Below are 63,228 nucleotides of genomic sequence, written 5' to 3'. Positions count from 1 at the left end.
GATCAAACTCTATTAAATAATAGGTTTGATTGGATCAAGCCCTATTATCAAATAGCTTCCCTATATCCATCAAGAATCAATCCCTGGATCAATGAGATTTTAATCTAACTAATTATAAATTAAATTGAAGCCTAATAATTAGGCTAGAACTCAATTAATTAGTTTGTTATAATTAATTCTAAGTTAGTTAGGATTGGATCCAAGAATTAGTTAAAATTTGATCAAGATCTTGAATTCTATTTAAAATAGGACTTAACCAACTTGACAACCCATGTGATATAAAATCCTCCACGCCTCTACACCTCTCTTCACATGAAAATTCCCTATGCCCCATATGAGCCGCACCCCCTTTCTTTCTTCCGTGAAAAAATAGGCGTCCCCTTCCTTTTTTGTTGTCGCCAAAAACAAGAAGGGGCATCCTGGAGTTGGACCCCCAATTCTACATGATGCCATCCCTCTTTTCTCCTCCCTTCTTGAAGGATTTTGGAAGACTTCTTTACTGATTTTTGGGGTATCAAAGAGAGGCTTCTCTACTGGTTTTACAGTAGAAAATTGAAGAAAAAAATTCTTCCCAACGAGAGAAAGAGAAGAAAGAAAAAAGGTCTTCTTTTTGTGCGCAGCCTTGAAGAAGAAGTTCTTCTTTCAAATTTTTTTTTATTTTTTTTCAAGATAAAAATCAAATTAGATTGATTTTTAATATAAAAATTTGGAGTTCTAGATCAAGGAAGAAGATGGATCTTCTTTCTTGCGCGCAGTCTTGAAGAAGAAGGAGTTCTTCTTTTAGATTTTTTTTTAATTTTTTTTAAGATGAAAATCAGATTAGATATGATTTTTTATATGAAAATTTAAAGAAAAATATCAAAAAAAATTGATTGGGTGTTTGGAGTTTCCTAGAGTTCTAGATCAAGAAGAAAAAGGAAGAAGAAGAGAGAAGAACGGTTCTTCTCTTGGATCCCTCTTTTGAATTTTTTTAGACCTCAAATTTATATGATTTTCAACATAAGAAATCAGATTAGATCTATTTTCATCATAAAAAATTAGAGAAATTTTTTTTTCTTAAGGGCATGAAAGAAAGAGAGAAAGGTTCTTTCTTATGCGTAAGAAATTGAGAAGAAAGGGTTCTTCTCTTCATCTCTATTATAAAGATCAGATGTATGGATCCAAGAAGAAAAGGAGAGGATCTCCTTATTCTTCATCTTCATCATGTTCTCACAGATCAGCCAAAGGATGGTGTCTTGGGAGCTAGCACTTTCAGAAGATCGATCAGCATGAGGACTTCGTGTGGATACCCGTAGAGGCCAGACACATGTGCGACTGCAAGCATCATGAAGAATCATCTACCATAAATTTTGAATGTGGTGATCTGCTATCCGTGCTCAGGTATAAAATTTTGAATTCAATTATTATCTAAATATAAATTAGATATGATCTAAATATAAATTAGATATGTTCTGTACTTGCTGAATTTTAAATTTCAGATGTGTATGCATGCATATTAGTTTATGTCATAGATCCTGTATGATGATTTAGATTTGATCTATATATATATTATAGATTAAATTATTTAATCTATATATATTTTGCTACAAAATTTTTGAAAATGCATGCACATCATCCACCACGCTTCCCTTCAAGACGATGCCATTAGTTGCTCCATGAAGGAGCATCACCATCTTGAAAGTTTTCAAATGATCAATAGGGTCGACAGTCCTGTCGTAGGCCTCAAACTGGGGACCTTGAAGTGCTGAGGGAGTGGCTCCTGTTTTATCCTCGAGGCGAGGGTAGCTCGCTGCTGAACCCATCATAGGGCTGCATCAGAGAGGTGTTGTGGATAGCATCGATTCACTTATCAAGCATCCAAAACCACCTTTCGCTAGCTAAATCTTGGACGGTGTAGGCTTCGAAGTGTTGGAGAGAGTGGCGTCCAGGGGTTGAGTCATGTCCTGATCGTGGGCTGGGAGATCGCCGCCTTGCTGGTTTCTGAGTCTTGAGATGGCTCTGGTGGGTTTACCTCCTCTTTGGGCTTTGTGGAGGCACCCGCAGCTATTCTAGTTATGGTGACGACTGTGGAGTCGAATTCGATGGGGGTGCCATCATAGGAGCTACTGGTGGCATCACTGCAGGAGGTACTGATGGCACCACCGAAGGGGTGGGGGAGCAACCTGATCAGTCTACAATGCCGTCAGTGGAGGTGCAAGAACGGTCTGGATCACTTGGATAGCGGCCATCAAAGTCTGGACCTACTGAAACGCAAGTTGAACTGATCCATCGTGACCAGCATTGGCTGGGCTGGCGGAGGAGTCTCCATCATTGGTAGCTGCACTTGGTTGTTGGCTTGGCTCTCTACTTAATGGAAGGTGGTGGCGTTGGTGAGATGGAATGAGACTCGCTTTGGTGGCATGGTATCTACTCTCGATCTGCGCTCCTCCAAAAATAGGTCAAAGCCATCCTTCCTCTAGCGCCAATCTGTTGGTGCGAGAAATCACCCGATGTCGGGATATTAGAGTTGATGACAAGATGGGTCATCTTGGCGCACAACTTGCAAAAAAGTTCAAACCGAAGGTGGCTTCGGTGAGGACCCTCGACGCTCAAGTCAAAATCTTGTTTAATAGAAGGAGCGTGAGAGGCAGAGTTCTTGCATACCTTTTTGGGGGTCCTCTTTTGATCTCTTTATAGCGAAGAGTTGGAGCTTCAATTGGTATGTTGGTTGGCATGACCTACATGATCAGGGCATGATTTGTTGGGCACGAGATTGTCGCTCATATTTTCGGGATGTAGTGATTGTAGTTGCCTTATTAGTCCAACACAACTGTTGCTTGATGGGTGCCATGTTTTGAATGGAATTGCCAACTTGAATGTTATAGGGATGAGGACTGGTTGCCGATGACTAGGGGTTGATCGCCTCGTATCATCATCAAGAGCTGCTCTGTGATGCATAAGTGGTCGACCAACAAAGAGTCATCGATGGTGACATGTAGGAGTTGTTGATTTGTTGTCGACAGCAAGGCTCAGTCGGACGATTGTGGAGGACTAATCGGTGAAGATAGTTGCCAACCTTAGATCATCAGAGAAAGTAGTGGCTGACCTTAGGTCGTCGAAAATCTTTGTTGACAGGCTTGCTGGATGCAGCTATTTTGGACTCTGGATCTTTTCATGAATTCGGTTGTACGAAATTTTCTCCAACATCACTTATAAATTTTTTTAAAAAAATTATAATGACATTCATATGCAATTAACTTTTTTACCATCTACTTAGGAATATCTTTGATTTTGTAGTCATAAAATTTAATTATCCAACCTATATCTATATTTATATCTATGCATTCGGTATTTGATTTGTATCCTTATCTATTTAAACAAAGTATAGAAATAAATTTTGCATACAAGTAATATCTATATCCGTGTCAAATAAAACAAATATGGATATGGATATAGTGGCATCGGATTTGTATCCGATCCGATTTCAACCCTAAATATAGTTACAAATTTGATCATTTTTTAAAAAATGCAATCTGTAATATATGTTATATGTCAAATGCTATCCCATACAAATGCTACCAATCATATACAATACTACTTTCATTGTTGATAGAAGTCTATCAATATTTTTAAAAATCATGTAATACTTATCAATCCCTAGTAATCTATAATTTAGAGATAAGGATGGTAATAGATAGATATAGATTGGATTGGTAATATCCGTGTCCATCTGTAAGTAAAAATTTTATATCCATACTCGCCCATTATCCATCTCAGATTGGATCCAGTCAGATAAAATAGATGATATGGGCAGCTCAGGTAGGGTAAAAAACTCACCATACAAACATTTAAAAATAATTATAACTTTGAAGGGGGAGGGAGGGATTTAAATCAAGATTATATTAGATTGGCATACTATTATTCGTATCTAACCGAAATCTACTTAGGATATTTTGTCTAGATCCCATATCCATCCTAAAATTTAAACAAGTTGGACATTCGGCGGTTCAGCTATAGTTGCCATCCATATAGTCTCACTTATAGAGGGTCATCACATCCTCCAAATGAGTGGCATAGGGTGCATAGACTTCGCCATCACACCCACCATGGCAATATTCAGGAGACAGGGTGTTTGGTTAGCTTTTTCTCTGCATTTCCCTGTAAGGGGAAAAAAATAAAAAAGCCTTGTTCCGGTGGACTCTCAACGAAGCGAGCAGGAGGAGAGATGAGCAGCAACTGGGCCGCTACGGTGGCGAGCCTGTGGATCCAATGCACGAGCGGCTCCGCCTACTGCTTCGGCATCTACTCCCCGCTCCTCAAGTCCTCCCAGTCCTACGACCAGTCTACCCTCGACACTGTCGCCTTCTTCAAGGACCTCGGCGCCAACGCCGGCGTCCTCTCCGGCCTCCTCTACTCCTCCTCCGGCCCAAGGCTCGTCCTCGCCGCCGGCGCCGCGCAGTGCTTCGTCGGCTACTTCCTCATGTGGCTCGCTGTCACCGGAGCCCTCCCCCGCCCTCCCGTCCCCCTCATGTGCCTCTTCATGCTCCTTGCTGCCCACGCCCAGACCTTCTTCAACACCGCCGACGTCGTCACCGCCGTCCACAACTTCCCTTCCTACCGAGGCACCGTCGTGGGCATCATGAAGGTTCTTCATTCTCCAATCTTCCCTCCCTTCTTTCTTGATTGGTTTCTTTTAACTCAGTGATAAGAACTGCTTTGCATCCTTTTTGATTTTGGATGTTTCCCTATTGCTATGCGATTTCTGCAGTTAATTTTTTCTTTTTAAGTTGCATGCCTGGCTGTTGTTTGGGGAATTGTCCCTGATAGAGAAACTCATTTTGATATCCATACAGTGTATGGGTGAAACGTGACCAGCTGCCGATACTTGTATCCAGTATTCGATATGCACAACTTAGAGGCTTAGACTGATGCATACCTTAAAGAGTTTTGGTCCCTTCAAATTGTTTATATACGTGTGGTCAGTTAAGCTCCGATATATGTTTTTGTTAAATTGCTATATGAATCATTTCCAGGAAAGAAATTTCTTCCGGATAAGTTTCTGAATTTGATTGGGTGGTTACTGCTTGGTGTGACTTCAAATAGTTCACAAAATAAGAAGCCAAATCATCAAGCAAAAAAGGTAGGGAAATAAATATGTTCTGTACTGACTCCATGCTTTCCTCTATCTGAAAAGAAATCTTGGTTGAGATACTTATTCAAGTAATAACTAGATTTGACCAGAATAACCATTTCTCCCTCATTCCTTGTTTAAGCTTGTTTGGCAAGAACAAATTTTATTTCCAGGCATTATTCTTGCTTTATTCTTGAATGAAATACCACCTTTATATTTTGATGCGATAATAATCTATAGGACTGCATGAAGTACTTTCCTAGGCAAAGAAAAAAAAAAATCAGGAAGCATATAATCTTAAAAATTATGTATGAATGTTTTGAACTTGCAAGAAGGCCTTGATCTCAAAGTTAATGAAATTTGCCTTATGAGATGCAAGCAATGAAGCTTGTTACAGACACCCAATTCAGTTGTCAGCATTGAAGACACCACTTATGACAACTTTCTCATTGGTAACAGCCAAATTGATAGTCAGATTGGAGTCTGCACATGTAGCACCTTGCTTATTGGAAATAGCCAACGTGATATTCACATTATACTCTCCATTATAAACTCCTGTGAGCTTAGGGTAAGGACTTGCAGATGTTACTTCCTTGTACTGCCAAGTGAATAAATAGGAGAGGCATCACTTTTAAAGTTGCCCTTGGTCATTCTTGTAGGTAGTTGATCAACATTTTCTCTCAATATCATTAATCTATAGAAGCGCATTATAACCTAATGATCTGTGAAATTCCAGCTAGGATCTTGATAATTGGGTGCTAGAGGGTTATCTTCAATTTAGGGGTGACCATAGCATACTAGAAAGTTACTCTGAGCACAAGGAGGAAAGCGCTATTATGATGATGCCACTCTGCTACTATGATGATGCAATGAAATGGTTTGCTATTAGTGTTTTCTTATTTCCTAAATATTTTTAGGCAAGTGAAAAAAGGGACCTATTGGAGTTATGTTAATTGGTTGCCAACATCAAGCTTGTTATTGGATGATGCTAGCTATTTCAGAGGCTAGTTTGGGGGGGGGGGTGCGAAGAGATGTGACATTTGGCAAGTAATGAAGGCAGTGGTTAGCACCTAGTTATTTTGCTTTTACAACAAAAATAGTTGCAGTTTTTATTAGATATATAGCTCAGATCCACATCTAGTTCGTAGGGGAAATTGGGTTTAGATGGGAAGAGAAAAAGAAAAAAAACTTGGCTAGATGTTTAACTTGCCCGTTAGTGGTGATGTCCCGGTTAAGGCTGTCACTAGGACTCACTGACTCTAGTTTATATAGCTCATGAACATGATGTATTATTCTTTTCTGACTAGTTTGATTGCACTGTCTCCCAAGGAATGTTGTCTTAGATAAGGATGTAATATCTAGAAAACATATAATGCAATATTCCAATTTTTCACTGCATATCATCCACAAACCAATAGATACACAAGGCTGTAAATAGAAGCTTAGGGGATCTTTCGAGATGTAATGTAGGAAATCATGAGTCTGGTTGGTGCTTCCAGTGGCAGGTCAACCTGTTATATAAGTCATAATATTTTTTAGTTGGTTACATGTTACCAACCTAGGAAACTAGTAGATTTGATTCCCCTTTGAATTCTCCTTTCTCTTTTCCTCTCCTTTTCTCTCTTTCTCCCAGTCCAATGCCATACAAACCCAAATCATAGGATAGCAGAGAGTTGGCTTCTTTCTACCATTTTTCTGAATTAAAGCCAAAACAATCAATTCAGGCTTGGTACAAGCCAAATCATCGGTGGGACTAGCCGATAACGAGTACTACTAGTTTTAAGATTTCTCCACCTTGTTTTGAATTAAAACCATGTTGAGTATTTTGGGTTGGTACTGGCTGAATTGACCATGATACTAGTCATACAAGACATATCAATTTATATTAGTTTTAGCATCTTGCACCCTATACTAGTATTGTTTTGGTGTTGGAATGGTACAATACCATTTGTATTGTCACATTTTGTTAGTTTTTAATTCTTTACCTATGTTTAATATGGAAGACTTGACATTCTACTCAGAGCCTGCGAACTCAGGATTGCCAAACCATCCCAAATTAGGCAATTCAGAGCAAATCATACCGAACTAGCTGAGAACCATGATGGTTTGGGCTCTCAAAAATGATATAGGTAGTGTATTTGGCTGAACTGGACTAAACAAGTCAAACTGACTGGTTGTGCGAAGTTTCACATAAATTAGCTGGGCTAAACTGGCTATCTTATATGGTGGCCCCCTCCCCCCTTAGCCCTCAATCTCTTCTCTCGCCCCCGCTCCCTCCCTCTTTGATTTTTCTTGATGGCTGACATTGATCTTCCCTATCAATCACCTTATTAGTCACCCCAGCGGATTGCCCTCATTATCGCCCTCGATGGCTTCCATTCCAAACCTTCTGAGATGCTAAGCCTCCTGTTGGCATTGGTATATGCTTTTGCTACAGCCACCTGAGGCATCATCCTTCTGGCATCCCTTGCTGATTCATCACATACATCTAATTCTAGTGGGATTGGAGGTGAGGACCTTGTTGCCTCAATCTCTACATACTGCACCAAAACCACTACCACTATCAGGAATCCCCTACTTCCCTCCCACCCCCCCCCTCTCTCTCTCTCTCTCTCTCTCGATTTTGGGGTATTACCACGTGACTAAAATGATGTTGTGTCATGAGTCTGTATGGTACCATATCACATTGAAACAGTATATGACCGGTATAAGTCATGGTATTGGTTCAAGAAACCTTGCTACAGACATCTTTTAAGCCTTCTTCCTTTTTTGTTGACACTTCTGTTATTGCATTGTTTGTATCTTCCTTAAGCTTAGTTTCCACACTCCATTGCTACTATTGCTATGGATGAGAGGACCATTTCTACTATTGCGATGGATGTCAAAATTATTTGGTCAAATGGAGTGGACATTTAGCATTAGATAACATGTATCACCATAGAAAAACTACAGTAGCTTAACCTTGAGCTAACCGAGCGATGTCATAACCTTTTTCATTGGAGGCGAACATTTCCACATAGGGAAAAGCTAATACAGATTGTGATGGATTTTGATTGTGTGAGGCATTCCAATATGCATTCGTGCCTCTAAATGTTATTGATGACTTTGCACCTTGGCAGGAGTATCAATGAGCCTTATTGGGTGCAAATTTTGGAGTCTATGTAATGACATTCAGACTTTGCTATAGGCTTAGTTTTACTATAGTTTATTTCCTGTTTTTAGTTCATCTTTTGTTTAGTCTAAGTATGAAAGCAGTCAAGTGGGAGCTTTGTTATATGTTTAATTAGTAGGCAAATGGGCCATTAATGTATTTCAAAAAGGAGGCAGCATTGTTCATGACACCGTAGCATGAACAGCAATGATACACTTTTGAACCTATTTATAGCAGCTGCCTTCTTTAATGTTTTTCTTTTTACGTGCTATAATGTTAAATATTTAAAAAGAAAAAAAAAAAGAAAAGAGAACATCATTCTTTTTCTGTGTAGGAAATGTGGGATATTGGTTAATGAATGAATTGAGATCGACAATGTGAGATCATTAGGCATTTATTCTCCTTTTTCTGTTATCTTTCTTCAAGGTGAGATCATTAGTCATTTATTCTCCTTTTGCTGTCATCTTTCTTCTCTCTTCTCTATTGCTGCTCCTATCTACTCTCAGCCATAATCTTTTCATCTTACAGCGCTAGCAATCCCTTTTCAGGTTTCGGCACAGCAGCAGCCATAACTATCAAAAGCAAGCCATCCTGAAACACACATCTGAACTGCAAAGAGGTTGCTGATAGGCTCATAATCTTCTGTTAAGCAGCCTTTTTCTGATCCTTGTTGCAAGCCTAAGCAGACAGTTTTCTTCTAATAAAGTTCTATAATCCCTTGAGCTCTGTACATAAGCCCTATATCCATGTTGGATCTTTCCCCATTTATCAGTTTTACATGTTCAGATCTGGAAACTAGTTGTAGATTTTCTTCCAAGCGAACCGTAGATCTGATTGGAGGAGCAACCATACCACCCCGAGCCACCCAGTTCAGGGTGTATTGAACTATACTGAGGGCAAACCAGCATGGTTTTGCCCATGGGGTGGAAGAAGGGGAGAGAGGAAGAGAGAGGGAGGGAGGGAGCGAGAGGAAGAGGGGGGGGGGGAGAGAGGCTGAGAGAGATGGAGGGAGGGTCAGATGCCCTCATCAAAAGAGGCCCATGTTTTCTTTCGAAACAGGGTCCCTTTATTTCTTTAGTTTGCCACTTCAAATTGAAAATGGCGACTGCTGTGGACTTAATTTTAAGTGAAGTAGGCAGTAGCTGCCGCCTTCAGCAGTAGTTGCTGAAGCAGCAAAATATAAAAAAGGACCTAGTGAAGTCGCAATAGTTGCTGACTTCAATTCTAAGTGGTAAAATAACAAGAGACTCTTATTTCGAAATGAAATAAAAGAACCCCTATCTCAATGAGGGCTTCTAACTATCGTTCGTGGAACCATCCCGAATCGGATAGTTCCGGGTATTCCGAGCCATATTGATCGCAAATTGAGATGGTTCGACCTTCCACCGGACGAAGGAGGGGAAAAGAGAGGAAAAGAGAGAAAGAGAGAGAGGAGGGGAGAGAAAGAGGGGACACCGCCATCAGAGGGCTGGCGGTGGCCTACCGAGGTTGCTGGAGGGCCGCCAAGATCTTGTGCTCCGTGTCGCCTGAGAGAGCATTTAATTAAGAAAGATAGAGAGAAGGGGGAGCGAGGGTATCAGAGAGAGGTGCAACTGGCGGAGAGGCCATCGAAGGGCATCGGGTGGCTACTGTGGCAATCAGACGATGAAAAAGGTGCAGGCGGAGCTGCGACCGTGGAAGGGGCGACCGTCCTTATTCATCATATTTTTTTTTAAATGATGATGAATGGTGAAGTCGGCAATGGATTTATGGTCAGAATTTTTTAAAAAAATTCTGTGAAAGAGGGACGATCACCCTTATTTCGTGCCTGTGGAGCCGTAGGCTGCGATTTCGCTATCCGACAGCCAGCCGAAGGTCCTTCAGCAACTTCTTCGTTGGTCTCCCCTCTCTCCTTTTTTTCACTCCCCCCTCTCTTTATCTCTCTCTCTCGGTCGCGATTTGGTGGAGAAAGTGGAGGCCTTAGCGGCCCTCTGTGTGTGCCTTGACCCACTTGTGGCCACCGCCAGTATCTCCTCTGACCACCCTCCCCTCCCTCCCCTTTTCTCCATCCCCCTCCCCTCTCTTTTCCTCCTCTCCAGTTTTTTTCTTCCCTTTTGTGTTGGTTCGTACCAGTTTGGTCCAGTACAGATCCGTATCGACTCGTACTGTCAATTGATCGGCACTGGTCCCGATACAGGTTCCGTGGTCCTTGCTTGTCTTGCTTCTAACTCTTTCTCTCTCTCGACCTCTCTCTATCCCTCTCTCTTTCTCACTCTCCCTCCCTTACTCTCCCTCTCCCTCTCCCTTCCTCTCTCTCCTTTTCTCCTCTCTCCTTCCCTATATGGTTCTCCCTTGCCGGTACATCCCGAAACATCACCACATGCATGGTACTGTACTGTACCATACCACAAAGGAACTGGTATAGGTCCTAGTGCTTGTACAAGAGGAGGCTTTCTAGTGTGCATCAATTCTACTTATCCTCAACCATTGGAATTCCTTCCCAGTCCAGCAGTCAGGGAAACAAGATACGGCTACTTCAGATAGTGTTGCAGCATCCAACTAAGCTAGTAGCTATTCATTACCCAACATCCTACACTTTTGTTTGCAGAAATTTTGGTTTATGTTTATTTTGTGGTTCTAGAGTACGTCAAGTTCTTCCACTTGCCCTCAACAAAGTCTTGTTTTATTGGCATTTCCTTCCCAGTCCAGTGCTCCAGACAATGCCGCAGCAATCTGATGAAGCTAGCTCTAATCCGAGTAAGCTAGCTCTGATCCCTCATCTAGCATCCAATACTTTTGTATGCAGAAATTTTTATTCTACATTTTGTTTTCAACAACCTGCAAATATGACAATACTTTTGTATGTCATCTTTTATTGGCTTATTTCTGGATCATATTAGTTTTAGATTTTAGTTTCCAGATAAAATTCTATATATATATATATACACACATACATACATACATATGTACATATACATACATACATATGTACATATACATATATACATACATATGTGTGTATGTATGTACGTATTATACATGTGTAGTTTAGGATTTTATTATTCATGTTGTCATTGCATTTTAGGGTTCCCTTGTGTTCTCTTGAATCACATAGGAAAGGTGGGTGAGTTTTTTCTTGAGGCTTTTCTAGATCTAGAGAATTATAAGGAAATTAGGAAATTGGCCACTAGGAAGATCACATAGAAGAGAAGAATAGCCCAAATGAGACTTGATTGTACAACATAGCTAGGGAAGAGTGCAGAATGCATTTTCAGACATGAAAAAGAAAAAAGAATAAAAGCTAATCTTTCACGGATGCAGACATGACTAGCAGATATATACACATATCCAATTGCCTGACCTCAAAGAAGGGAAAAAAGGAGATACAAGGTCACATAGGGAGAAAAATTCATCAAAATTACTTAGATGTAGTTTCCATGCACTTTGAATATTGTATAATAGAAATCACTGAAAGACATTATTTTCTAGCTTACGCAAGGAAAGACATGAGTTTTTAGGGTGCTTTTCTGAGCATGTTTTTGTCTAACATCCAGAATTAGCTCTAGGATAGAAGAAACATAAAATTTTGGAAAGTTATTTTTAATGCCTACATTCTTATCTCTTAAATCAACAGAAGTGTACTTCCAGTATCACCATGGTGGGTTGAATTCATTGCTAGAAATGTCAACTTTCCATGATCTCTTGAAGTTGTAAACAAAGAGTTTGGTAAGTGCCTCAGAGTCTAATACATATCTAATTCTTGGATATATTTCTAACATTCATTCTTTAAGAGTTTAATACACATCTAATCATGATTAGAGATGACAAAATCGACTCGATCCGATGGGTATGCATCCTACCCAAACCCGGTCAAATCCGAAAAATAGGGTTTGATCGGGTTTGGGTTCGAGTTTGGATAAAATCCGAAAACTGTAGCACGGATATGGGTAGGATATGGGTAGTGTTGTTTTCTACCCAAACCTAAATCCGAATCCGATCCGAACCTACGGGTATGGATAATACCCGAACCCATATCCGAATATATATGTTTATAATTCTGTTTTGGTAATTCTGTTTTGGTTGATAATATGTATAAAATTATTTTGGTTATTTATATGTTCTATGTTGAATTGTAATTCTATTTCTATGTAAGATTTCTATAAATCTGGATTTATAAATTATGTTCTATGTTGAATTGGTAATTTTGTTTTTGATTGATAATATGCATAAAATTATTTTGATTGTTTATTTTTTTTGAGTATGGGATAAGCATGGGGCGAGTTTAGATTGGCATGGGAAAATGGGTTAGCCATGGGTATCCCCGAACCTATTGGATATGGGGATGGATATCTCTTTTTTTTACCCGATCGGGTATTGGGTAGGATTTGGATATAGGGTATTAAGTTCGGGTTTGGGGATGGGTAGTACAATACCCGACCCAAACCCTACCCATTGTCATCCCTAATCATGATAGCTATTTCCCAAATACATGGGATAGTTTTGATAACCATCTTAACTCTCATTTGCAGTTGTTATGCTACTTTAACACATTTAAGGAAATTTTTGTGATTCGTGAATGCTAAGAATTCTAATATATGTGTGAAACCAGCCTTGTCAATCAAAGTTCTTATGTAAGCATTCTTTACCTACCTAATCATCTATTGTGAATCATATATAGCCAACTCTTAGCAGTTGGGGATTCTTTTTCAGACTAGCTTAACTTCTGCAATCCCTTAAATCGAGTTCTGTTTCTTTCTTTATTGATTAGTCAAGAGTATAATTTAATAAACTGTAACCTGTTGCTGTTTAGGGCTTTCTTGGTCTCAGTGGGGCAATACTAATCCAGTTATATCAAACGGTTTACAACGGAAATTCAAGTTATTTTCTTTTAATGCTAGCAGTCTTGCCCACTTTTCTCCCACTTGTCCTCATGTATTTTGTGAAAGTTCATCCCTCAGATGGAGGAGATAACAAGCAACTCTTGGATGGTTTTTCTCTCATTGCCCTTATCATTGCTGGTTATATTATGGCTCTTATCATATGGGAGAATGTAGGGACTATGGGATCACCAGCCCACATTTTGACTTTTCTAGTACTCGTCGTGTTACTTTCCTCCCCGATAACTATTGTAGTTAGAGGTCATATGAGGGACACTAGGGTTCAGTATGAAACCTCAAGTCCTGAAAGGACCCCATTGACAAATGCTGTTGGTCCATCTGAAGTTACCGAGCAAAGAAAAAGTGATGCATCATTGGCTGGGAAGTCTTGCTTGAAGAGTGATAGTAGTGCATATTGGCATGAGGCCCCTGACCGAGATGCGCAAATGCCCCAAATGGGAGAGAACTTGAGTATTTTGCAGGCCATGCAGACATGTGACTTTTGGCTGTTGTTTCTAGCTATGGCATGTGGTATGGGTTCAGGATTAGCCACAGTAAATAATATCAGTCAAATAGGAAGTTCATTGGGCTACAGAAGTGTGGAAACAAGTACCTTAATTTCTCTATGGAGTATATGGAATTTTCTTGGTCGTTTTGGCACAGGATACATTTCTGATTACTTCCTCCGCATACAAGGCTGTTCTAGGCCTATATTCATGGCTATAACACTTGCAACCATGAGCATTGGTCATGCCATAATATCTTCTGGCCTTCCTGGTGCTCTGTATGTTGGTTCTGTATTGGTTGGTGTGTGTTATGGTTCTCAGTGGTCACTAATGCCCACCATCACTTCAGAAATATTTGGTCTAAGGCATTTTGGCACCATATTTAATGCCATTTCCATTGCAAGCCCTTTAGGATCTTATATCCTCTCTGTAAGGGTTGTGGGATATATATACGACATGGAGGCATCTACATCTGACACGAGTACTTGCACAGGTATCCACTGCTTCATGCTATCTTTCCTCATTATGGCATCTGTGAGTCTTTTTGGGTCTATTGTTGCCTTGGCACTGTTCATTCGTACAAGAATATTCTATAAGCAGGTCATATTTGCAAGACTTCAACATTCAGTTATTATGTGAGTGGTTATTTCAGTTGTAATCTTTTGTATAGTATGATGTACGTAAATGTATATAATGAGCATCTCTTCAGTATGCGTTAGAGGTCTTAGTTTGCACAATGAAAACAACCTTCTTGCAACCCAATTTGATGGTCTTAGTTGAATGTTCTGATATTTATTTGGTATTAAAGTTTCTTTCATGTATATCTTTGAAAAATGTCCTTTTATGTGCATATCCTTGCAAACTTTCAGCAGAGTATTCCTATAAACTGGATCGCAATAAAGTTGATCCGAATATGAAAAACGAGCTTATGCTACTTGAACCCCCTGACATTATAATCCAGAAAATTGGGAAGATCAGCTTCGATCATGGTCTGGCTGTGTCTGAGCTCATGTACCAATCTTCCCAACTTGACCTATTTGCTAATAGATAGAGGATTACTAATTCCACTTGCATTGACATGTGTTCTTGACACTTTTTTTTCATTTGATAATTGATATATAACCTTCCAAGGCATGGTCTGATAAATGCTTCATGCTTCCCCCATAGATATACAGACCTAGTTGACATCTCCCATAATCAGAACATTAGTTGTCTGCATGATAACCTTGATGGCTGTTAGAAGTTAAATAACTTCCATAGTGGATGGATTGAACCTAAACTGTTGCCTTGTAGCCTTTGAGTGGGATTAGATATCTTTATTTTTAATCAGAAAGTTCAACCAAGCCAAACTACTAATGCAGATCCCTCCACTAACCATTTTTTTCCCTTTTAAGTGACCTTGAGACCATCATATGCGTGGCAAGATGTTTCAGATTCTTTCAAAACTGTAATGGGAACGCTGCGTAAACTTCTTCAACGATTTGGTATCAAAACATCCTCCCATGGAGAAGAGCAGCGCAACCGCTGGGTTATCTCCACGTATGCTTCTGAAGGAAAGGTATGAGTTAGAAGTATTTGCAAGCGTTCCTTTTTTTTCCTGGGAAGGGAAAAAATAAAGGAGATAGGCTACCATCACTGGCATAGGTATTTGTTTGCTCCATCGACAACTGTTCATTCAGGCACCAATGCTTCTTCAAAGACAATCAACTGAGTGATCATTCTTCTTGGGAACCTAAACAAGGTATCCTGCCGAGAGTTCATGGACTGTTATTAGGCTTGCTAACAAACCATGCAGTCTGCATGGTCCGCCGGAGCCAGATACATGTTGAACAGGCTTGGGCCTGACTTTTTTTTTCAGCCCGGTGGGCTTGGACTGTGCCAGAAACTTCAGCCCATTCTTCAAATGGATTGGGCTTGGGTTTGCATCAATCCTGCCTCAACCTGTTATTTAAATTGTATATGTGTGTGCATGCACACGCATGTGATATTTCTTAAATACACTTAGGAGGTATTTGGTTGAAGAGAATGGAGGTCTGAAATAGAAATCGGAATGGGTGATTCTCATTCCAACCACTTGGTTGGGGGGTCCCATTCCGATTTTGATTTCAAGATGGAATGGGAATGTCCAATCTACTTAAAATTCAATCTCCACTTTTTGTTATGGATTCAAATTTTCATTCTGATTTCGATCATGAATTAAATGCTTCAAGGGATTTGGTTATTCCAATTTCCATTTTAATTCATTCCAATTCTGATTTTGATTCCAATTCTGGTTATGCACCAAGCACCCCCTTGGAGATCTATAAAATTAAATCGCCAACCTATAACCCTTAAATCCCTGATCATGTTGCCTCCTTGGTTCATCGTGCCTCGCCGCTGCATCATCCACTCCTCTCGCCACTCTCATGTCATCCTTCCCCTCTCCCACCACTGCAAAAAGCTCAAGATCCCATCTGATGTCCATTTCTATTAGGCTCAAGCTTGGAAAGTAAGCTTGAAGATTGGGAATGAGCCGGCCTGAATCCACTTGAGCTTGGCCTTGCCTGTCCGTTTAGCCAACCTAATTATTTGCTTATTCTAGGAAGGATTTATTTTGTCAATCCATTCTAATATATAGCAGTTCATCTGTTACGTTATCTTTCTTTTTACCTCAGCCTGACAAGAATCTCAATAATGAAATATCGAGAACCACTAAGGTGGTAGCTCAGTTGGAATGGGCCTTTGCGTTCAACCCAAATGTCTCAGATTCGATTCTTGAACTAAATGCCAGCATGAGATGATCTTGAAGGATCACATCTGACGGCCTGAGTGCGAGGGGTCTGAAGGGGCATTGCCAGCATTTATAGGCATGGCGGTCTGAAGGGACATCTAGTTCTCTAACGGTTCGGTAGTGTTAGGGTGACGTACTCATCCATGATAATGGTTCTAGTAGTTATCATGTGTCAGAGGAGGTTGCTACGTCCGTCACTCCTGCTCCCTATTTTCTCATCAAAAAAAAAAAAAATAACGGAATGCCAGCTTAAATATCCAATTTCCATGGCAATATTTGTTTTTTTTTTTTGTTTGTATGTCTCCGTCTCTGATAAGCTTTTGTTTTGCCGCCCCCTAAACAGGATGAGCTCAGTTTCCGTCATGCTCTTTCAGACATATTTTATTTGTCTCAGTTATTAGTGGAACGTAGAGATTGGGGAGCTATTACTGCATCTGAAAGCTTTTGTGAGATGGAGGAGAAGCTTGCACGGTAATTTAATTCAGTGGAGTGCTCCTCATGGATTTTGTGAGAAATCTGGCTCTAAAGAAAGTGCTCGCTGGTGAAGAGCACGAGTAAAACGAGACTGTGAGACGTGTACATGTCAGGAAATGTGGCTCCCAACTAGGCTATTAATAATAATTTAATACAAATACTTGCATAAAATTTAAAAATATTTTAATTCATTAATTGAAGCTAATAATATTTCAATAAAAATGGTATATTTAGTAATTTAATAATGCTAATAATATATTTTAACAAAAATAATATATTTTATCCATAATAATAATAATTTTATTGATAATATTTAAAAACTTAATAACGTTTAATAGCATATTAATATATCAATAAAATTATATTCTATTGAAACTTGATAAAAATATTTATTAATAAAATAAATATTTTACATATTAATAAAAATATATTATTTACTAGATAACTATGTAATTAGAAAATATTATTTTAGAGGTGGTTTATTTTTTTAAATAAAAAATATATCAATCATCAAGGTTTTCTACTAATCCAATGATAATTAAACAATTATATGCTGCATTATTCTATACCAGCAGAGTAAAATATTGTTGCTATCCTCCCCTATGCTTAAAGACAACTATTCTCTAACATTTTTTTATTTGAAAATATGCAAAGTGCATATCAAATAAATCTATTTTTGTGACACACTTTAAATAAATATATAAAGTAGATGCATGTTTACATCAAGCACCTTATATACTACAAAACTAGTTTGAAAAAGAAAAAAAGAAACAGCAAAACACTGTACTCAATGGAAAGTGAAAGTTATAAACTAATATATATATATATATCTTAAAATGAAGACTACTTGCACAGAGCTCTTCATTTCCCATATGAATGCCTATATTGATGATATTATTAATAGAACTCTTTAATTTGAATAATAAATATAGCTCCCAATTAATATGGTTCTTAACCAAAATATAATAATATAATATATTAATATCATTAAAATATTATTAGCTTAATAAATTATATTATACAGATTTTATTAGTACTATTAAATGAATACGGAAATTAATGATATTATCAATTCATAACCACATTTGCTTAATATATGTTGTTAGTAATGAAAAATACTATTCATTATATTGTACCATATTAATATCTATATGACACTAATATTTTATTAATTTTAATATATTTATATGATCATAATCATATTTAAAAGCGAAAAGGCAACCACGAATGTCTCATTATATCATATTAAAATATCCACAGATGTAATACTTTTATATTTCTTATTATATATAAGTTAGGTCATGATCTTATGATTTTATACTAATATATTATTTTACTATATCAATATATATATGTAATTAGAATTTATATAATAATAGTATGTCATAATATTAATATCATCAATTTATTTTAGAAATTAATTAGGCTCTTATATTTATTATATTCTATAAAAAAAATATATTTCATGAATAATGTAGATTATATGCTAGTTTTCTGCTAAAACAAAAAGCTAATTATATGACCAATTCTCTACTTACCCGAAAAATAATGTTGGTACACCGTATGGAAGAACCCTTCAATATTTTATTTTTTAGACTAGTTATCAAAACCTGCTCTGCATGACCTTGGTTTCTCCCTCAAAAAAAATGGTCCTCAATATCACGAAATTTTTATCCTGATGCCAGGACGTCCTATGCACATGAATATGAAACGGACTTGAGCGTGTTAAATTATTGCACAGCTTTGACACTTTTTTTTTGGGGGGGTAAAATTAATAGCTTTGACTTTACATACGTGGAATCACGGCCAACCATACAAAATCTACATCCATGTACTTGGTCTCCCATTTTTCTTAGAAAGGAAAGGAAAGAAAAAACAAGAAAAATTTGGTACCGAATCCTTAAAGATGGAACGTTCCAGAGCCAAAATAAAACCCACCACACCAAGAGCATCTACCCCTCCTTCCTATAAATATATATAACTCGGACGTTTACCAGCATTACAGGAGGGTAGGGAGAGAGAAGAGAGAGGGAGACGTACAACAACGACAGCAGTGGGAGGAGAGGAGGTGAAGCTGCTGGGGGCGTGGGCAAGCCCATTTGTGATTCGGACGAGGATCGCCCTAAATCTAAAGGGCGTGGATTATGAGTTCGAGGAGATGTTGTGGGCCAAGAGTGAACTGCTACTCAAGTCCAACCCTGTGTACAAGAAAGTTCCAGTGCTGATCCATGATAGTAAGCCGGTTTGTGAGTCTATGATCATTGTCCAGTACATCGAAGACGTCTGGCCTGCCAAGGGATCTGCCATCCTTCCCGCCGATCCCTACGACCGCGCCCTTCACTGCTTCTGGGCAGTCTACATTGATGACAAGGTATTCTCTCTGGCCTCACTGTTGGTTGGAGATTTTTTTTTTTTTTTGTTCTTTTGCAATCCTGTATATATATATATATATATATATATATATATATATATATATATATATATATATATATATATATATATATATATATATATATATATATATATATATATATTGTTATAGCCCAAGCCCAACTATCTAAGACCCAAGCCCATTGAAAAAAAAAAAAACAGAGAAAAAACCGAGAAGAAGACTCCCGATAGGAGTCTTCTTCTCCGGCGAGACCCGGACAAATTGGGAGTCCTAGGACCTCTCGAAGTCCTAGGGCCCTCTATAAGAAAACCTCCCCTTTCCCTAGAAGCCGATCACCGGCCCTCTTCCCCTCTCTTTCTCCCTATTTTTCGATTTGGAGCCGCGGACAACCGTTTTGCTCTCGCCGTGATTTCTCGCCGGTGGGGTCACCGGAGGCCGAGGCACGGAAGAATATCCTAGAAGTTAGTCGATCTGTTCGTTCAGTGCTCCGTGAAAGGTAAGTAATGAATCATCTTCTCGAGATATTCCATATTTATTCTGAAAATAAATAATTATTCTCTGAAATTATGCATGATTTATGAAATTATGTTTTGAAAGAAAAGTTCTTTTGAAATATTATGGTATGTCGATTATGAACACGTTCAGTAAAAAATTATGATATATTATGATACAAAGTGTTTGATACAGAATCGGATTTATGCTCTCAGCTTAATTATGTTTCAGTGGGCCCCGCCAATAGGAATTATTCGTTGGTACTCAGTGGACCCTGCCAGTGGGGGTTGTGCGCTGGTATTTTGTGGATCCTGCCAGTGGGGGTTGTGCGCTGGTATTCTGTGGACCCCGCCAATGGGGGTTAAACGTTGGTCATTGTCAAGGCTGTTGAGTTACGAGTGTTTTGAATCGAATCGGATTTATGATTATATTATATGTGAATATTTGAAAATATTCGATTTGTAATAAATCAGCATGAAATATACTCTTATATTTATTTACAATATTATTCTTAAAAATTATAAAATATCTAGTTGAGATATTTATTACTTACTGGACTGTCTAGCTCATTACCTTTCTTTCTATTTTTCAGATTCAGATAATTAATTTCGAGCGTGGGAAGAAATATTGGGACAGAGCTTTTAGAGGCGAGATTTAGCATTGTCAACTTCATTGAACTTAGACCTATTATTTTATTGTTAGTAAAATTTTATTGGATGTAAGACATTTGATTTAATTACTTGAATTAAAGTTGAATAATAATTATTTGAATTTATTCCGCTGTGATGCATTGATATCGTGATGAGATGTCTTGCATGCTTACGGAGAGAGTTCTTTATAAGTATGCGGCGGTTGCCATGACCCTCGATTCATAATCTCGGATCGGGGGCATGACAATTAATATGGTATCAGAGCATAAGTGGATAAATTATGACACATAGAATTTGACATAGTATGAGTGTAGGTGGGTAAACATTAGGAATATTGGGACGTTAAAGTATGAGCATCATAATCAATCTATCCTAACAAATAGATAAATGAATCTAATAAGGTTTTACTACTACAAGGTTACCATGCCTCCCCATAGAATGACAAGAACTACTCAAGGAATTGCAAGAGAGATATCACAACCACGGGATGGTAGCACTCCCCATCTGATCAGTGGCACCCCTCAGGAGGAGGGAGTCGTAGATCATAATGGGAGTACTTCGAGAGCACGTCAAGAACCAGATATGGCTCAGTTAATGCAGACCCTAATCAGAATGGTACAAGCGCAAGAACAAATACAGCAGCAAATGCTTGAACAACAGCAGATACAACGAGATGCACAACAGCATCCACCACCACAACATGGAGAGCAATCAGTACAACGGAACAACATTTCAGAATTTAAAAAGCTTGCTTCTCCAGCTTTCAAGGGGACTACTGAATCTTTGGAGGCTGATAACTGGATAATGAAGATGGAGAAGGCCTTCGCTGTCCAAGAGTGTCTTGATGAAGAAAAGATTTGATATGTAGCTTATTTACTACAAGGAGAAGCATACAACTGGTGTCAGCGACTACAGCGCAAGTATGAACAAGACGGCGAAATACTTACCTGGGAAAGATTTCGGATTGCATTCTATGATCAGTATTTTTCTCGGAGTATAAGGATCCAGAAAGAGCAAGAGTTTATTTATTTGAAGCAAAAGAGTATGAGTGTGACTGAATATGAAGTAAAATTTATAGAGTTAGCAAAATTTGCTCCGAGATTAGTGGATGGTGAGCAAGAACGTGTTCACAAGTTTGAGATGGGACTGAGAACTGAGATTCAAAAACAAGTGGTTCCATATGAATTGACAACTTATGCCGATGTGGTAAACAAAGTACTGATAATTGAAAGGGAAGTCAATGAAGAACGCATGAAAAGGGAAAGAAAGCAAAGAAAGAGAGCAAAATCAAATGATACACAAGGGCAGAATAATAAAAACATCAAAAGATCAGCTAAGGGAGCACTAGATAATAAGACTCAACAGATTGATGGTGAGCAGTGCTCCAGATGTGGCAAAAATCATGCAGACAAGGATTGCTATTGGAATACAGGTGCTTGCTTCAAATGTGGTCAGATGGATCATAAAATTGCTAGCTGCCCGCTAAATACAGAAAATCAAGTTGGCCAAAGAACTTATGAAGGACAACATAAGGGGGGTGGACAGATTTCTAAAATCCAGGGAAGAATTTATGCGTTTACTCAACAGAATGCACAGGCTTCCAATACAATGGTGACAGGTATAAAAAATTTCGAGGACGAAATTTTTTTTAGGGGTGAAGAATGTTATAGCCCAAGCCCAACTATCTAAGACCCAAGTCCATTGAAAAAAAAAAAAAAACAGAGGAAAAATCAGGAAGAAGACTCCCGATAGGAATATCGGGAGTCTTCTTCTCCAGCGAGATCCGGGCAAATTGGGAGTCCTAGGACCTCTCGAAGTCCTAGGGCCCTCTATAAGAAGACCTCCCCTTTCCCTAGAAGCCAATCACCGGCCCTCTTCCCCTCTCTTTCTCCCTATTTTTCGATTTGGAGCCGCAGACAACCGTTTTGCTCTCGCCGTGATTTCTCGTCGGTGGGGTCTCCGGAGGCCGAGGCATGGAAGAATCTCCTAGAAGTTAGTCGATCTGTTCGTTCAGTGCTCCGTGAAAGGTAAGTAATGAATCATCTTCTCGAGATATTCCATATTTATTCTGAAAATAAATAATTATTCTCTAAAATTATGCATGATTTATGAAATTATATTTTGAAAGAAAAGTACTTTTGAAATATTATGGTATGTCGATTATGAACACGTTCAGTGAAAAATTATGATATATTATGATACAAAGTGTTTGATACAGAATCGGATTTATGCTCTCAGCATAACTATATTTCAGTGGGCCCCGTCAATGGGGATTATTCGTTGGTACTCAGTAGACCCTGCCAGTGAAGGTTGTGCGCTGGTGTTTGTGGACCCTGCCAGTGAGGGTTGTGCGCTGATATTCTGTGGACCCCACCAATGGGGGTTAAACATTGGTCATAGTCAAGGCTGTTGAGTTACGAGTGTTTTGAATCGAATCGGATTTATGATTATATTATATGTGAATATTTGAAAATATTCGATTTGTAATAAATCAGCATGAAATATACTCTTATGTTTATTTACAATATTATTCTTGAAAATTATAAAATATCTAGTTGAGATATTTGTTACTTACTGAGCTGTCTAGCTCATTACCTTTCTTTCTATTTTTCAGATTCAGATAATTAATTTCGAGTGTGGGAAGAAATATTGGGACAGAGCTTTTAGAGGCAAGATTTAGCATTGTCAACTTCATTGAACTTAGATCTATTGTTTTATTGTTAGTAAAATTTTATTGGATGTAAGACATTTGATTTAATTATTTGAATTAAAGCTGAATAATAATTATTTGAATTTATTCCGCTGTGATGCATTGATATCGTGATGAGATGTCTTGCATGCTTACGGAGAGAGTTCTTTATAAGTATGCGGCGGTTGCCATGACCCTCGATTCATAATTTTGGATCGGAGATATGACATATATATATATATATATATATATATATATATATATATTGTAGGTCTATTCTTTGCCCTGTGCGTAAAATATAGGTCTAACTTTGTGTAACAACAGAAGCTGTGAGTAGAAACATAATCCTACTTTTTACGTAGGTTTATGCTCGTTTTATACACATATTACGGACCGGAAATAAAACAAATATTGGAATCAAGGCAGGAAATACAATCAATGCAGGGGGGGCTGCCCTCCATTCACCCACCCTTCGACTATAATGGTTGATAGCAACGTTTTAAGTCTGGGTGGGATGGAGGGGGGCCCACCCGATGCCGTCCCTATCTGCATGAGGCAGTGGCAGGACGCCAAACCTATCCGCATGAGAAAGAAGAAGGAAGAGGAGGAAAAAAAAAAAAAAAGAGAGAAAAAGAAGAAGGGAACGGAAAGAAAGAAAGGAACGAAGAAGGTAAGCAAAGAAAGAAATGAAGGAAGAAAAAAAAAAATAGAAGGAAATAGAAAAAGATTAAATGAAAGGAAGAAGAAGAAAAATAATAAAAAGAAAGAAAGAAAGAAAATAAAGAAATAAATTAAGAAATATTTAAAAATGAAGAAAAAGAATAAAAGAGAAAAGAAAAAAATAAATAAGGTAAATAGAAAAAAAGAATGGAAGAGAGATAAAGATGATTTACCAGGATGCTCAATTTGGATGGCCACCAACAAAGTAGGATAATAGAGCTCATTGGATTTAAAACTTTATTTAATAGCAAAAAAAACAAAACTCTTTCTATTTTAAAATGCTTATTTTCCAAATAAAGTAGGTATACTTTAATTGTTTTTTTTAAAAAAAAAATGTATCCTTGCAAATATAGCTTACCATATATTTATCCTTCAAAAATCATTATTTGCACATATATCCCTCAATTCATCTTGTTTGTGTGTATCAACGCCCTTCCATTAGATTTTAGGTTGATAGCATTAAAAATTAACTATTTTGAGTTTCATTTGGCACTTCTATCCTTTTACTTAAATACCATTGAGAATTTTAACATTCTATTTATATTGAAAAGAGGTTTGTTTTTATATATTTTTATCAATATATTAATATAAAAAGGTGATAAAGTCATTATAACTAAATAGTAATTTATTAGCTCTGTTAGTTAGAAAAATCTAATTGGGGGCGGGGGAGGGGGTGCGTTTTTCAAGTAAAGACAAGGCGAATTGAAGAGTATATATATGCAAATAGTAGTTTTTGAGGATAAATATACAAAACACCCTAAAATTTGACTAGAGTGGATAGAGGCCTTATTTTATCTTTTATTTTAACTCAGTTTAATTCCAAGTCATACTCAGCATTAATTTCTCCCTAAAATTTGACTAGAGAGAATAGAGTTCTTATTTTATCTTTAATTTTACCTCAGTTTAATTCCAAGTCATACTCAGCATTAAAGTAGAAATTACTTTAAGCCACAACAAGGTAAAAGGTTTACGTATATCTAAAAGTGAAATATGTTGGAAAAAAAGATTTTGGAAACATTATCTCCAAAAATGATCTAAAAAAGATTCCAAAAATGAAAATTCTAGAAGCAGCTCTTGGAGTATGAAACTGAACCAAAAGTAACAAGAAAAGATTTAGTAGTTGGGACCATCATTCTTACCAGATTAGCTTGGTGGACTGGCTTATAAGTTAGGTAGTAATAGGTATGAGTTGTCTGATACTATCCTATTATTTTTAGAAGTCTCACTACTATTGTGAGTCCTTTTTTTTTAGTGATTTTATCTGAAAGGGGTAGGGGTGAAAGTGGTATGGATAATATCCATTCAGATCCGTTTTCATATTCGAATCAATCTGGATATGGATAGAAATTTGAGAATCTGACTAATATCCATATCCAGCAAAAAAAAAATAGATATAGATATTGATAGACAACTATCCAATCTGTATCCAAATATCAAATCTATCTGTAACCCTATATAATTTTATATAGTATTTATTAATTTTCAAAAAAAATATATAATTATATAAATATGCTATTAACTTGATTTATCATCTATTTAGTAATATCTTTGATTCTGTAGTCATAAAACTTAATTGCCTAATTTTTATCTATAATACATTCATATTTTCAGTATTTGCATTGTATTCGTATCTATATAAAATAAATATAAATATAAATTTTTGTATCCGAATAATATCCATAGTTATATTTATATTCGTCAGAGAAAATAAATATGGATATTACATATGCTGGGATCCGATCCATATCCGATTCAGTTTCAGCCCTAAGAGGGGGTACATGATAAATGTTGTCTTTCTAAAAGATGATGGAATGCTTTAGTTTTCTGCTGTTCAGATGCACAGTTGTGAGACCAGAATGTCACGCTCGGCTCTGCTCAGAAAATCTAAAACTGGTGAACCATTATAAAGTCAATAAAGAAATGTCTCAGGTCATTAATGGTTATATATTATACAATGCGCGCGCGCGCGCGCGAGGGAGAGAGATTGGTCAGTTTTTATTATTGATCAGTATTAAAGTAACATCTTACCCTTATAAACAACCTTGGGAAATAGGGTTAGTTTGCCTACAATGTATAAGGAGACCATCTAGGCTGCTCCTGAACAGTGCTGTTCTCCACACTTACAATGGCTGATCAGGTATTAATTCTATTTTTGAGATTCTTGTTGAGGTTTGATTAGGCATTTTAGACTTATGCTCAGACTTCTTGCAGGATCCTATAACTTTTCAATTTAAATTGCTGAATAAACATAAAGATTTGTTCCGCTATTTGTCATGGTAAATTTGTCTCGTTAGTCTCAACTTCTGAATAAACAGTCAAAGAAAAATGTATAAACCTACATCCCCATAAAATCATGGTGAAAAATATTGCTCCTAACAAGGTTCATAATCTTAGTTCTGGATCCTATACTGTTATTATCTTGGTTGGTACACCTGGTATGGAGGTCAGTCTTGGCATACTAACACATACTATGCGCTTTTGTACCAATCAATATACCATGCCCAGCATTGGAAGCATATGCTGGTAATGTGAATCTTGGTTTCTATCTTTAATGACTTAAAATTGTCTTTCATGCTTGGCACGTCTGATATGAAGACTATTGTTGATGGTGATGGCTAATTCATTTTTTTTTCTTTCTTTTCCTATTGCATTTTCATTTTTGTGCAGTGGTTCCCTTCACTATTTGGAATCTTAAAGGCAGAACGGAGGAGGCTAAGTCAGAAGCAGTGGAGCAGGTCTTTGCCGGGCTGAAAGTTTTGGAGGAGGCTTTTGAGAAATGCAGCAAAGGAAAAAGATTCTTTGGTGGTGACACCAGTGGCTACCTGGACATCGCCCTTGGGGTTTTCTTGGGGTGGCTGAAGGCAGTAGAGAGAATGATCGGCATCAAGTTTCTTGACGAGGGGAAGACACCTCTCTTGGTTGGATGGGGGGAGAGATTCTGCGCCAATGATGCTGTGAAGGGGGTGATGCCGGAGACCGACAAGTTGGTAGAATTTGCCAACATGATTCTGGCTAAAATGAAAGCTGCTGCTCCTGCGAAATGAAGAAGTAAATCCTTCTTGGTTTCCATGTACATGCCCAAATGTTTTCAGTATAATGCTTGGAATAATGGTTTGCAGTTTCTGTGGCTTAAATTAATATGGTCATGCATGCAGGTTTTCATTTAGTGAACCATCACAAGCCTATTTCTTAGGATGAACTTGATGAGCGCACTGACATATTTACATGGTGCATATCACACAGGTTCGAATCTAGCATGATCGAGAACTATTAGAGAAATTTTATTTATAGATCATAATTTTTGGTCCCTATAAAACCCAACAAGCATGGGTTGCCTCTTGCTGGATCTAGGTTTTTGAGTCTGAAAATAGTAGGACTGGTGATTTTGACCGCATGAGAAATGATCAGACTAATAAACAAGTTGAATCGATCGAGGCATGATGGATTCCTACATTGAGTTTGGTTAAATTTAATCAACTGCATAGCTATCTTTAATATTGCCTGTTGTGATCAGACTGGAACAACGAGCACCACATGAGAGGACATTGCTTACCTTTGGATTGAGGCTATTGAAAGAGTTTGACAAGTTGGTAATTACGTTTTATGCTTTGTTTTTTCATTGCTGTTGTAAAGCTTATTCCATGAATTGAGGCTTAAACATCTCTTGTATATTGTAAATCCATAAGTACAAAAGTATAACCAAATAAGAATAAATATTAAAAGTAAAATATTAAATTTAAATTGGTGTCGATAAAAAGATAAATTAACACAGTTATAGAAAGTAGAAATTAAAGATTATAAATTTTAGTCATAATAGCTAAAGAAAAGATGATACAATTACAAAATGTCCCCAAAAGAATAATAGACAGCATTATTATAAAATCAATTATATTTCTCTGTTAATGATATTTATAAATGAATAGAAATTTGATTGCATTCTGATAAATGATTTCTTAAATTAAATATTTGAATTGAATTACTATTCATTTTCCTTGCATTCCTTCAATCCACGTTCAAACATTGGAATGAGAATCACAATTCTAATTTATTGCCTTCTATACACATGCCATTATAAGTCACAGTAACTAAAGAAAAAACGCCATAAAGATTATAGCATGCCAGCCAAAGAGTTATCATCATTATCGTAGAATTGATTCTATTTGTGCTAATGATATAGGTAAAGTAATGTAAATTTGACTACATTCTAATACATAAATATATTAATTGAATTGCTATTCCTTTTTGCTGCATTTCTTTATTTCACGTTCAAACATCGGAGTGAGGATTCTAATTTCTTGCCCTCTATTCCCATTCTATTCCAATTTCTATTTCTATTTTAGGTCAATGAAATAGCTTAAAGAATGCTGCCAAAAGAATTATAACCATCATTCTTATAAAATCAATTCTATTTCTGCTAGTGATGTACATAAATCAATATAAATTTGATTGCATTCAAATATGAGTAGTTAAATTAAATATTTGAATTGACTTGCTATTCTTTTTTCTTGCATTCCCTCATTTCACAATCAACGACAGAATGACCGAATCAGAATCAAGATTCTAAATTCTTGCCTTCTGTTGCCATTCCGTTATTATTTCCATTCCTATTTTAAGTGAATGAAACAATTAAGTCTTCTTGTGTTGCAAAAAATCATGGTGCCGGGCTGGACTACAACATGGCTCTTTCGTACCAACCTCCAAAGAAACCACCAACAAGCTTTTGAGCAAAAACTTAAGATATTAAAAAATAATAATAACATTTTTTATAAACTACCATCAAATTATGGCAGTAAATGACTCATTAATCGTAGGGTTTATTCATAGGATACATTTGCTAAAATATCTCATAAAAAATGCATAAGTTCCATTTTTATAAACTACTATCAAATTATGGGGTTGTACCACCTTACCCTTTGTTCTCGATTTTATCTTCGGATGCACTCATTGGCCAGCAGCCGAGGTGTCGAAGTGAACGTCATTTGTATGTCTTGATCCTTCAACGAGAGAGCCTTTATTGCTATGGCCCCAATTCAGATTTTCTGGAGCTGGAAAGAAGTGGATGATCCTATCAAACTTACCTTTGGATAATGTCTTTGGCCAACTACCGACGACCTCATTGCACTGATCTTTTACTCGGATCTAAGTCGACAACTTTTGAAGACTTAGAGATACTAAACCGTTACAAGAAGAACGTGGCCAACCCATGTCCCATAAATATCAGACAATTATGACAGAACTCCCGATAGTTACAACAAAACATGGCACATAACTTAATGCCATTAATCGCCCATTATCCATGACACATCACGGACCATGATTCTGTATGACAGTAAAAGAAAAACATAGAGGATCCTTCGATAAATTTTTTGGGAATGATTAGCTGGTCCTTGTCTTACTCCTTCTGTAAGAGAGCCCTCATCGTTATAGCCCCAATTTGGATCTGTTGGAGCCGGGAGGAAGTAGATGATCCCATCAGATTTTACCTCTTAACAATGTTTTCAGCCAACTATCAACAACCTCATTGTACTGTGGCCGACCTCTTGCTCGGATCTAAGCCGACTTCTGAAGACCTAGGGACACCAAATTATTACAGGAAAAATATAGGCCAGCCCCACATCCTTTAAATATCGGATGGTTATGATAGAACTCCCGACAATGATAGCAAAATATGATGCAAACTTAATGCTATTAATTGCTCATTATCCACAATACATCGTGGGTCATGATTCTCCGTGATGGTTATCAATAATTGAAAAAACATGTCTCTTCTCCTTCTATAAAAGAGAAACTCATAGAATCCTCCAGTAAGCTTTTTTGAGCAAAAACACCACTCTTGCTAAAATTCTCCTACATTATTTCCAAAACATCAGCTAACTTAAGCATCGTAGGGTCCTCCACTGGAGAATCTTCGGTGACTAGATTTTTCTTGTAGGTCCTTGGAGCGTGTTGGTGCAAAAATCCACCGGCGTCGGAGAAGCTGGAGTCGAGGGAGTCACGGTCGCCGCAGAGATCTGCAAAGAAAGTCTAAATCGGAGTTGGGGGTGCTCCGGCAAGACCCTCCGACGCTCAAGTCAGTTCTCTACTTCAACAAGAATGGAGTACTCGAACGGAAATTTTAGCAGAGTTTTGAGATAGAAATTAGAGCTTAGAGAATAACGTATCTGGGGTCCCCTTTTTATAGACGAAGGGTGCAACAGACTGATAGCGACGTTTGTAACTGCCTGGTAGTGGACCGTTCGGGGCCAGGAGGAGTTTGATATGAAGAGTAGTGGAGTGGAGTCGTGGCTATCACCGTGGCCTGCCACGTGGAGCCTGTTGCGGGGAGTGAAGCAGTGTCCGTTGTCGTGACTTGTCAGAGAGTGGTGGAGCCGCACGAAATCCATCATAGGAAGTGGGCAGAGTCGTGGCAATTACTGTGGCCTGCCAGGGAGTCCAGGCATATCGGCCCAAGCTCGGTTGAGGTGTCTGGCGGAGAGAGGCAGCTATCCATCTGAGAGGAGCTCGGATGTTGCTGGCGAGCCTTCTACTGTTGGGTGCCTTGGGCGTTAATACTGCAGGCGAGGGCCATTTGCTGTAGGAGCTCGGTCAGAGGCTTTCCGTAGATGAAGTTCAATTTCACGCAGAATTCGGTAGAGGATCGACCGGCAGTGGATGTAGGATGGCGCTGGAGAGATTCATCCACTGGAGGGGTCCAGCTGCTAGAGTTCATGTGTCGTAGGAGTTCGTCCGGAATCTATCCGCTACAGAAGTTCAATCGGAGTTCGATCTCCGTAGAAGCTCGGATGGAGATCATTTGTCGAGAAAGCTCGACCGAAGCCTGCAGTAGAAGCTCGAGTAGATCGCTTGCAGTAGAAGCTCAGAGTAGATCGCTTGCAGTAGAAGCTCGGAGTCCGACCCTTGTAGGAGTTCGGATGAGATCTACCTGCAACAGGAGTTCAGGGTGGAAGTCCGGCTCCCGTAGGAGCCCGGACGAAGACTACCTGTAGCCGGAGTTCGGGAAAGAAGTCCGACTCCCGTAGGAGCTCGGACGAAGTCTACCTATTCGGGGAAGAAGTCCGGCTCCCGCAGGAGCCCGAACGTAGGTTACCTGCAGTCGGAGTTCGGGGAAGAAGTCCGGCTCCGTAGGAGCTCGGATGAAGTCTACCTGCAGTTGGAGTTCGGGAAGAAGTCTGACTCCCGTAGGAGCTCGGATGAAGTCTACCTGCAGTGGAGTTTGGGGAAGAAGTCCGACTCCCGTAGGAGCTCGGATGAAGTCTACCTGCAGTTGGAGTTCGGAGAAGAAGTCCGACTCCCGTAGGAGCCCGGACGGAGTCTAGAAGGTGGTCGACCACCATAGAAACTTGGATGGAGTCCGTCCGTCATAGAGAATCCGGTCGACACTGGAGGGATTTATCCGTCGGCAGAACTCGAGAACGTTGCGGAGGCTCGACCGCCTGAGAGGTTCGGAAAGATGTCGCCGAAGGTCGGACGTCGGTAGAATCCCTGGAGGGTCACTCCTGACACGAACTTCGCTGGAGGGTATTTTATACCCAACATCAGTCTCCCTACTTCCGAGTTGAGTTTTGAATGAAGAAAGTACAGAAAAATTTTTACAGCCAAGTTGCCCCCTTGAATCCTGTGCATGACCGCCCTCGAAAATCTAGGCATTTAATGCGCGCGTGCTGGAGTCTTTTCAAATCGGGACGATCCGAAGAGACCTTTCGAAATTCTCGCTGGAGGTTGTTCCAGGTACGGCACAGTAATGGCTTTGTCAGCTGTCAGCCGCTTTTAACCGTCTGCTGTGGCGAGTGGGACACGTGGCGAACATGGGTCGGCCTGGAGAGATCCGCGATCATTATAACGTCGGATCCCAGGGTCTATTTAAACCCGTCTTTCCACCTCCAGGAGTTTCATTCTTCCTGAAAGTCCTGTTGGTGCCCACCTTCTCTCCGAGAGCTCTGACCTTCCTTGGTGTCCGCTTTGGCCCTAGGTGTTCTTCGAGTCATCCCTATCCCTGCGCCTCTGCATCCTTCGGAGCGACTTAGGTTAGTCCTGAAACTTTCGTTCCTTCTCTTGCCATCTAGGTGCCCCTTCTCCTCTATTTTTCTTCTGCTGCATTCTTTTGTTAGGTCCCCCATGAACCTTTCGGCTCTTATTTCGCCTGATCTCTTTGGAATTTTTAGGGTTCTTACTTGAAATATCATCTGGCACTCCGCCTCTAGCGGTTTCAGGAGCTCGTCTGCCTCAGTCCCCCAGAACCCTCATGTTGTAGACAAACCCACATCTAGGACTGGGTCTCGTCCGATTTTTGCGTCGGGCGCCATTCCCTGTTCTCTGACTCCGGATGAACTTTTACTGATAAAGGTTCAGTATGGAGTTCCTCCGGAGTATGATCTGGAGCTTCTCGATCGGCGCCTGTACTAGGAGGCCTTCCGCACTGGGCTCCGACTTCCGCTTTCGTCCTTCATCGTCGCTCTTTTTCATTTTTTAGACATTTCTTTAGCTTCAGTCGCGCCGAATTCCTTTAGGTTTTTGATAGGGTTCCTCTCCCTTGCCACGTAGTCGAAGTTCAGCCATCTCTTTTTTGTTTAGACATTTTTACACTTCAAGCGCCACCCTCGGCAAAGGACTGGTGGTACTTCTCTCCTCAGTTGGCAAGAAGGGTTGCTGAAAGGTGCTCCCTCTTCTATCCATAACTGGAAGGGGAAGTACCTCTACATCCAATGTCCGACCTTAAAGCTGGGATTGCCCCCTTGGGCTCCCTGAGGGACTCTGTCCGTCGGGCTCCTAGCCTGGGGAGGACGACTTCAGGCCGCCCGAAGCTTCTTAGTTATCCAACTCCTTCCCTTCCCAACCTTCTGAAGGAGCAGTTTCTATTCAATATCGGCTTGAGTCCCCTAGATCCTGCGAGTATTCCATCTTTCCTTTCTTCTTCTTTTCTTCTTCTCTTCTCCCCTTTCTCTCTTTTTTTTTTTTTGACTGCGCATCACCTCTTCCTTTTTCACCCCATTGCTGATCTCTTTTTCGCTCTCTTCTTTTTTTTTTTTTTTTCAAGAATGGACGTCAAAGCAGCACGGATGCTTGCCAGGGCCTTAAGGTTCACAAAAGAAAAGGCGCTGCGGCCTCCGGGTCGGCAAAGAAGGTCAGAACGGAGGAAATGAGCTCGGCCATGCCTGCCCAGGTGGCTCTCGCGGTCGATGTTTTTCAGATGCCGAGCCTCCGGCTCCCCAGGCCTCTTCAAGGAGTTCTCCCGCTGAGGTTCCCGCTTCTAGGGCCTGCTTCGAGGAGGTGCCAGGGGTTGAGAGGGGGAGGAGAAAGAAGACGTGGCCCACAGGGTGAGCGGTGTCGAGCCGCCATCGAAGAATCCCATGGTTTGAAGAAGAGCCGGTGGAGAATCCCTTTAATGACAGGGACCTGATAAAGCGACTGGTCGACGGCTGCATCCTGCCTGAAGTCGTCCAGAGGATCGTTCGCGCCGATCCTGAACAGCGGGTTTGGGACTCTCTAGGGTCTTTTCTCGAGGTAAACAGATTCACTTTCCTCCTTCTCCTCGCTCCTTCATTTAATTAACTTCTCAACTTTTAGTCTGACCTCCTGGCCGCCCTTGCAGATCGGGCACCAGCTTTTGCCAACATCGAGGCGATGAACCGGGCAAGGAGGGATGCCATCCAGACGGAGGAGGGTCGTCGGGCTGAAGCCGCCGCCTCAAGGAAAAGGCTACCGAGGTAGCCAACCTCCAAGAGGTCCTTGAGAAAGAAAAGCAGGCCTCGGAGGAGATGGTGAGGAAGGCGGAGGTCGAGGTCGCAAATTTGACAGAGCAGATTCTGGTTCTGATCTAGGAGGCCAGGGTCCAAGCGGTGGAGGAGTTCAAGGCCTCTGCGGAGATGAGGGACCTGAACGTCAAGTTCGGCCAAGATGCATTCATCAAAGGGTTCGAGCTCTGTCAAGAGAAGATGGTCAAAAATTTTCCGAGCTCGACCTCAGCTTCTTGGATGAGGCATCTGAAGATGAAGTCGGGCCCTCTCCTACTGCCGCTGCCACCGCAGCCCCCTTTCCAAGAACACCGAGCTCCCCAACTCCTACTTCGGAGGTCTGAGACCTCTGACTTTGTATTTTTCTTTTACTGCGATTTTTCTTTTTCTTTTGTCTTTAAGAAATATTCAATCAATAAAGTTGGGTTTCTCCTTATGGGGGCTTCTCTACTCTTTTCTTTTTTGTTTCTGCAATGAGCTGCACCTTGACGCTTTTGTCCTCCGATGGCAGCGTCCTGCCGAAGCGCTTCCCTTGCCACAGGGAGTTCCGCTGAAGTCCACGATCCAACATCTGAGGAAGAAAGTTCGTCATTTGATAAAAAAGTCGAAGGAGATAGAGGACAAAACTGGCCACCCTACTTTCGAAACCTCCACGTGAAGGGATCATGGAGTACAGTCGGAGGAAAGGAACTTCGAGAAGGAGCTCGAGGAACATAAAAAGTGCGCCAGCGACTGATCTTGGGCTCAAGCTTCCAAGATCAGCTCTCTCAGAGCGGAGCTGTCGGCTGCGCAGGAGAAGATCAGCCAGTTGGAAGGAAGCTCGTCCTGGCTTTTGACTCGGGCCGACTGCGACCAAGAATGGTCGAAGAAGTTCTCCGACCTTCAGCAACAGCTCCAGGATGTCGAGGCGAACTATAATGCGTACCGGGCCGGCTGGTGCAAGCAGGTGGACGACTACAGGGGAAGCTCAGGATGGCGATCGACGAGGTTGCCCGCCTTCAAAGGCAGTTATCTGAAGGAGCTCAGTTTGCTCCTGTTCGGGATCCCGACGAACTCCAATCCCTGAGAGGAACCATAGAAGAGCTATCTGTCGCCCTTGGGGAGGGGAAGGCCGAGCTGCAGCAGTTGAAAATCCAGCTGGTATACGAGCAGCAGGCAGTCAAAGATGCGGAGGCAGAATCTGAGGTCCTGAGAAAGAGGCTCCGAGAGGCGGAGAATGAAAGCCAACGGTTTCATCGGAGGTATATGGAGATGCTAATGAGGGAGAAAGAATTGGAAGAAGAAGTCGAGAGCATAAGGCACTCCCTGATGAGGGTTGAAGTCGAAAGTTTGAAGTCGGAAGAAGTCGGGCCCCCTTAGGGCTCTTTTTGCCTTTCGTCCTTCTATATGTCTTCTTTTGTCGTTTGTTTATTTTTTATTTTTTATTTTTGGCCTTCTGGGCTCTGTAACGCATACTTTGCTAACGAAATGAAAAGAAGATCTTTGTTACCTTACCCGCGCATCATGTTGAATTGTCGTCCGTCGGACTTCTTACATTTTTTGTCCCATTCGATGCCGATGTTGTCTGGAGGTTCCTGGTCGTCGCCACGTCGGCTTGCTTTTCTTGTCATCTTTCTTCTTCAGCCTCAAGGGCTCTGTAATGCATACTTAGTTAATGACATGAGAAGGAAATTTTTCGTTACTCTTTTACTCACGTGTTGAATTATCGTTTGTCGAGCTTCTTTCGGCTTTTGCCTTGCTTGATATCGATGTCGTTCGGAGGTACCCGATCGCTGTCGTATTGACCCATCCTTTTGTTTATGGCCGTAGATTTGTCCGGGACCATTCGAGTTTGATGCCTCCTTTCAGAGTTCGAGCTCGGAGGTCTGAGCTTCTCGTCGCCCCGAGGAAGCCGTCTTATCCTTGGCCTATGTTGAGAGCTCTCTTGGAGACTGAAGATTTTGATAAGAACCCAATCCTTGCTGAGATGAGGCTCCCTGTATCTTTGATGTAATTTGTTTTCCATTTGTCGCTGATGTAGTTCGTCGATTTCCTTTTTAACCCCCCTCCACTTTTTCTTTTTCTTTTCTCGAGTGAGGGTTTTCTCTCTGCTCTTAGTGGGGTCGCGAGAGTGCGGAGGGGCCACTGAGAAGGTTCCCTTTTTCTTATCTGGTCTTGAATGACCAGACCTTAATTGGTGTCAGGACGAGGTGCTTTTCCTATTTCTGATGTAATCAATTTTAGCCCAGGTTAGGATGTGGTTCTTCCCCTATTCCTAACAGGACTGTGGGGCACATATGGGTGTTGCAGGGCCTCTCCCCCCATCCGATCTAAGAGTAATCGGGCCTTCGACTTTACTCATATTAGGACGAGGTTCTCCTCCTGTCCCTAACAGAGCTGCAAGGGGCATATGGGCGCTGTAGGGCCTCTCCCCCCATCCGGTCTAAAAATAACTGGACCTTCGACCTTGCTCATGTTAGGGCGAGGTTCTCCTCCTGTCCCTAACATGGCTATGGGGGCACATAAAGGCATTGTAGGGCCTCTCTCCCCATCCGGTCTAAAAATATCCGGACCTTCGACCTTGCTCATGTTAGGGCAAGGTTCTCCTCCTGTCCCTAACATGGCTGTGGGGGCATATAAGGGCGTTGTAGGGCCTCTCCCCCCATCCGGTCTAAAAATAACCGGGCCTTCGACCTTGCTCATGTTAGGGCGAGGTTCTCCTCCTGTCCCTAACATGGCTGTGGGGGCACATAAGGGCGTTGTAGGGCCTCTCCCCCCATCCGGTCTAAAAATAATCGAGCCTTCGACCTTGCTCATGTTAGGGTGAGGTTCCCTCCTATCCCTAACATAGCTGTGGGGGCACATAAGGGCGTTGTAGGGCCTCTCCCCCAGTCCGATCTTAAAATAACTGGACTTTCGATTTTGCCCATATTAGGTGTCGTTTTCATTGTCTGAAGGGGTTATCCCCTGTCATTACAAGTCCATGCCAAAAGAAAAGATGTGCAAATCTGAAAGGAATCTTGATTTAAAGCGAAGTCGTTCATAATACATTTACAGGTTTTTCAAACTGAGGGCTGTAGAAGGTCTGTTCCCTGTCAAAGTCTTCCAGAGATGGAGTTGATGATCCCAATTGGAGGTCGATCTCCGGGCTGCTCTTCCCTCCTCGATGGCTCAGGTTGCGGCAGGACCCTTGGCCGATCCTCTCTACCCTCAGGCCGGCGCCGAATGAACCTGTCGAACCGACCTCATCTGATGAGCTCCTCGATCTCATCTCGGAGTTGAATACATTCCTCTGTGTCGTGGCCGTGGTCACGATGGTAGAGGCAGAACTTGTTAGGATTACACTTTCTGGGGTGTGTGCGCATCCTTTCTGGCCTTGGGAGCTGCTCTCTGACTTCCATCAGCACCTGGGTTTTCGATGCGTTGAGGGGGGGTAGCTGCGGAATCTTTTGGGGAGAGCCCCGTCGAACCCTGCACTCCAGGCTTCTCTGCCTGCGTGCTCGGGAGGAGTCTGGGTGCGCTTGTACCAGGAGGAGTTCGAGAACATGGCCGAGCTTCTCTCGGCCCTTTTTCGACTGCGGGCTTACTCGAGTCTCCCACCTGCCGCTCTCTCACGGTCTCCTCATCCTTCATCTTGAAGGCTTCTTCTGCTCGGGCGTACCCTTCGGCCCGAGCCAACAAATCAGCAAAATTTCTGGGGTACTTCTTTTTCAGAGAGAATAGAAGGTCGTTCTTTGAAGGCTGCCTTTCAGAGCGGCCATTGCAACCGATTGGTCCAAGTTCCGGACCTCCAACCGGCGAATTGAAACGGTTGACGTAAGCCCGAATGGACTCCCCCTCCCTTTGCTTGATGTTGATGAGGGACTCCGAATCCTTAGGGACGCGGCTGCTAACAAAATGAGCCGCAAACTGGTGGCTCATCTGATCAAAGAAAAGATGATACCCGACTTCAGCACGAGTACCAGTTTCTCGCTGCTCCCTTCAAGGTGGATGGGAAAGCTCGGCACAGGATGGCGTCTGGCGCGCCATGGAGTAGCATCATTGTCCGGAAGGCCTCCAGGTGGTCAACTGGGTCCGAAGTCCCGTCGTAGCTTTCAAATTGGGGAGCCTGAAGTTTGGCGGGATCGGTTCCTGCATGATCATTTGAGAGAAGGGAGGGTCAGTACAAATATCCTCACCATAAGCGGGGGAGCGTGGCGGAGTTCTTCGATCCGTCGGTTCATCTCCTGGAGCCTTCGATCCAGGAAATCCTCTCGACTGGAGTCTCAAGGGTCTTCTGGCAGAATGGAGGTAGAGATCTTCCAGGAGTAGAATCATGATCTGACTGAGGGCTCTCCACCCTCGGATTCATCTTTCCGGAAAAGACGGGGCGACTGGCCCAAGTGGCCCTCCTACCATCGGATTTTGGAGTTTCGGCGACGTTCTCTCCAGTCGTACTGACGCCTGCGGCTGTTGCTGCTGCTGCATGGCCTGCACCACTTCAGTGAGGCCTCTGACCTGCTGAACCAGTAGGTCGAATTGCTCCGCGCCAACCACCGTTGCCGGAGGAGGAGGAGGAACCTGGAAAACTGAGGTGAGGTCAGAGCCTGAGATCTGACCGCGGAGGCCGTGGATCGCCGAGTGGATACTTTGCGGGGAGGCATTGGGCGAAGATCTAGTAGAGGAAGGAGAAGAGATGTCGGAGAAGATGACCGGAGGTGGTCCCATTGAGCGCTCCTTTAAGAACAAGGGTACTGCGAAGACACAGACCCCTTTCTCTAGCGCCAATCCTATTGGTGCAAAAATCCACCGGCGTCGGAGAAGTTGGAGTCGAGGGAGTCGCGGTCGCCGTAGGGACCTGCAAAGAAAGTCTAAACCGGAGTTGGGGGTGCTCCGGCAAGACCCTCCGACGCTCAAGTCAGTTCTCTACTTCAACAAGAATGGAGTGCTCGAACGAAATTTTAGCAGAATTTCGAGATAGAAATTAGAGCTTAGAGAATAACATATCTGGGGTCTCCTTTTTATAGCGGAGGGTGCAACAGACTGATAGCGACGTTTGTAACCGCCTGGTAGTGGGCCGTTCGGGGCCAGGAGGAGTTTGTTATGAAGAGTAGTGGAGTGGAGTCGTGGCTATCACCGTGGCCTGCCACGTGGAGCCTGTTGCGGAGAGTGGAGCAGTGTCCATTGTCGCGACTTGCCAGAGAGTGGTAGAGCCGCGTGGAATCCATCGTAGGAAGTGGGCAGAGTCGTGGCCATTACTGTGGCCTACCAGGGAGTCTAGGCCTGTCGGCCTAAGTTTGGTTGAGGTGTCTGGCGGAGAGAGATAGCTATCTATCTGAGAGGAGCTCGGATGTTGCTGGCGAGCCTTCTACCGTTGGGTGCTTTGGGCGTTAATACTGCAGGCGAGGGCCATTTGCTGTAGGAGCTCGGTCAGAGGCTTTTCGTAGATGAAGTTTGATTTCACGCAGAATTCGATAGAGGGTCGACCGACAGTGGATGTCGGATGGTGCTGGAGAGGTTCATCCGCTGGAGGGGTCTGGCTGCTGGAGTCCATGTGTCGTAGGAGTTCGTCTGGAATCTGTCCGCTACAGAAGTTCGATCGGAGTCCGATCTCCGTAGAAGCCCGGATGGGGATCATTTGTCGAGGAAGCTCGACCGAAGCTTGCAGTAGAAGCTCGGAGTAGATCGCTTGCAGTAAAAGCTCGGAGTAGATCACTTGTAGTAGCAGCTCGGAGTCCAGTCCTTGTAGGAGTTCGGATGAGGTCTACCTACAACAGGAGTTCAGGGCGAAAGTCCGGCTCCCGTAGGAGCCCGGACGAAGGCTACATGCAGCCGGAGTTCGGGGAAGAAGTCCGGCTCCCGTAGGAGCTCGGACGAAGTTTGCCTGTTCGGGGAAGAAGTCCGGCTCCCGCAGGAGCCCGACGTAGGCTACCTGCAACCGGAGTTCGGGGAAGAAGTCCGGCTCCTGTAGGAGCTCAGATGAAGTCTACCTGCAGTTGGAGTTCGGGGAAGAAGTCCGACTCCCGTAGGAGCTCGGAAGAAGTCTACCTGCAGTTGGAGTTCGAGGAAGAAGTTCGACTCCCATAGGAGCCCGAACGGAGTCTAGAAGGTGGTCGATCACTGTAGAAACTTGGATGGAGTCCGTCCGTCGCGAAGAATCCGGTCGACACTGGTGGGGGTTTATCTGTCGGTAGAACTCGGGAACGTTGCGGAGGCTCGGCCGCCTGAGAGGTTCGGAAAGATGTCGCCGAAGGTCGGACGTCGGTAGAATCCCTGGAGGGTCACTCCTGACATGAACTTCAACTGGGGGATATTTTATACCCAACAGAGCGTTTGGTCATCTTTCGATCACCGCCAACCACCAAGCTCCACCTCAGATTACTATCGACCTAGCTACTTCTCGTCAATCTGGAGCCTTGTGGTAATAGATTGGCACTAAAGGAAGGGCAAAGACCAATAAAATAAGGAGAACAATGGCAAGAACAAAAGCTCACAACAACTCTGCTGCTTCTCGTTAATAATCATCCTGACGAAGCGTGTGGTGTAGTGCAAGAACCCACTTCTTAAGGGCTTGTACCACCATCGATTACGGTAGACCCACAATAGTTCAATGACTTAGTCCAATAGGTTCGGACATTGACAGGCACCATTCATCACCTATAGTAAACCACAAAGTAGCGACAATCCGTGTGATCTGCTCCTCAAACTATTCTCTCCCGATACTGTTGGGAGTTGGATGCGCAGGAAAATTAGATTTTAAAAATTTTTAAATATGTATCAACAATTGAAAAAAGAGATCCAAATCCCAAATCCAAAATCACATGAATGATGTCAACCAAACACAAACTATATAGCATATAGATAAAAGATAAAAAATGTTATACCATACAATCAGATTTGAAACTCCTGTAGATTGGTTTCCTTGAGGCACCCAAGCATGTGCCCTCCAATGGTGGTCCACACGGATCTCGATCTAGGATTCTCTCTAATCTGAATTCGTTAAAATTTCTTCTCAAGGAATTTAGCAACTCCTTTCATTGCATCACCAACTGTTGATGTTTTTCTTCTCTCCTTTCTTCCCTCTCTTGGACATGTAAATCCTCTCATCTCTTAGCCATCTTACTGTCCAACAATTGGACCTTAGGAACCCACACCCAAGCCTAATGGAATCACCCATTTTTAGCCCAAATCTTGATTCAAATAAAATCATGAAAGGTGTCAAACACCCTCCAATCGCCCAACACTTGGGCGACAAAACCAAGGGCGCCAAAAACATTTTTGGCATGGAGGATGGAGGAGTCCTTCTCTTAGAAGACTCCTCCCTTGGGGCACAGATTTCAAGAGGCATGAAAATATTTCTTATTTTAGCGTGGTGTCCCATCTGGTTTCCAACATTTGGATGCCATACCATAAGTGGATAAGATAGCAAAATGCATGAAACTCTTTCATGAGCAAGAGGGTTAGCGTAAATTTTTTCTATTTTTAGAGTGAACACCTTCATGAATGCGGTTTTTCCTATTTTTAGCGTAGAGAGTCTCCTTATTATCCTACTCTTGGAAGCCATTTAAAATGCCAAAAACGCATCCAACTCTTGGGCGTCAAAAACAAATGGCGCGGGGGGTTAAGGAGGAACTCCATTCCACATTAAATACTCTCATCAAATGGCATGGAAAGGATGCGTGAAACTCTTTCACGCAAGAAATGAGGCGCCCTCTTATATTAAATGGCGTGGGGAATTAATGGTGTGGAGAAGCCCATCAAGCATTCAACACCTGGATGCCTAAGATAATAAGGAGCTATGGACCCAATTCATGATAAATCTTTTGAACTATTCAAAAGTAATTAAGAGTCTAATTAGATTTTGTCTTTGACTAATCAAAGGCCAATTCTACAAATGAATCCAAATAGATTAGGGATTAAGGTTTAAACACATGCTAGCATGCTTGACCCAAATCCATTAGTATTTCAACCAAATCCCATTCAATTAGGTTCAACAAGATCTAATCAAAAGTTTTAGACTAATTTTATATCACGTGGGACCCACTGGATTCCACACCTAGTCAGCAGTAGGTGCAGGCTCAAATGCACCTAATTCAATTATGTCCAAGACATAATGAATCCAAGTATATCAATAAATTAGAACTCCTTTTTAATTAATTTACTAAATTAAACTCTTTAATTTACTAGGACCTACAAGTCAAGATTGACGTCTAGCTGATGGGATGTGCAGAGATTTCATGCATGCATTTCAAAAATTTTACAGCCGAAAATATTATATTAAACTATTTAATTTATAAATATATGCATAAGATCTGATATTAAAACTCTTACAAATGGATCTATGACATGATTTATATGCATAAAAATCTGAATCTAAAACAACAAGTATATGAACCAAAAACCAGCATTTAGCAGTAGATCTAATCTACTACTATCAGAATTTCGAACCCAATACTTGAGCATGGGTAGTCAAACTTCATGATCGAAAATATGAATCCAGAAGTTCTCTTTGATTGCTCGCAGTCGCACAAGCATCCGGTTTCTAGGATGGTTCACATGAAGCCCTCAGACTGATCAGCCCTTCGCAGGAGTGCAAGCTCGTGCAGTCAGCTTCTGATGGCGTATCTGATTTGATCTCTTTCTTTGATCACCTCGGACCTTTTCGATATCAAAGATGGATCAGAGGAGGATGCTGGATGGTGGAGAAAAAATAGATGAAGACACTCGTTTCTTTGATTTTTCCTCATCTAGAAACTCTAGAATAGTTCTAGGTCTCTCACCCTAGAGGAGATTGATCTCCTCCTTTGTTCATACCAAAGAAGATAGAAGCCCATCAAAACCTCATACCTCAAGAAAGATATTTGGCCTCTCTTTCCCTCAGCAATCTCATGATGAAAACCTCAAATTTTTTGGCGCACAAAAAAAGAAGGCTTTTTTATGGTTGTCGCACACATAGGATTAGATAGGATAAGGGCTGGAGTTTGTTGCAATTCAAACCATTTTGAATTTTAATTTAACTCCAACTTTTTCTCACTTTTATCTGACTTAAAGAGGGACCTACTAGAGGATTTTGAGTATGGAAAACATATGGGAGCTCCTCCTTTTTGTCACACAAAATAGGCTCCTTCACAAGACACTGACGAGTGGGATGATAAGGATAGGTTTTTGAGTTTAAATTCAAATATTTTGAATTCAATTTAAAACAAACCTAATCCACTCCAAAGAGGATGACAAAAAGGGGTTTAGCTTTAGATTTTCTCACACACAAACTAGTTTTGTATGATGAGAAAAAAGGACAAGTCTTTCTGGGTGGCGCAAGGGAGAGAGTCTCATTAATTTGGGACTCTAGGATTTAACCAATTGAATTTTTTTCAAACCAAAATCAATTAGATCCAAATAAAATATGATGAACCTAATTTAATTAGGCTCCAATAATCTCAATTAAATCTGATCAAATCAGTAAATTAATTGAGCCATAGATCCGATCAAATCAGGATTATTTCTTCCTTACCGATTAGATCATCTCATAACCTAATCAGACCTGACTTGATTGAATCCAATTCAATCAGACTTGATCCAGACTTTAATGCTCAATCAAATTAAGTTAATTAGTGATTTAATTACTAATTAATCTTCTATTAATGATAGAGTCCCAATCAAATGGGACTCTTCAGTAGAGTCCTCGTCCAGTGAAACTCTTCACGAGAGTCCCAGTCAAGTGGGACTCTTCAGATTAGCCATATGATCGGAGAGAAACTTCTAATGTGTGTGACCCCATAGATTCGAATCTAAGCTGGTAGCATAGGAATAGATTTCTATACCAATCAGAGCAACCATCTAGCAATGATATCCGACATCCAGATAGGTCGAATATATGCAAAGCAATACTCAAAAACCTACTTGGATATAGTTACTGTATAATTCATCCCTTTGACCCTTGATGCTACGATGACTTAGAGTTTAAACTGTCAAATTTTAATAGTACATCCATTATGTGTCTCAACCTAGTAAATTCTGTGACTTCTCACAAGGATTACCCTAGCCAAGATCTTACTAAATTGAAACACAAAGCATTCTTTCCAATCCTTTGGAGTAGTCAATTTCATCTTGACTCACGCATCGACTTCACAAGTATTTGACTGTGTCCAAAAATTTTTCGATCCTGAATTAGAAATTTAAGTAGTCTGACACCAAAGTACAGTGAGTTACTTGCAAGTAACCATGGTGATCTCAAGTCAGAGGGACACTTATACCCGTATCCCTTCGGAGTGACTCTTGACAACAGAGTACTCTGGAGTTGGTCATATTCAGTGAAATATACTCCTACATTTCACCTGCATGCCATACTAGTATCTCTACGCTCTTTGGTTAAGAGGACAATCAACCTATATGGCGCACAATGACCTACACTTGATATGTCTATCATCCTAGTAATAGCATATCGTTTGATCGCAAACTCATTTAAGGACTAAATGATAAATCCTTCTTTATCGATTTAAAATAGTCCTAAAGATTTTTATTATAATACAGAAGTTCGATATAGAAGATGTACAAATTTATGATGAAAAATTATCAAATAAATATTTTATTAATTAATTCATATACAATTATATCAATTAGCACAACCGTCAACAGGCTGATGATTAATTTTGAGATATATTTTTCAATAATTTTCACTTGTACTAAAGCCAATCGGTACAATATTGTATACCCATCTTCATTTTGTGATCTTCAAACTCCTTTACCATAAGGGCTTTAGTGAATAGGTCGGTCAGGTTCTTCTTTTCATCGATCTTTTGAAGATCGATGTCACCTCGATCTATGATCTCTTAGATAAGGTGGTAGCGACGCAGAATATGCTTCATCCATTGATGTGCTTTCGGCTCCTTTGCCTGAGCTATGGCTCCAATACTGTCATAGTAAAGCAAAACTGGACCATCAATGGAGGATGCCACTCCTAGCTCGGTGATGAACTCTCTCAGTCACACAACTTTCTTTGCAACATCGGATGCCGTGATATATTCTGCCTCGCATACTGAATCGGCTATGGTGTGCTGCTTGAAATTTTTCCAGCAGACAGCCCCACCATTTAGGATAAAGATGTATCCTGACATATTTTTGCTATCGTCACGATCTGACTAAAAATTAGACTCAGTGTCTCCCACAAGTTTCAAGTTAGATTCTCTATAAATAAGCCATTGGTCTTTAGTATTTCTCAAATATTTAAGGATGATTTTTGTAACATTCCAATGGTTTTCATCCGGATCTGATTGGTATCTGCTCACTACTTCTAGTGAGTATGCCACATCCAGTCTCGTACATGTCATGGCATACATTATAGAATTCACTGTCAAGGCATATGAAATTTTACTCATATGCTCTCTCTCTTGAGGGGTTGTCGGATAATCCTTCTTCGAGAGAAAAATTTCATGGCCTATCGAAAGATAGCCTTTCTTAAAATTCTCCATGCTGAACCGTTTCAGCATGATATCTATATACGTTGATTGGGAGAGTCCGAGCAGCCTCTTAGATCTATCTTTATAGATCTTCATCCCTAAGATGTAGGCTGCTTCTCTCAGATCCTTCATGAAGAATTGTGATGACAGCCACACTTTTATTCCTTATAATGCAGGGACATCATTCCTGATTAAGAGAATATCATCACATATAAAATAAAAAATATAATTACTGAACCATTAGCCCACTTATATATACAGGGTTCCTCTCTATTCTTAACGAAGCCATACATTTTGATCACCTTATCAAAATGTATGTTCCAACTTTGAGACACTTGCTTCAATCTATAAATGGATCTCTGAAGCTTGCACATGTTGGACTCGTCTGTGGATGTGAACCCTTCAGATTGCATCATATACACCTCTTAGTTTAGCTCTTCATTTAAGAAAGCTGTCTTCACATCCATTTGCCAGACTTTATAGTCCAGGTATGCCGCTATCGCAAGCATGATCCGAATGAACTTGAGCATTACTACAGGAGAGAACGTCTCATCATAGTCAACATCATAATGCTGACGATATCTTTTGACAACCAAACAAATTTTATAGGTCTCAACCTTTCCATCTGCGTCCCTTTTTCTTTTGAAGACCCACTTACACTTGATGGGTTTTACTTCTTCAGGTGGATCAACCAATGTCCACACATTATTGATCTTCATGGACTCCATTTCAAATTTTATGGCTTCAAGCCATTATTCAGAGTCGGTCCTCTGCATTGCATCCATGTGGTGACTAGATCCTCATTGTTCTCATCAAGCTCAACAGGATCCCCATCTTGGATCAAGAAACCTAGGTATCTATCCACTAATGTGGTACTCTATTGGATCATCTTAAGGATGTTTGTATATTGGGCTCTGGGTTTGATCTTATCAAATCTGGTTCAGATTCAATCACTGGTGTTTGTTCTTCTACCTATCGAACTTCATCAAGCTTGACTTTGGAGGCACTTATTCTTTCACTATGGAACTCATTTTTCTCAAAGTGCACCTTACTACTGCCAAATACCTTTTGTTCAGCAGGAAGATAAAAGTAATATCCCCTTGTTTCCTTAGGATATCTTATAAAATTACACTTATCGGATCTAGATTCGAGCTTGTCGGTTTATAATCGTTTGACATAAGTCAGACACCCCCAGACCTTAAGGTAAGTGATTTTCGGTTTACGCCCTAACCATATCTTATATGGTGTCTTACTAACTGACTTGCTCAAAATATTATGGAGCACAAAATAGGCTGTCTTAAGTATATATCCTCAAAAAGAGATCGACAGACTTGCAAACCTCATCATGGACCGAACCATGTCCAACAAGGTTCGATTCCCCCTTTCTAAGATACCATTATGCTGTGGTGTCTCCGGAGGAGTCTATTGTGAGAGAATCTCATTCTCTCCAAGATATGTTAGAAATTTACTAAAAATGTATTCATCCCCTCAGTTAGACCGAAGAGTCTTAATATTTTTTTCAGTTTGTTTCTCTACTTCATTACGAAATCGTTTGAACATTTCAAACAATTCTGACTCATATTTTATCAAGTAAATATACCCATACCTAGATAGGTCATCTGTGAATGTAATGAAATAGCTATACCCTCCTCTGGCACTAACATTCACAGGTCCACAAACATCACTATGTATTAGACCTAGAGCTTTACTAGCTCGTTCACTTTTTTCAGTAAAAGATGACTTAGTCATCTTCTCAAGAAGACAAGATTTACAGATCGATAATGATTTACAATCATTGATATTGAAGATATCCTCTTATGCTAACCTGTTTATCCTACTTTTCTTAATATGACTGAGCCTGCAATGCCAAAGGTAGGCATCTGTGATATTATCTAACTTTGGATATTTATTTAGAGTATACATTATACTTACAGGCTGTGACAAAATATAGATGTCATTTCTTAATTATTTTCACATCATTGTAACATCATTCATAATGATATCACAATAATTATTTTTTATTGATAAACTATAACCATCTTTGGTCAAAAGGCCAACAGAGATTATATTCATCAAGAAAGATAGACAATAGCAACAATCACTCAAAATGATATTATTAGATTTGAAAATAAGTTTGATGACTCCTAAAGCTAGGGCTAAAACTTGACTTTCATCTCCCATATTTAGGAATCTCTCGTCGTTCTCAAATTTTCTGCTAACTTGAAGTCCTTGCAAAAAATTGCATATATAAACTGAACTTTCGGTATCCAATACCAGGCAGTAGTGTCACATATAGAGAAATTATAAGGTGTTATCATATAAGTACCGTGACCAGCAACAAATTGCTTGTTTCTTTTTAGCCTATTTGGGTCATAGTCTGCTTGACTCGATTCAGCCCTAAACATTTTAGCTAGATTGGGCTCAAGATAAATGTTCAACTTCTGATACTGGCTATCGAAGTTGGATCCAATAAGCTCATCACTGTCAAACAATGAGCGGAGCGATAAATTGCTAGTCATTTTTGAAAAGAAAGAAAAATACAGACCTAATTAGTATATGAATTAAACAAGCCTAAAGATATGGATTTTAGTCTAAAGATTCTCCTACTATTTTATACGAATTGATAGCCTCTAACTCTAACTCAAGGAACTTCTTAATTCTTTGATGGGTACTAGAATCCACACAGACTGCATACAGACCCGAATATGACTCGGCCAATCTATATGCATCTATGGATAGGGGCTCAACCAATTGTTTCTCTAAATAATTTTTAGTAATTAATTTTACCTTAGGTTTCATTTTAGTAGGCGATGGGCCTCCATTAAAAGTTCTGATTAGGTCTAACTATTAACATGAACCTCCTCAGTGATTCTAACTAATGAATAATCAGATCTGAGTATGGTTCGGTCAATCCAACCATTCATCAGATAGTACAATAGAGTCATCATATAATGAATAATAATTTTATCATTCAAAAAAATACCAGACATGTTGGTGCATAATTCCGCCGACGTCGGAGAAGCTGGAGTTGAGATGACCGCGGCCGCCGTCGGGACCTGCAACGAAAGTCTAAATCGGAGTTGGGGGTGCTCCGGTAAGATCCTTCGACGCTCAAGTTAGTACTCTGCTTCAACAGAAATAGAGTGCTCGAATGAAAATTTTAGCAGAGTTTCGAGATAGAATTTTGAGCTTAGAGAAGAACGTATCTGGGGATCCTTTTTTATAGACGGAGAGCGTAACTGATTGACAGCGACGTCTGTAACCGCCTGGTAGTGGGCCTTCAGGGCCACGTGGAGTTTGTTATGGAGAGTAGTGGCGTCAGGGGCCGTTGAGGGCCACGTGGAGTTTGTTACAGAGAGTGGAGTGGTGTCCGTTGTTGTGACTTACCAGAGAGTGGTGGAGCTACGTGGAATCCATTACAGAGCGTGGAGTAGGGTAGTGGCCATTGTCGTGACTTGCCAGAGAGTGGTGGAGCCATGCGGAATCCGTTACAGAGAGTGGAGTAGGGTAGTGGCCATTGTCGTGACTTTCCAGAGAGTTTGGATCTGTCAGCTGAAGCTCGACTGGGATGTCCGATGGGGTAGAATGACTCTCTGTCTCATCAATCCAGGAGAAGATCAGATGTTTTCGAGGTTGCTGATGGGTCTACTATTGTCGGGTGCCTAGAGCGCTGATGCTGCAGGTGGGAACCATCTGCTGTAGAAGCTCGGACGGAGACTTTCTGTTGGAAAAGTCTGATTTCATGAAGAATCCGACAGAGGGTCGACTGACAGTGGACTTTGGATGGCATTGGGGAGGTTCGTCCGAAATTTATCCGCTACAGAAGTTCAGACGGAGTCCGATTCTTGTAGAAGTCTGGATGGAGATCGCTTATTGAAGAAGCTCGACTGAAGTCCGTCTGTAACAGAAGTTCGGAAGGAATTTATTTACAGTGGAAGCTCGGATGGAATTCGCTTACAGTAGAGATCCGAAGTAGTCTGTTCGTAGTAGACCGCTTGCAGTAGAAATTCAGAGTAGACCGCTTGCAGTAGAAGTTCGGAGTAAAGATCCAGCTGGCAGAGCCCTTTTGTTGTCGAAATTTGTCTAGGATCCACCCACTGTAGGAGTTTGACTGAAATTTGATTTTCGTAGGAGCTCGGATGGAATCTGGGAGGTGGTCGACCGTCATAGAAACTTGGATGGAGTCTGGTTACTCTAGAAATCCCATTGTCGGAGAAGCTCGGACACTGACGAAGTTCGAAAGAAATTCGGAGTAAAGTCGTCTGTGGCCGGAAGAAGTCTGGAAGGGATTCAGAGAATAGTCGATCACTGTAGAAAATTGACTGATAGCGGAGTTCAGAGGGCGTTTGGAGCAATCCGATAGATGAATGGAGAAGCTCATGATTGGAGAGGCCCGGATGGCATTATGAAAGTTCGAAAAGAATTTATTTACAGTAGAAATTCGTAGTAGACCGCTCGTAGTGGAAGTTCGGAGTAGACCGTTTACAGTAGAAGTTCGGAGTAGACCGCTCGTAGTAAAAATTTGAAGCAGAGATCCAGTTGGTGGAGCCCTTTCATTATCGAAATTCATCTGGGATCCATCCACTGTAGGAGTTCGGCTGAAATCCGATTCTCGTAGGAGCTCGGATGGAATCCGAAAGGTGGTCGAACATCGTAGAAACTTGGATGGAGTCTGGTTACTGTAGAAATCTCATTGTCGGAGAAGTTCGGATACTGACGAGGTCCGAAAGAAGTTCGAAGTAGAGTCATCCGTAGCCGGAAGAAGTCTGGAAGGGATTCGGAGAATAGTCGATCACTGTAGAAAATCGGCTGATAGCGGAGTTCAGAAGGCATTTGGAGCAATCCGATAGATGAATGGAGTAGCTCATGATTGAAGAAGCCCAGATGGCATTATGGAAGCTCGGATGGTTGAGGAAGTTCAGAAAGATGCTACACAAGATCGGAAGCCGGAAAAGCCCTGGAAGGGTCGGCTGTTTGCAAACTTCGGCTGGGGATATTTTATACCCAATACCAGTCCCCCTACTTCCGAGTTCGGGTTCTGAATGAAGGAAGTACAGAGAAATTTTTCACAGTCGAAGTTACCTCCCTCGATTTTTGTACTTGGTTGTTTCTAGATATTTTGACGTTCGGCATGCTGGTGCTGGAGCCTTTTCGAAAAAATTTTTTTTAGAATTCCCACTGGAGCGCTGTCCTAGGTACAGTGCAATAATAGTTTTACCAGTTTTCGGCCACCTTCAGCCGCTTGCCACGGTGAGTGGGCCACGCGGCGGTTATAGACTGGCCAGAGGAGTCCTGCAGTCATTATTGCACCGGACCCCATTGCCTATTTAAACCCGCCTCCCTCCTTCAGGGATCTCACTTCGCCCGGGAGTTTCTTCGGTCCCTTCTTCTTCCTGAGAGTTCTGTTCTTCCTTAGCATTCTTTTTGGCCTTAGGCATTCTTCGAGTCATCCCCATCTTTGCATCTCTGCATCCTTCAGACCAGCCTAGGTTCGCTCCAGAACTCTCCCTTTTTTGCGGCTCTGTTTCTAAACTGTGCTGATCTTCCTTCATTGCAGGCATGGGTGCGGACGCGGTTCGGATGCTAGCCAAGAGTCTCAAGGCCTACAAGAGGGAAGGCACTGCAACTTCTAGATCGGTGAAGGAGATGAGGGTAGAAGAGACAAGTCCGGCCGTGCTTCGCCTTGATCGCCCAGAGCCCATGCTTGTGGTACATCTTCTACCGCAAGTACTTTCTGATCCTGTGGAAGGAGAAAGCAAAAAGGGGGATTGGGAGAAGAAGTCAGGTACTTAAAGCAATCCTCAATGATGGCTGGAATCGAAAGTTCAAAGTCTGATGATACCAAGCTTCCTTGGAGCTTTTTTGCCTTTTATTCCATGTATTTCTTTCCTTTCTTGTTGCCCCTCTTTTTTTTTTTTTGCCTTCAAGGGTATTGTAACGCGCACTTTACTAATGAAATGAAAAAAAAATTTTCCATTACCTTGTCCCTTCTTGTATTAAGTTGTCATTTACCGAACTTCTGTCGTCTTCTGTCTTGTTCGACGTCGGTGTTGTTTGTAATTCCTGGTCATCGCCGTATTGATTCGCCCCTAGAGACTGGAGATTTTCGACAAGGGTTTTCTTCCTCATTGAGACGAGGTCCCTTGAACCTCGAATGTAGTTCATTTATTTATTTATTTATTTATTTTTTGTGTAGCTTGTCGCTTTTTCTTCTTCTTTTTGGTGTTAGGGCAAGGGTTTTCCCTTCTGCTCCTATCGGGATTGTAGGGATGTAGAGGAGTTGCTGAGGGATTTTTTTCTTCATCCGATTTCAAATGACCAGATCTTCATTTGTGTCAGGATGAGGTTCTCCTCCTGTTTCTGCCACAATCAATTTCAGCTCATGTTAAGACAAGGTCGGCTGTGGGGGCACGTAAGGGCCGTTGTAAGGGTCTCTCCCCCCATTCGGTCTCTAAATAATCGGACCTTCGACTTTGCTCATGCTAGGACGAGGTCATCCTCCTGTTCCTAACAAGGCTGTAGGGGCACATAAGGGCCGTTGTAAGGGCCTCTCCCCCCATCTGATCTTTAAATAATCGGGCCTTCGACTTTGCTCATGTTAGGATGAGGTTCTTCTCCTGTTCCTAACATGGCTGTGGGGGCACATAAGGGCCGTTGTAAGGGCCTCTCCCCCCATCCGATCTTTAAATAATCGAACCTTCGACTTTTCTCATGTTAGGATGAGATTCTCTTCCTGTTCCTAACATGACTGTGGGGGCACATAAGGGCCGTTGTAAGGGCCTCTTCCCCCATCCGATCTTTAAATAACCAGGTCTTCAACTTTGCTCATGTTAGGACAAGGTTCTCCTCCTGTTCCTAACATGACTGTGGGGGCACATAAGGGCCGTTGTAAGGGCCTCTCCCCCATCCGATCTTTAAATAATCGGACCTTCGACTTTACTCATATTAGGATGAGGTTCTCCTCCTGTTCCTAACATGGCTGTGGGGGCACATAAGGGCCGTTGTAAGGGCCTCTCCCCCCATCCGATATTTAAATAACCGGGCCTTCGACTTTGCTCATGTTAGGATGAGGTTCTCCTCCTGTTCCTAACATGACTGTGGAGGCACATAAGGGCCGTTGTAAGGGCCTCTCCCCCCATCCGGTCTCTATATAACCGAGCCTTCGTTCGTGTCAGGATGAAGTTTTCCTCTTGTTCCCGACGTGCTTAATTTTGATTGTCTTGTCTGAAGGAGCCACTCCCTGTTGTTATAAGTTCATACCAAAAGAAAAAATATCCGAATATGAAAGAAATTTTTATTTAAGATAAAGTTATTGGTAGTACATTCGTAGATTTTTCGAATTCTATGATCGCGAAAGGTCTGCACCTTCGAGCTCTTTCAAATAGTATGTTCCAAGCCGAACCACCTCCCTGACTTCATTCGGGCCTTCCCAGTTAGGGACGAGTTTTTCTTGATTCTGAGGTTGTGAGACAGCGGCTCGCTGAAGTACTAAGTCCCCCGCTCTGAAGGCCTTGCTCTTGACTCGGGAGTTGTAGTAGCAGGCCACTTTCTGCTTATAGGCGGCCATCCGAACTTGAGCTGTTTCTCGCTTTTCTTCTAATAAGTCGAGGTTGGCTTTGAGATCTTGTGAGTTGCACTGCTCGTCGAATGCCACAACTCGCACCGATGGGAGTTTGAGTTCGATCGGGATCATGGCTTCTATTTCGAAGGCTAAGGTAAAGGGGGTCTCCTCTGTGGGCAATTTTTGGGTAGTTCGGTATGCTCACAACACATGATAAAGCTCATCTGCCCAAGTTTCCTTTGCTCTTTCAAGTCTTGCCTTGATCCCTTGCAGTAGAGTCCTGTTAGTAACCTCAGCTTCACTGTTCGCTTGCGGATGGGCTACTGACGTGAAGTTGTGGGAGATGTTTAGGTCCTCATAAAATTCAGCAAACCTTGCCTTAGCAAATTATCGCCCATTATCAGTAATGAGAGTTCTGGGTAGGCCGAACCTACAAACAATTGACTTCTAAACAAAGTCCTGCACCTTAGCTTCTATAATTTTTGCCAAAAGTTCAGCTTCGATCCACTTGGTGAAGTAGTTAATTGCCACCAGGAGGAACTTTCGTTGTCCGGATACCATGAGAAAAGGTCCGAGGATGTCCATCCCCCATTATGCAAACGGCCATGAGGCACTCACGGGTGTAAGTTCGAAGGCGGATTGCCTTTGGATATTTGCATATCTCTGACACCGATCACACCTTCTGACATATTCGATGGAGTCGTGGTACATGGTAGGCCAGTAGTAGCCTTGTCGGAGCAGCTTGTGGGATAAAGATCCAGCCCCCAGGTGACTTCTGCAAGCTCCCTCATGTACCTCCCACAAGGCATAGTCGGCCTCAGAAGGCCGGAGACATTTCAAAAGGGGCAAAAAGTACGACCTTTTGTACAGCTTGCCTTCATAAAGAATATATCAAGAGGCATGGTTCCTAAGCTTCCGAGCTTCTTTTGCATCAGGAGGAAAAACCACATCCTTGAGGTATGCAACCAGTGGGTCAATCTAGCTAGGTTCACGGTTGATCTCCATCACAAGCTGTGGTTCTTCCGTACTCGGGCACTTCAGAACCTCGAAGAAGACTTCCTTGGGCAGCTCAGCCAAAGCTAGTGTAGCCAACTTGGAGAGAAGGTTGGTCCTTGTATTTTCTGCTCTTGGAATCTGTTTGATGTCAAAGCTATCGAAGGCAGGGACGATCTCTTTCACCTTTTCGAGGTACTTGGCCTTTCTATCCTCCCGAGCTTCATAGTTTCCACTGACTTGTCCCACCACCAATTGGGAGTCACTGTAGACTTGGAGCTGATCTACTTCTGACTCTTTGGCGATCCTCAATCCTGCAATCAGAGCTTCATATTCTGCTCCATTATTTATTGTAGGAAATTCGAAGTGCAGTGCATGCTCCGCAATAATTCCTTCTAGATTAACCAAGATCAGGCCCGCGCCTGCACCTGACATGTTGGAGGACCATCCACGTAGAGAGCCCAAAAACCATCAGGGAGATCCATTTTTTCTTCGGGAGAATTCAACTGGAGCCCTGAGTTGTCGGCTTCACCTTATTCAAGTTCGGTCTCTTCCGGAATAGTGCACTCCACTATGAAGTCTGCTAATATCTGGGCTTTAATCATCGGTCGAGGTTGATAGTTGATGTCGAATTCTATGAGCTCGACTGTCCATTTCGGTATCCTTCCGGAGGCATCTGCTCGATGCAGAACCACCTTGATCGGTTAGTCGGTGAGCAGTGTTATGGTGTGCCCTTGAAAGTAAGGTTGGAGCCTTCGAGCTGCAATCAACAAGGCATAAGTTAGTTTCTCTAACTTAGTATACCTAGTTTCGGCATCTCTCAATACTCGGCTGATGTAGTAGATCGGCCGTTGAATTTTTGTTTCTTCCTTAACCAGGAATGCTGCGAGAGCCACAGGGGAGACCGCCAGGTACAGAAACAACTCCTCTTCGGGTTCGGGCTTTGTCAATAGCAGGGGTGAGCCGAGGGAGCTCTTTAATTTTTCGAATACTTGTTGACATTCAGTGGTCCAATAGAAGTTCTTCAACTGCTTGAGGGTCTGAAAAAAAGATAGGCATCGTTCGGCCAACTTTGAGACGAAGCTATTCAAAGCTGCTACTCTCCCAGTAAGGCGCTAAACTTCCTTTATTGACTTCGGGGCGATCATTTCCTGGATGGCACGAATCTTTTCTAGATTTGCCTCGATCCTGTGCCCCGACACCATGAAGCCTAAGAATTTTTCTGAGGTTACCCCAAAAGCGCATTTAGCCGGGTTCAGCTTCATCTTATATTTTCAGAGGGCACTGAAGGTCTCCTCAAGGTCAGCGACGTGGTTCTTTATGGATTTGCTTTTTACAAGCATATCATTCACGTAGCTTCCATATTGCGGCTGATCTGCTCTTTGAAGATCTTGTTCACCGATCGTTGGTAGGTCGCCCCTGTATTTTTAAGGCCAAAAGGCATGATCCTGTAACAATAAAGACCACGGTTAGTAATAAAAGTGGTTTTTTCTTCGTCCTTCGATGCCATCCTGATTTGATTGTAGTCAAAAAATGCATCCATGAAGGTGAGAAGCTCGTGGCCCGAGGTTGCATCCACTAATTGATCAATTCTGGGCAGAGGATAACTGTCCTTTGGGCAGGCTTTGTTTAGCATTTTGAAGTCTATACACATCCTTCACTTGCCGTTCGCCTTCTTGACGAGAACCACGTTGGAGACCCAGTTCGGGTAATTGACTTCTCTGATGAACCCGGCCTTCAGGAGTTTATCAACTTCCTTAGTTATTGCCACTTGCCTTTCCAGTGCATGACTTCGGATTTTTTTCTTTGTCGGCCGATGTTTGAGATCAACAGTCAGGCGGTGTTCCATGACTCCCGCATCAATCCCTGACATGTCTGTTGGGACCCAAGCGAAAACATCCATATTTTTTTGTAGAAAATTAATGAGCTGTGTCCGTACCTTTTCTCCTAGGTTAGAGCCGATCTTCACCACATGCTTCTCATTCCCATCGTTCAAAAGAATTGAGACAAGATCTTCAATTGGCTCACCCCATTCTTCAGCAAGGTCATCGCGAGTGTCCAATCCATCAACCGGACAGGGGTCGGACTGTCCCTTTCTCTGGAGGGCTATGTTGTAGCAGTGTCTTGCCAGGGCTTGATCTCCTCTGACCTCTCCGACTCCTTGGTTAGTAGAAAATTTCAGCTTCAAGTGGTAGGTCGACACTACAGCTCGGAGGGCATTGAGGTCAGGTCGGTCGAGTATTGCGTTGTAGGCAGACGGTGCCCTCACTACCAGAAAATCCACCTGCGCTCTTGATTGCTTTGGGTACCAGCCTGCAACCATGATTAAAGTTATTACCCCTTCCACTGGCACAGCATCACCAGTGAACCCTACCAACGGGGAGTTTACCAGTCTTAATCGACCATCCAGAATGGATATTTTCGAGAATGCATCGTAAAACAGAATATCGATCGAGCTTCCATTATCAATAAGAATGCGACGTACATCATAGTCAGTAATATTTAAAGAAACTACAACCGTATCATTATGTGAGAATTGAATATCCCGGGCATCTTCTTCAGTAAAGGTTATAGACTCTTCAGTTCTCTACCGCTTGGGCGGTACGGCCGATCCACTAGCCGCCCCCCGTCGGGGTCCTCCAGAGATGGTGTGGAGGATCCCGGTTGGAGGCCGATCCTCAGGCTGTTCCTCCCCCCTTGGCAGCTCTGGCTGTGGCAGGACCCTCGACCGATCCTTCCTTCCTTCAGGTCGGCGTCGGATCAATCTGTCGAGCCGACCTCGTCTCATGAGCTCCTCGATCCGTCGGTTCATCTCTTAAAATCTTTGATCCAGGAGGTCCTCTCGACTGCAAGTCTCGAGGGTCTTCTGATGGAACGAAGGTAAGGACCCTCCAAGGGTGGAATCATGATCGGACGGAGGGCTCTCCGCCTTCTGCTTCTCTTTTTCGGGGAAGATGGGGCAACTTGCCCAAGTGGCCCACCCGATCGTCGGATTCTGAAACTCTGGCGATGCTCTTTCCAGCCGCACTGATGCCTGTGGCTGCTGCTGCATGGCCTGCACTGCTTCGGTGAGTCCCTGACCTACTAAACTAGCAAGTCAAACTACTCCATGCCGACTGCCATTGCTGGAAGAGGAGCCTGAGAAACTGGAGACGAGGTCAGAGTTTGCGGAGCTAGCTGAGATCTGGCCGCAGAGGCCGTGGATCACTTGGTGGATGCCTTTCGGGAGGCATCAGGTGGAGATTTGATAGGAGAAGGAGAAGTAGATGTCAGAGAAGGTGATCGAAGACAGTCCCGTTGAGCACTCCTTCAAGAACAAGGATACTGCGAAGACACAGATCCTTCCTCTAGCACCAATTCTGTTGGTGCAGAATTTCACCGACGTTGGAGAAGGTGGAGTTGAGATAACCGTGGCCACCGCCGGGACCTGCAAGGGAAGTCTAAACCAGAGTTGGGGATGCTCCGGCAAGACCTTCCGACGCTCAAGTCAGTACTCTGCTTCAACAGAAATGGAGTGCTCGAATGAAAATTTTAACAGAGTTTCGAGATAGAGTTTTGAGCTTAGAGAAGAACGTATCTGGGGGTCCCTTTTTATAGACAGAGAGCGTAACTGATTGACAGCGACATCTGTAACTGCCTGGTAGTGGGCCGTTCAAGGTCACATGGAGTTTGTTATGGAGAGTAGTGGCGTTAGGGACCGTTCAGGGCCACGTGGAGTTTGTTACGGAGAGTGGAGTGGTGTCCGTTGTCGCGACTTGCCAGAGAGTGGTGGAGCCACGCGAAATCCATTATAGAGAGTGGAGTAGGGTAGTGGCCATTATCGTGACTTGCCAGAGAGTGGTGGAGCCACATGAAATTCGTTACAGAGAGTGGAGTAGGGTAGTGGCCATTGTCGTGACTTGCCAGAGAGTTCGGATCTATCGACTGAAACTCTGTTGGGATGTCTGATGGGGCAGAATGACTCTCTGTCTCATCAATCCAGGAGAAGATCAGATGTTTTCGAGGTTGCTGATGGGTCTACTATTGTCGGGTGCCTAAAGCACTGATGCTGCAGGTGGGAACCATCTGCTGTAGAAGCTCGGATGGGAACTTTCTATTGGGAAAGTTTGGTTTCATGAGGAATCCAGTAGAGGGTTGACCGGCAGTGGACTTCGGATGGCGTTGGGGAGGTTCATCCAGAATTCATCCGCTACGAAAGTTCAGACGAAGTTCAGTTCTTGTAGAAGTCTGGATGGGGACTGCTTATTGAAGAAGCTCGACTGAAGTCCGCCTGTAACAGAAGTTCGAAAGGAATTCATTTACAGTGGAAGCTCGGATGGAATTCGCTTACAGTAGAGATCCGGAGTAGTCTGTTCATAGTAGAAGTTCGGAGTAGACCGTTTGCAGTAGAAATTTAGAGTAGACCGCTTGCAGTAGAAGTTCGGAGTAGAGATCCGATTGGCGGAGCCCTTTCATTGTCGAAATTCGTCTGGGATCCACCCACTGTAGGAGTTCGGCTGAAATTTGGTTTTCGTAGGAGCTTGGATGGAATCTGGGAGGTGGTCGACTGTCGTAGAAACTTGGATGGAGTCTGGTTACTATAGAAATCCCATTGTCGGAGAAGCTCGGATACTGACGAAGTCCGGAAGAAATTTGGAGCAGAGTCGTCCGTGGCCGGAAGAAGTCTGGAAGTGATTCGGAGAATAGTCGATCACTGTAAAAAATTGACTGATAGCGGAGTTCAGAGGGCGTTTGGAGCAATCCGGTAGATGAATGGAGAAGCTCATGATTGGAGAGGCCCAAATGGCATTATGGAAGTTCGGAAGGAATTTGTTTACAGTAAAAATCTGGAGTAGACCTCTCGTAGTAGAAGTTCGGAGTAGATCGCTTGCAGTAGAAGTTCGGAGTAGACCGCTCATAGTAGAAATTCAGAGTAGAGATCTGGCTGGTGGAGCCCTTTCGTTGTGAAAATTCATCTGGGATCCATCCACTGTAGGAGTTCGACTGAAATCCAATTCTCGTAGGAGCTCGGATAGAATCCGGAAGGTGGTCGACTATCATAGAAACTTGGATGGAGTCTGGTTACTGTAGAAATCCTATTGTCGGAGAAGCTCAGACACTGACGAGGTCCGAAAGAAGTTTAGAGTAGAGTCGTCCATGGTCGAAAGAAGTCTGGAAGGGATTCAGAGAATAGTCGATCACTATAGAAAATCGATCGATAGCGGAGTTCAGAAGGCATTTGGCGCAATCCGATAGATGAATGGAGAAGCTCATGATTGGAGAAGCCCGGATGGCATTATAGAAGTTTGGACGGTCGAAGGAGTTCAGAAAGACGCCACACAAGGTCAGAAGTCGGAAAAGCCCTGGAAGGGTCGGCCGTTTGTGAACTTCGGCTGGGGATATTTTATACCCAACAAGACAGATGGCGTCTGCAATGTCAATCAGAAATGATGGACCCATTATCATTACCTTAATAGAAGGCTATGATCTAGTTATCACTATAACTAGCTCATTTTATGGATCTAATAATTTAGAAGATTTGATTAATATAATTTAATAGAATTAAATACATAAACCAGCTAATCTCAATCCTCCCACTGACTTCACCAAATCAGATCAGGGTGGACTAGAAACAAGTCGGTCCAACTGACTAATCATCAATCCTCCCACTGACTTCATCAAGTCATGTCGAGGATAAAGATAAGTTGAACTCGGGGCACCTAAATCAGTCGAACTAATTTTCTAGTAGGCATGGGTCAACCCTACTCATTAAGCGATTTGATCAAAACTTGATTTACCATATTGGTCAAGTAAGTGAGATCGGTGGGAGGGATATGCCATTAACTCGTCATAGACTTAATCTATGTGAGTAGCTCTCAATTAAAAACCATCGATCAAGATTGCTAAACTTACTTTAGACACCAACTGTTTAATCAGTTTTAATTGGATCTACTTATGGATTTGGGTTCGACTGTTGAGCTCAAGATCAAAATCTATTTGGGTCTAATCAAAGATATGAACTCAACCAACTACAACTATTGCATTGGCTCTAAAAAAATCTTGATTTAATCTAATTTCTCTTCTTAGTCCATTTAATCTTTAATTCTAATCCTAGGTCTAACCCAATTAGGAAGATCTGATCAAGCTAACCCATAAACCCATCACCTATGATTTATGTGAATGATATTAGATCTTTAATTTATAATTCTAGATCTAATTTGTTTAACTTAATTTTTAGTTAAGTTTGAGGCTGTGGGTAGGGGTTCGGTGTTTGAAAATAATTTTAAATTTTATAAAATATTTTTATAATTAATTTTTATGTATGATTATTTAGATCTAAAATTTGAATCGACTCACCTCTGGATTGAGCCGACTCATCACAATGGGTCAGCTGAGTTTCGAAACTTAGTTGACTCATTAATGATAAATTATTAATCATAATTTTTAGCTTGTTGCATTGAGTCAGTTCAACAGAAATTAAGCTGACTAACTAAGATCCTGAGTCGACCCAAACAATATTGAGTCGACTTAACAGGCGAACTACAACAATTGTATTAATTTTAGATCAAAATAATTCTACATAAATAGTAATAAAATCAATCATAAATCATTTTACAACTATTCTAAACATGTTCATGATTTTAGATTTTATTTGCAAAGATTAGATTCAACTATTTTTCATACAATGTATCATATACACAATTTTAGGATTTTAAGAATAGTAAAATTTTTTTTCGCATTCATCTTCATGGGATATAGTCATAATAGTACCCCTATACATCATAAGAGGATCTAATTGAATAGAAAAAAGAGAGATCTAATCTCTATTACCTCCTATGACCAGACGGTCTGGTGATAGACCCGATCCAATTACTTTGCTACTCAGATCATCTAATCTAAATAATTTAGATTTAATTTATATTATTTTAAATCTAATTATTATATTTTAATCATATCAAAATCAGATAATAATCATCATAAATAAATTTTACATGCTTCAATTTAAAATCAGATTCTATAAGGATCAGTACAAACTAGGACAATCTTTGCACTGTAAGGGGTCAACCTTACAGCAGGATAACCTTATATCAGTTTGTGTGATCTGATATATAACTAATTTTAGATCTAAATATCATATATCAGATCTAATCTAAATTAAATTATAGATCTAAATGTATATAATATCATGTCATATCGAACCGTGGCTCTGATACTAGTATTGAGATGTGTAGGAATTTCATGCATGCATTACAAAAATTTTACAATAAAAAATATTAGATTAAATTATTTAATCTATAAATATATGTCTAAGATCTGATCTTAAAATTTTACAAACAGATCTATGACATAAATTTATATACATAAAAATCTGAATCTAAAATAACAAGCATGTGAACCAAAAATCAGTATTTAGCAGTAGATCTAATCTACTACTATCAGAATTTCGAAGTCCATATCTGAGCATGGGTAGTCAAACTCCATGATCGAGAATATAAATTCAGAAGTCCTCTCTGATCACTCACAGCCACACAAGCATCCAACCTCTACGGATGGTCCACATGAAGCCCTCAGACCGATCAACCCTCCGTGGGAGTGCTAGCTTGCGCAGTCAGCTTCTGATGGCATATCTGATTTGATCTCCTTCTTCAATAATCTCGGATCTTTTCGATGTTGAAGATGGATTAGAGGAGGATGCTGGATGGTGGAGAAAAAATAGATGAAGATACTTTTCTCTTTGATTTTTTCTCACCCAGAAACCTTAGAATAGTTCTAGGTCTCTCACCCTAGAGGAGATCAATCTCCTCCTTTGTTCACACCAAAGAAGATAGAAGCCCACCCAAACCTCATGCCCCAAGAAAGGTATTCGACCCCTCTTTCCCTCAGCATTCTCATTGTGAAAACCTCAGATTTTTTGGCGCACAAAAAGAAGGCTATTTTATGGTTGTCGCACACATGGGATTAGATAGGATAAGAGCTGGAGTTTATTATAATTTAAATCATTTTGAATTTCAATTTAACTCTAACTTTTTCTCTCTTTTATCTGACTTAAAGAGAGACTTACCAGAGGATTTTAGGTATAGAAAACATATGGGAGCTCCTCCTTTTTATTGCACAAAATAGGCTCCTTCATAAGGCACCGACAAGTGGGATGATAGGTATAGGTTTTTGAGTTTAAATTCAAACCTTTTGAATTCAATTTAAAATAAACCTAATCCACTCCAAAGAGGGTGACAAAAAGGGGCTTAGCTTTAGATTTTTTTATGTACAAACTGATTTTATGAGATGAGAAAAAAGGGTGAGTCTTTCTGGATGGCACAAAAGAAAGAGTCCCATTCATTTGGGACTTTAGGTTTTAACCAATTGGATTTCTTTCAAACCTAATCTAATTAGATCAAATAAAATATGATGAACCTAATCTAATTATGCTCTAATAATTTTAATTAAATTTGATCAAATTAGTAAATTAATTGAGCCATAGATCCGATCAAATCATGATCATTTCTCCCTTACCGATTAAGTCATCTCATAACCTAATCAGACCTGACCTAATTGAATCCAATTCAATCAGACTTGATCCAGACTTTAATGCTCAATCAAATTGAGTTAATTAGTGATCTAATTATTAATTAATCTTTCATTAATGATAGAGTCCTAGTCCAGTGGGACTCTTCACCAGAGTCCCCGTCCAGTGGGACTCTTTAGTAGAGTCTTCGTTCAGTGGGACTCTTCATGAGAGTTTCAGTCCAGTGGGACTCTTCAGATTAGCCATCTGATTAGAGAAAAATTTTTAATGTATGTGACGTCATAGGTTCGAATCTAAGTCGATAGCATAGGAATAGATTTTTATACCGATCAGAGCAACCATCTAGCAATGGTACCCGATGTTTGGATAGGTCGAATGTATGCAAAGCAACACTCAAGAACCTACTTGGATATAGTTATCATATAATTTATCCCTTTGACCCTTGATGCTAGGATGATTTAGATTTTAAACTATCAATTCTTAACAGTACATTCATAATGTATCTCAACCTAATAAATCCTATGACTCCTCACAAGGATTGCCCTGGCTAAGGTCTTATTAAATTAAAACACAAAGCATTCTCTTTAATCCTTTGGAGTGGTCAATTCCATCTTGACTCATGTACTGACTTCACAAGTACTTGACTGTGTCGAAAAACCTTTCGATCCTGAATTATAAATTCAAGTAGTCCGACACTAAAGCACAGTAAGTTTCTTGCAAGTCACCGTGGTGATCTCAGGTCGGAGGGACACTTATACCCATATCCCTTCAGAGAACTCTTGACAGTAGAGTGCTCTGGAGTTGGTCACGTTCCATGAAATGTACTCCTATATTTCACTTACATACCATACCAGCATCTCCACACTCTTTGGTTAAGAGGATAATCAACCTATATGGCACACAACGACCTATACTTGATATGTTTATCGTCCTAGTAATAGCATATCATTTGGTCACAAACTCATTTAAGGACTAAACGATAAATCTTCTTTTATCGATTTAAAATAGTCATAAGGACTTTCATCATAATACAGAAGTTCGATATAGAAGATGTACAAGCTTATGATAAAAAATTATCGAATAAATATTTTATTAATTAATTCATATATAATTACATCAATTAGCACAACCATCAACAGGCTGACGATTGGCTTTGGAATATATTTTTCAATATTAGTAACGTGTCATGACTACCTAGAAGATATGAATTTGGTGG

The 63,228-nt window shown here is 41.4% G+C and overlaps 1 protein-coding gene and 1 pseudogene across 2 annotated transcripts; both read left to right on the top strand.

Moving 5' to 3' along the window:
- The first annotated feature begins 4,050 nt into the window (after nt 1-4,050).
- On the top strand, nt 4,051-14,444 carry LOC105042253 (protein NUCLEAR FUSION DEFECTIVE 4). 2 transcript variants are annotated; one of them, XM_010919386.4, is made up of 2 exons: nt 4,051-4,624; nt 13,051-14,444. In XM_010919386.4, exons 1-2 carry the CDS (start codon nt 4,205-4,207, stop codon nt 14,260-14,262), a joined length of 1,632 nt encoding a protein of 543 aa, XP_010917688.2. In that variant the 5' UTR covers nt 4,051-4,204; the 3' UTR covers nt 14,263-14,444. The 2 variants fall into 2 exon arrangements, with proteins under 2 accessions (XP_010917688.2, XP_073109841.1); XM_073253740.1 differs by lacking the exon at nt 4,051-4,624 and adding an exon at nt 9,242-10,997.
- A 629-nt stretch (nt 14,445-15,073) lies between these two features.
- On the top strand, nt 15,074-26,957 carry LOC105042262 (glutathione S-transferase U17-like; annotated as a pseudogene).
- Nucleotides 26,958-63,228: the final 36,271 nt, after the last annotated feature.

This window comes from Elaeis guineensis, chromosome 3 (genome assembly GCF_000442705.2).
Source record: "Elaeis guineensis isolate ETL-2024a chromosome 3, EG11, whole genome shotgun sequence".
NCBI classification, from domain to species: Eukaryota; Viridiplantae; Streptophyta; class Magnoliopsida; order Arecales; family Arecaceae; genus Elaeis; species Elaeis guineensis.
Note: the sequence above shows the minus strand (reverse complement) of the source record. Positions and strands in the feature narration are given on the sequence as shown.

What these genes read in the sequence shown, in the direction of transcription:
- LOC105042253 (XM_010919386.4), top strand. Translation starts at nt 4,205, where the DNA reads ATGAGCAGCAACTGGGCCGCTACGGTGGCGAGCCTGTGGATCCAATGC. An exon ending in CCGTCGTGGGCATCATGAAG is followed by an intron (nt 4,625 to 13,050) that starts GTTCTTCATTCT and finishes GTTGCTGTTTAG; the next exon opens with GGCTTTCTTGGTCTCAGTGG.